This window comes from Pezoporus flaviventris, unplaced genomic scaffold (assembly GCF_033815535.1).
Source record: "Pezoporus flaviventris isolate CSIRO_AGI_PZ_B2104156 unplaced genomic scaffold, CSIRO_AGI_Pfla_v1 ptg000001l, whole genome shotgun sequence".
In the NCBI taxonomy this organism is placed as follows: domain Eukaryota; kingdom Metazoa; phylum Chordata; class Aves; order Psittaciformes; family Psittacidae; genus Pezoporus; species Pezoporus flaviventris.
In genome coordinates, this window is record NW_026892549.1 from 41,035,747 (window position 1) to 41,107,835 (window position 72,089).

Below are 72,089 nucleotides of genomic sequence, written 5' to 3' on the forward strand. Positions count from 1 at the left end.
TAAGAAACAGCAAACCACACAACTGTGTGGTGACTGGAAAAAAAGCTCAAAGACCTATGGTCAGCAACCTTCTTACACAGCATTCAAGAGAGCGCTGCATAATTTATCGAAGAAAAGAGAGTTAAGGCCTATTAGAATCAGAGCTCTGAAAACTTTGGGTAAACAGAGATGGCACAAAGAAATTTTTATATACTCACACATACGTGAAAGTCATAAATTGTAAACTTAATAGCTTCAGATTCGTTAAATATTCAGCAAAATGATCAAGCGCTCAAAATGTTCCTATCATCCAGTGAAATATACAGCATCTGTTCGGCATTTACAAGGATTATCTATTTTTTTTCAGCAAAAATCATTAGCCCTTTAAAGCAATTCTGCTGAAAGGGAGGACAGAAAGCTGAAATATTAGCCTTTTGCTTGTTTTGAAATCATAACCGTGCTGACTATAAAGCTTGTTGGCATTTTATAGGCAGCTGGAATGACTGCACTATACATTATATCACCTTTAAGAGTATCTTTCTCAACACAGAGTTATGAATAACAGGATGTTTATACTACTTACCTCAAGTGAGACCAAAACATTCCTACCATCACTGTAAACATTTTGAAGAAATAGATCATCACAGAACGCATCTTTGTGTCACAGAGAGTGTCAGAGAAGAGAGCTCGTATAATTGAGCAGTGAAGCACAGCACCTTCCAGTTCAAGCGAGCGGTGGGCAAATGATGCAGAGTTTTTTTCTCTCAGTTTCATCTTCTCAGTTTATTCAGAAAGGCAATTTCTTTTGTTTGCTGCTAAAGCAGAGGGCTCGCTCTCTCTTTGCTTGTCTCCCTTTCCTCCTGATCAGAATCCTACATGTAGGACATGGATGTAATTTCCCATCTTATTTTTAAACATTAACAAATTAGTGGGCTTTTTGAAATCCTTCGGTTTCTAGAATGCATCAAAGACAGTATTTTTGCCTTCTGTAATGGCTTAGAACAAGTGATTCAGCTAAAGGAAATACTATTTATGTACCATGCCAAAACAGGCTTGCAGTGAAAAAAGAGTGGTCACCTCTTAGGCAGTGGGGAAAAAAAACCCAGACATCAGCCATACAGGTACCTATACACCCCTGTCAGACTTGCATTCATTGCATGCAATCAACCTGGGGGCAGACGGTATTAAATAGAGTTGTAAGAGATCATGTTTGTGCTTTGAAATATTAAGCTAGCCATAGGCGAGTTAGGCAGGAACCTGGTTACCAGCCATTCTGTTCTTCTGAAGGTATCTGTGGGACAGTGCACTCACACTCACCTCGGCACTGACAGATCTCCCTAAGCGAGAGAGCACTGTCCTTTAAGCTCATTAAGTGTAAGCCACAGTGGTTACAAATACTGCCTGCTCTCTATTCTACTTTGTTTCTGCTATTGGTATTAAAACCAAACAAGCACAAGTTTCTAGAAGCATGACGCCTTTTCTTAGCTTCAGGCTGCTTTCTTTTATGCTTGTTACAATTTCAAATTGGTCTATGCAACTGATTTAAGTCAGTTTAAAGTCTCTTCACCTATGGATTAAAAATAACAAGCACACTTGAATAATGATTCACAGCACTTTTCTGATTAACCATTAATTCCCAGATTAAATTTTGGGAAAATAAATTATAGTTTGTTTATTAAACAATTTAAGAACCTTCTCTCCCCTCCCTCCTCTTCCCCCAAAATGAATAGGAAAATGCTTGGAACAACATACACCCTAATTATAAAAACATTAATAGAAGAGGGATAGAGACATTGACCAAGGCTTGAAATAATTACACAAATTGAATCAAGTTTGTGTGCCTTGTTATTCTATTGACAGCCGTGTCATTAGATGATAACTAACCCCAACACCTAGGAAGTTAGAAACTCTATTCAAAGATACATTACCCTTTGCAGAATTCCGAAGCCATCAGCATACAACCTGCACTCATTAGTCGTGCAGTCCATCTGTAAGGAAATCTTTTGTAACGCTAAAAAACCCATACTGGAGATTCGGCTTATCCTTCCAGACCTAAATATGTATTTTGTAATGTATCTTGTTCTAGGCAGATGTAAAAATCAGGATTTCACAAGCTTCTTGTATCTATTTTAGCTGGAGATGACAAAGTACACAGCAGGCAGAAATTCCTTCCCTAACTACTAAGTTCTTAAAATGAATGTTTGCTATAGAGTTAATGCAACCAAGGGGGAGGCAATATGCAAAAAGAAGAAATTCCACACTAAATATAGATAAGCACTTTCAGGGGCTCATCACGCAAAGAAAAATATTTTGAAATGGAAGAAAGTGAAGAACAAAGAAGGTCAAGATCTCAAATTCCATGGGGGAAAAAAACGCAAGTAATATTAAAATATAAAATTAAAAGGATGGGACACTTAGTACTGTGTAAAACTTGAAAATCCAAGTTATTTCATGATAGTGTCATCTGGACCTACCCTACACAGAATTATACAAGATGGGGTTAAATAAATCATACCTGTATCATTGTTGATACAATGGTTAAAAATAAACGTGAAAGAAAAGACTGCCATAAGCTTACACTCTGTTCTGCAATGTAAATGAATGCAGTTCAAATTATTTCTCTGCTGAGGGAAGCAACAGGCAGCATATAAACGCAAACAACCTTCATTAGACACATTGTCATGAGTATATTAATCATGTCAAGAAGCATTGCTGAGGTTTTCTTCTGTGCAATTTAACATACCTTACTTTATTAGGATGCACTTAATTTCACTGTTTTCTCCTCATTATCATTTATGATGACCAATTAAAATGTTTGTGTCTGTCTCTAAGCAAATTACTTCTGCAATTCAGGTACCTGAAATCACTGCTCATCCAACACTTGTGTCCCCTTGTTCCATCAGTGTAATATCTTTCTTTGCCCAGCCTCTATTAGCGTTTTAAAGACAAAAAGCTTACTTGGATTGGATATAGGTAGAAAAACAGGTCTTTTTACAGCGCAGACATTTAAAAGTGGGTTTCCCTCTCCTCTCCCCCCAGGATGCACTGTTATACAGCCTTCATGGTCTTTTCCTTGGGGGAACAAGCATTAACTCATGTAGGCAGAAAAAGAACACAGTGAAGCCATGGATGCCTTGGGCATTATTCTCATTCTGGGCTTAAAGATGTGTGCAGCTCAACTTTGATTTCCTTTGGTCAACACATACAATAAATGCAAGTGCACAGCAACTTCACCCTTTTTGTTTCTCCAAAGCCTCCAGATCAGGGCTCTGTCAAGAGCTTTTTCAAATGATGATACAACAGAAATGTGCTTCTCCGTATCTTTCCAACATCTGTAAACAAACCCAAAGCATTTTCAGTGTTCTCAAAAATCAAGCGCGAGGGCATTTTTTCTTCTCAACCTCTCACAATACAACAGTGAGCAGTTCCTCTGCCAATACCTGTTATTTCCTGGCTTCATGTATATTAAGGTAAGATGAAGATATCTGGAAGTTAGCTGAAAATTCAGAAGGGGCTGGAGCTCACTGCAGAGAAATGGAATCTGGCTTATTTTCTAAAGAAAAGTATGTGTTCAAGTTTACGTAACATTACTTTGATGTTATAGTAACGACTTCCAGGAAAACACTGATAATTGCAAGGATGAAGAAACACCTGAAGACAGTGCTGCCTTTTAGAACAATTACGATTTCATTAAAATAGGAACATAACTTAAAGATAGATTTTATTCTCTTTGATGGTTTACTCATGCAAACTGCACATAAAAGAAAACAGTACAGTTTGTGAAACGTGTCAAATGTAAAGACCCAAAATGCTAAGTACAGAAGTAGTGTGACATACGTCTCGAAACGGAATCCATGGTAGTACGACTAATAACTTTTGTCTATTTGCTGAACACAGATTTTAATGGTTCTTTTTCCAGCCCCACTGTTAAAGTCATTAACTGTTTACATGTCTCCTATACACGTATGTAGACTTATTTTACAAGCGCGACAGTTTTGTTATAAAAAAACCTCCACTTATATAAATATGATTTAAAAGCCTTTGTGTTTAGGAGAGCAAATTATAATATAATCAACGAGGCCTTATCTAGTCCACCAAAACTACAATGAAAAGTGACTGTATAGCTTTCTTGCAGAATTCACATTTTGTGCCTTTGTAACTAATTTCCTTCTCACAAGAGGTCCACTGTACTTCACCATCCTGGAAACACTCAGTAACTGTTACAGCTTTTTATCTTGCAATTGGGAAAGTAAGACTTTTAAACACATGAGGTTATCAACTCAACTTTCTTAGTTTTAAAATACAAAATATTTAGAATCCCTATTATTTTCATGCTTAAAGCCCTGCAATGATACATATATGACTTAGATACTTCTTTGTCCAGTTTTCATTATAGCATGGTTGTATATATATTGCAGAAATTATGATTTTCCTGTGGATCAATTACATTTTTAGATTTCAAACTGAATCAAATAGAAACTTGATGGCACTGACACTTAAAAACACATAGTATAGTGTGGAGAAGGAAGAGCAAATGAATTACATAACCCATTATAAATGCATTAAATCTTTGTTATATACATAATGGAATCCTGCTTTACTGCCAGTTGCTACTATGCATCTGTTTTTGCTATTATACAAAGTTTTCCGACCTGAAAGCACACATCTACTTTTTTTAAACAACTTAATCTATTGTAAAATATTGTACTGTATTTTGAACATGATTACAGAATCAAAATAGATAATGGCACATTTAAAAAACTCAGTATCCTACAGATGATTGGATAATGAGAAAAAGTGTACCTACAATCATCTCATCAGAAACAAACTACATCATGGAATGTTAGTTATCCAAGTTCGCACAGTAAATAACATTTTAAAACTGCAATCACCTATCAGCCAGCATCACATTGAAGGCATCTTTAAACATTCAAGCAAAAGACTGCTGGCATTAACTACTGAACCATTCTCACGCACACACCACACACACCACATTATAATTACATTGTTTCCAAGATACGGTAGATACTGATTTTTTTTTGTTGTTTTTCAGGTTTTTTTTTCCACAAGAAAGGTATCAAAATTTTTGCTACTAAAAGATGACAGTGCTTACACAAGAATTAAGTACAAGTTAGCTTGCAAATACAAGACAATGACAAAAAAAAGTCTTGAGTTGTCTGAAGAAGTATTTTAGGCTTTTCTGGCATCCAAAACCATGAGTAAACTCCTTAATCTGCGACTCAAAAATCCACAAAATATCAACCTACTCTGGAATACCAAGTATTCCACATTAGATAACCCTGTATTTTACAATATGCTTACTGGTTTCAGCCTAGCAACAAAGGGTAATTATAGATATCTATTCTGACTGGAGAAATAAAGCTCTCCTCCCCCCAGAATGAAAGTGTTGGAGGGGAAAAAAAACCAAAACCAAACACCTGACATCAATAATGAAAAAAAAAGATCAAATTTATTTAGTAATGATCCTCACCTAGGATAGGTATGTGCATAAGAGTACTGTATCTCATATACTGTACTGGCCCTATGAAACAAATTAAAACCCTCAACGGTTAAAAAGCCAACCAAAAAGCTATACATAAAACAGCCCAAACGGTTTTCCCCCAATGTTCTTCCTCTCAATGTGCAAAACAACAAAAAGGCAAAAAGACTAAAAGCAAATTTACTGTTACTGTCTTTCTCTTGCCTAGTGCTTTATGACCTTGCTAACGTTACAAAGTCAATAGGGACTATGCAGAACTTTGGTATAAAAATGTCACATAATATTACTATCACAGTCATGGGGATGACCTTTAGTAAATTCACCCCAATGTTTGTTGAAATAATATCAAATTAAAAATGAAATAAACCACATTGTACTGTACACACACTTTACACATTAAGCACAAAAAATAACTAGTAAAACTAATACAAAAAAAAAAAATAGTCTTTTGCAAAGAGACCAGAACTGGTGTTCTGTCTCATCTTCACCTGCCAATTGTTAAAGCCAAATTTAAGTTGGAGTTTTAAAAATGAATAATTTTAAGCTACAATTTCTCCTAGATGGAGACTGGTCTTTTGTTGATTTCCCTTTAAAGTCACAAATGTGTATCTAAAACTGATGCAATGCAAGTTTTTAATCAACTTCCTGAAGGCTGCGACTGGGAGGGAGGTGCCATGACGATCTGGGAAAGCACCGGCTCCGTGCTCTGGTCCGCCATCTGGGTGAGAACGGAGGTGGCCACTGCTTCTGCCTTGGAAGTTGAGCTTACACCATTGGAAGTGCTGACTGAACTGTGCTGAATAGCTTCCGTGTGGGGACTGCTTGGCACTGATATGTCTTCCGAACTGTCGTCTTTATCTGCAGCTGAAGAAGAAAAATTAACTGATTTTTTCCCCTGGAATGCAGCCCACCATATCCCACATAACAGCAATCACCCCCCTAAATAATTCAAATTCACAGTGTAACAGCACAAATTGCAAAACAATCTTATTTTCATTTTTAGAAGAAAATACTACTTTGTAAGCAAAAAAATATGGACTGCGGTATGGAATATTCAAGAAAGAGCATTTTCACATCTTCAAAGTCAGGGTTAAAATAGCCTGATTTCTTGCCTAGTGAATCAGCTGGTGGGTGCCATATTTAATTCTAATGATGACTGCTCATGTCAATAAAAACAAGTTATAGATTAAAAATGCTACCAGATTTCTTGGTTCTATATGAACTGGCACTCAATTTTTAATACACGCAAGCGCCAATTCAGTTAACCCTATTCAACAGGCTTTCATCTTTGCTACACCTCTATCAAAACCTACAAGATCTCATGCAAAAAAACCAAGTAAGAAGGAACACATGCAAACTTCGTTAACAACAGAAAATCTAGCGCCATTTCCTGAAAAATACTGCATTACTGACACTAGCATATTGTTTCCCCCAGTCAGAATGAAATGGCAGTAAGTAGGACAACATGTATTGAATACAGTCTCCCCACTATAACACCTGCTCCTCCTCTTCAGAGCTGTTGTTATTCTCCTATGAATCTCATTCTTCTTATTATCCTACTTTTGCTGATCCCCAATTTCCTTGTTGGCCAAATCCTTAGACTCAAGAACAAGGGTTAGTTTTAAATGCCACAAGCCTGAGATAGAGAGGAAGTGAAATAGATCATTAACTTTCAGCTATTGAAGAAAGGTCTTCCATTGTTCTGCATCCCTTAATATACACGTTAACTCAAAAGACATGTCTGTAATAATATCACAATGGAAAGGAACATGGGAAAGATTTCTCCTATACATGGTACTTCCACATGCACAGCCCCCTCCCCACCCCCTAATGTTTAAAGATGCATTCAGAACCAATAGCATCCTTCTTTGGGAAATAAAAAAGTTTAAATACTCATTTTTTCTGATTTCTCTGTCCTAATGATACCCTCTTTTGAAGCAGGCACCATACTTTTTCAATAAGGAAAATATCCCAAGAACAATTTTTGACAAAGAAAGGGGTATCTGCACTGTTGTGCTTTTTTCACTTGACCTGAGACAAAAACATGACTGTGAAATCCAAAAGATCTTAAAAGATATGTAAAAGTGCCAAAAATACCCTGAAAAGCAATAGACTATTTGTGCCTACTGAAGTGCACAATACATGAAACCCCATTAGATTGTGGACTTAGCTGTTAAAACACAATCTGCATAGTATGAGCTAGCACTTTCTCAGCAGTGCACAATATTCAGCACTGCAGGAGCCCTGTAAGCTGGTGCCTTCAATTTCTTCCACAGACAGACTGTTAAACCACTCAATAAATTTTTGAAGCAATTCAACTTAGATTAGTTGATGAACATAATGTTTATTTAAAAATACTTTCTATGAACACCATTTTCATGAACATATTAACTGAAATCATTTCCCCCCCCTCATAAATTGTACTGTGGTAAGTCACTTAGCCTACATGCTTTCCTAACAATATTCACACAGAGATAATAGGACAAAATCCTTTCAGAGGGATGGCATTACAACTATCATTCATGTTGAACTTTTATTTTCAAGAAACTAGATGAGCTATGCTTCCAATCTCCTTGCTTACTACCATTTTTTTTCTAAAATGTAGGCTTTTTCAGTTTTTTAGTTCTTACTAATTTGGCATTCTTTAGTAAATTAGAAACATTACAGTTCTTTTCTGAGGACAGAAAATAAGCATTAATAAGCAGGCCAATTGTCAAATCTTCAATGAAGAAATCCTTAGCATGCAATTAGTTTGCCGCTCCAAGACTTAGGTTTAAATATTTTGCATGCCAATTCAGGAGCACACATCCTCTAACATCAAAATGCAAGAAATCTACAGTTTTTGTTGCTTTGAAAACCTTGCATGCATAATGTTATCCCCTAGTAGCTTCCGTATGAAATTATGTTGTTCTGTCAGATGGGAGCCATAATGGCCTCATCCCTGCAGCAATCATTGTTAATATAAATCCCAAACATATTTCTATACTGTTCCAATTTACTCCAAGATGCTATTTTCCGTCTTGTCAAAATGACTGGAGATCAAAGGACCAAGATTTATAAGCTCAAAACTGACAAAATCAGTATTCTAAATATATATGGCAATAGAGAATTGCTAAATCTCACGAATCTTTTAAATTAAAAAATATTGCCCATTCTGATGAAATTGCTTACAATGACTACAAGTAAAGATGGTGGCCATTAACTTTTATCGCAAGCACCTGAGGATCCGTTTGCATGCAATACAAAATGTTCCTTTATTCTCCCGAATTACTGACACTGGCAAATTAAAATGAAGTGGCTACATATGGCAGAAACAATCTTCACATTTACAAATATCTTGAAATATCACTAAATCATAAAAACGAAAGCTGTGGGTTATATATTATGAATGTTGCCTAATGCATTCCCAGCTCAGTTATTTGTAACAAATTTGTGTACAATGGACAAAATTGGCCATTTATTCTACAGCACCAGCAGCTGGTTCTGCCACTGTGTATCATATCCAAAAAGGAAGTTGCAAGTCAGGGAAGCATAATTAACCTTTAAAATGCTGGAAGGATGAAAAAAAAAGAAAAAAAAAATCAAATGAGCAACTTTAAGTAAAAATTTACATTAAAAACAAACCATGCTGCTTAAACTCCTGTTATTCCCTTCAGCGTTAGAACTGCTTTTTACAATACCCTGTTTACAGAAAAGTAGTCACCTAATGTGGAAATCAAAACAAGCTAGAAGACATTGTACAGTAGGAGCCCTGAACCTGCATCTTATTATTTTAACGGCTTGTCTGATCCTGGATGTAACGGTAAATGAGGACAGCTGTTACATTACCTCTACCAAAATCTCATTACAATGAAGAAAAAAAAACCCACAAGGACCTTTCACTGTACTAAGCTAAGATAAAGTATAAAAAAAATGGTTTATCATGTGCTTTTAATACTTAAATTGCATTTTCCAAAGCAGGTGTAGTAACCAATAGTCCTTAAATGCTAATTATCACATGCCTTTATTAAACCAACATAAAACCACAACATTTCAACTGAAAGGACTTAAAATATATTTCTAAATATCACATACACATTTTTGTCTTCCAATAGCCTTTGAGATTTTTTAAAAAATATCTTTAACATTATATTAGAACTGCACTTCTCAATTTTAATGTTCATTCAGTTCACTTTGGCAGTATTTCATTGATGCAGCCTAAGGCTATAGGTAATGGAACATTACTCACTATGATAGCCAGATTTCTTCTGCATGGCGGTTACAGGGCAATCTTTATGAGCCAGAAGAAGCTGTTTCAGCTGTGCCACTTCATTTCTCAGCAGGGTGACTTCATTCTAAAGGAGAAGAAAGTTACGCACTTTACCAGGCTCAAACGACACACATTTTGAAGGTAAGTATTAAGTTTTATAGGATTTTCAGTTGTTCATTTAGGGGTAGATAAAACACAGGAAGTTTCCATTTGGCATATATTGCAAAAAGTATACATTTCTTTTATCTCAGAATATGTAAACATAGCTGAAACCTGGCAAACTTTATTTTATGATTTTCTTAAACTAGGAAATGCTTTTTCTGGAAAATACAACATATGTTTTTCAGTTTGCAGATGCAGAGTCTACACATAGTCTCATTCACATGATCCAGCTCCTGTAAGATTCTTCTGCAAAGTTTTGTGATGAATCCTCATCAGAGTAAACCTATATTTAACTACCCACATTTTAACAGATGCCACAGCCAACATTAAAAAAGGTAAAAAATAAATAATCAGCCAACGCAGAATGATTTTGGCGATTATATTTGTACTTGGTCTTTGAAAATGTCATGTACTGGAAAGTAATTTAGTAAAAGTTCGTTGATTTCCAGATCAGTTTTTGCTTTGGCACCCATACATAAACATGTTGTATGAAGGAATCCCTTGATAATACTGACAAAATCCTGAAATGTCAGTTTATGTCACTAAAGCAGAATGTAATCTCGGAGACAGCACCTGCAGAAGCTAGTGACTGGGTTTATTTCCAGGCTGTGCCTTTCCACTACTGGGCGACCTTCAGCAAGGTCATTTTACTTCTTTGCGCTGCTATTTCCTCATTTGTAAAATGGAAGACAGTGATACTCACCTCTCCCATAAAGCAGTTTGATATCTATAGATGAGAAGTGCTATATAACTACATCATATGTGACAACCCAAATTAAGAAGGGAATGGCATTTTGACAGACCCGTTTTCACTTTAAATAGTAGAAAAATTGTTTACGTATCCACAGAATCAAGTTATCTGTAATGCTCTGTGATCCCCTTCTCTTGTCACAATATTTGCTTTTCATGGGTTATTTTATTTTAAATATAAAGCCTTTCCACTAATACTTGAAGTTACTTAAACTATAAGAACCTTTGCACGTTAGCATAAAATACCACACACGACATAATTGTTTGGTAAATGCATATTTTTATGCATTTGGGAGCAAGTTAAAGAAAAAACGAACAAGGGAAAATAGGATTGCAACTAGAAGTATCTGGAAAAAATATACCACAGGAAATTACATGTATTTACTTGCTAGCTAGAAGTAAGGCAACGGATTCCAAAGCAAGGAAAACAATTCTTAAGAACAGAACTGAGTAGGTTTAATTACACTAAGTAACACATTTTATAAATATCTGTAAGTAAAATAATAGATCTTTTAAAAGAAAAGGCTCCTCTTTGTGTCCTCTTTTCCAATTTAGAAAACAAATTATTTCAAGTCTTTGTACTTGCAAAATCCTCTTAAGCTATTAAGGACTACTTTTCTATTCATTTTATTGTGTCAATGTCTTTTATCAAATTTATAACAAAAGCAAGAGTTGAAATAAAGCCAAAAATCTGACTTGATGGCCATTTCTAATGAAAGAAAAATGCAGCTGCAAACAAAAAAAATCTGCAGTTAAAAAAACCCAACCAAAACACCCACATATTCTCTACTGGCTGGCATTACACGTCCTGAAATGTTGGGATTTTAAGGAAGCACACTACTTCTGCCTCTAGCTCTCGGGTTCCTCTTAGTTCATCACGTTATTACTGAGGATTCACAAATCTCGATGCCAAGCAGGCAGCTGCTCAGAACTGATGTAGCTGGGGAAAAAACAAAAAAGTGCTGATGTGGTTTTGAGACACTTTTTGATAATCTACAGAAGCAGCAATGTCCAAGAATATGAAACTTGTGTCTGTTACTTCCTTAGTTTAAAGGAACATTAGCAAAATAAGTGATTAAATTGGGGGAAAGCTTTTCAGGAATTTTCTACTTTAATCTTCCACATTTTAAGGAAGAATTTTATATACAAGTGGCACATATAAATATGAAATTGCTGTTCATCAGTGTAACAAAACTAATGTTTATGAACATTTTTTGAAATACAGTTTATAGATTAATGTAAATGGTATTATAAATCGTAAGAATTTTGCTACCAGAAATAGAAAAAGCAAATATATTATCTTACATTAAAGCAGATTTAAAGAAAAATGGAACAGCATTCCTATACTAAAAAAAAAGTTGGTGTTTTATCATTGAATACACAGCTAGCACTGTTATTAACATGAACACTGTATGCCAACAGCGTTACATGCAATGCACAAATCATCCCTGAAAGCAGAACAGAGTATATCTGCTAGACACACAGTACTTGGAGTGTCACAGAAAGGCTGTCATTTACATATTACATATTAAGTGGTAAGAACCACTTCTAACTGGTAATAAAATGGGGTTGCTAGAACCAACTCCCATACACACTGTAATTTCATATCATGTATATGACAACGGCGAGTCTTTCCATCTCATTTAAAACATGTTAGCATGTAGTGGTCATTTAACATGTTGAAAACAGGCTAATATGAAACACATGGAATAAACATTTCAACAGTTCACATCAAGGAAGATTATTTCAAGTTTTCACACTGGAAAAGTCCTTGTCATTAATGCGACAGATTATCAAGTCAAGTGTGTGCATCAACATTTCCTTAAATAAACATGAAATATACCTCTCATGCTGTCTAGAAGAATTTTTATGTTCCCAGATTTCAAAAACTGCTAAGATTAGAAAGCAGGTTTCTGTCAGAAAGCATATCTGCTTTTACCTGCACTCCTTTTTTCAAAAGATACTTTCCCTTCTGTGCTCTTACAAAGGCATACCAGGCAGCATACAATATGTTCTTCTGTATCTGCCTATTTCTCCCTGGATCCAAAATGCGTATGTAATAGTGGGACCAGAGTAACCCTTACTTAGCAAGGTGTGGGACAATATTTGTGAATAAAATATATTTACCAAAACTATCATCAAACACAGGCAGATGCGACTTACAGGGACAGGGGATTAACATGGCTCAAACACTGCTCTTCCTGTTTCTTTCTGTGCAACTTCAACAAGACACCTCTATATGGGAAAGGGCCTTTTATTCAAGGCCAGGCTGAAGGGGACTTGAGCAACCTTGTCTAGTGGAAGGTGTCCCTGCCTGTGGCAGGGGGCGTGAATCTAGATGATCTTTAAGGTCCTTTTCAACCCAAACCACTCTATGATTCTATGACCTTTACTTATAGGCATTTCTTTCGAAATTTAGCCTTCTGAAACCAGCTTCTGCAGCATTAGTACAAACCACCACTTAACTGCTCATTCTATAAAACTTACAATGACCTCATGAGGCAGATAGCCCATTCTTCTACTAATACTTTGCCCTTTAAGATTATTAAACCAACAAAGACCAAATAGAGACCACATAATGCACTTTGGCATCTGATCCTGCAATATGATTGAGTGGCCATTGGGGACACACTGCCCATACTTCCTTAACGTTATATAGCATACCATATCTGCAGTGATGTGTAAGGCACAGAGGCAACCCAATGTGGTATATAAAATTTAAGATCAATGAACAAGTTAAAACATTAGTAGAAAACACAGTCCATAAAAAGCAAATACTAAATAAACTTTAAAACGTTGCATGCATGAAAAAGAACTTACAGGGCAAGACTGTAATAAAGACAGCCAACCTAACCTACATATATTACTGGTGTGATGCAATAGATGGAAATTTTCCCTTAAGCAAAAATTTGGAAAATAATGCTTAAAAAGGAAGTTACATTTAAACACTTAAAAGAAGAAAGTAGGCAGAAAATCTACACAAAGCTGAAAACTATGAAGAAAATATATACCTCAACCAAGTAAACCTCTTCAAAATCTGTGTGTACTGTTAGAGAGCTTCCAGTCTTAAAAATCTCGACATCGACATTAGAAGGTCTGGCACAGACATTACAAGAAAGCTACTAAACCGTGTTGAAAGAAGTCAGAATTGTTATGTGAGGCAATGCAATGTGGTTACTTTGGTATTCGCCTGTTCTTGGACATGTGACATCTCAGTAAATTCAGCTGAGCAGGTCATTTACATATTAAACAAAATATGAACTACTAAACCCTAACACTGTCTATAAAATTCTACTAAGCCAAAACTCCAAACTTATTAAATTTACTATTAAGCATAAAATAAGTAATCATGGGTCATTACTGCCCACTATGCTGATCAGCTGTGTTAGCCTGTCAAGTGAAAAATTATTATGGAAATACAGGACTGATTAATGTTTTCACATGAAGCACAGTTTAATTATTTCTCTGACATTCAATTTAATTTTCAAGTCATCCTGCTCTTCACAGTTACACGGTTTTGCTTTTGGCAGACCGTAAGAAAATTTTTGTTGAATTCACTATTACTGAGTTAGCTCTTGGAAATCGGGAAATATTTTGGCTACAGTAGTTACATAATTTTTGGTTATAAAAATTGGTATGCCGAAGTTCTAGGCAGTTCACATAATACCAATAATTACTTCCGCTTAGAAACACTGAAATATACCTTATCTTTTTTGTTTGTTTTTCTCCCTGTGGATCTACCTTCACCTGTTTCTTAGGTTCTTGAAGCTATAGTGCTACATACCCTTTTGTAATTAATGGATTTACAGCGAGGATTGTGCGGAACTTAGAGGAACACGTTTAAAGACTGTGAACAGGTATGAGAAGACTATGTATTTGCAAGAAGGTTACCTAATGCTGGTGCACAGTGTCATGATTTTTGGAATGCAGGAAACAATTTCACATTGTGTGCTTTAGGTAGGAATTTCTTACATTTTACAGTCTGGAATGCTGAGTATTTTTACTTTTGAAGACATGAACATGAGACAACTGATACATTGTGATCTTGATTACATGATAAGAAGTAATCTGAACATGCCCTACCTTCCTTCTGGTCAAACCAGAACATTATCAAACAGCGAGAAAAAAGAAATTTTAATAGGGAGGAAAAGATCAGTGATTTTGACTCACTGAACAGCTCCGATGAAAGGACAAGCGAAACTTTAACATACCAAAATAATTTCCATCACATTTTCTAAATGAATGCTTCAGTTAGGAAATGACACTACTTTTTCTTTTCATAATTTTCAAAACAAAGCTTTTTGACAATACTTTGTGCCAATTCTCACTTGCTGCTGGAAAACATTAAGAAAGCATGCTTCAACATTTAACAGCAGTTTAAGCAAAAGGGTCAGAGATTGTTCCACAGGGGAAGAAGTGTGCCTACTTGACAACTTTCCAAGATCGCTAACCTCAAGATGAGGTGGAAAAATTTCTTGTAATATACGCTAGACTACCCTCTTACAGCTGCTCACTATAGGGTTTACGCACACTGGGAGGGCAGTGTGGGGAAATTTGCACTGCCACTGCCTGAGCTGTACCTGTTCTGTGGACAAAAGAAGCCTTCAGTTTCCAGTGATGTCAATCTGGCACCTTTCACGAGCACTACATTCACTTTAAAGGAAAAAAAGTGAAGTTAAAAAGAACCAAAGGAAATCAAACCAAATCTTATTTAAATAACCCAGGCTGTGATACAAAATATTAAGAGCAAAACGTTTCTAAGGTAAGGCTATTACTTTGATAATACGCCTTTACTGCAACAAATCTTGTCATCCTTGTTTGGCATCACAGTCTGAAAGTTATTTAAAATGGAGCAAAGGACAAAAAGGCATGATCCTGATGCTTACACATATTGAAATCTTAGTATTCTTATTTTACTGCTATATGCAATTAGTGCTGAATTATCAATTCTGACCTAAGCCACCAGTTGCAAAACCATTTAATTTCAGATTTCATGCAAAGTTTAAGTTCCATTGATCCACGATCAGTAAGAAAGGAAAAACTTATTCATTTTTACTTGAAATAAAAAAGTGTACCTGTAACTGGCCATTTAGTGAGCTCAGGTCCTCTGCTTTTTTCTCCAAAGACTGCACCCAGACTTTCCGTTTCTGTCGGCATCGGGAAGCAGCAGCCCGGTTTCGCTCCAGAAACTTTCTTCTTTTCTCATCAGGGTCTTCATTGGCGGCTCTTCTTCGCCGACCACCTGTATTTGGTGTTTGTGGAGTAGGCTGAGCTGGTGATGCCTGAAAACAGTAAAAAGTATTAAAGTGTATACATTTCCTTAGTAAAAAGCTATGTCCTTTAACTCTACATCTACGTTTTAAAACTTTTACTGTATTTATACCCTCCTTACCATTAACGTAGTATTTTAATCATGGCTCTAGATTTGGTTTAAAATTGCTCTAAAAGAAGCCAATCACTTCACAGAGTTAAATTTATATGACATTTACATTTGGCAACTGTAAAAAGCCTGGAAGCAATGCTTCTTTAGGTCAACCCTCAGAACATTCTTTTACCAATTCTGATGACAGAAGTATTTACAAAAGATAAAATTTAAAAAGCTCTTCCACCCAAAATAACTTTTAAGTTACATTTAGCAGGAAGTAGATTTTCTACTTTTGACCCTTCTCAAACACTCCTCCCACAAACCTAGTCATAACTGAAATACTACACAAATTTTATGCCCAATATATAGAAGCTGCTTGACAAATGCTATCAGTGCTGAGACTGATCCCTGGATCTCCAGATAGCAATTTCCTACTTGTTGATGTGTTCCTCATGGATGCATACCAATTTCCCTTATATCCACCCATATATTATGAACAGATCAAAATATTGCAATATTTTAAATTGTACATTATGCTCCTTTCATAGCTGTGTAGAGACCCTAGGCAAAGCCTTAATGAATTATGATAAAAACACAGTGGATCTTAAAATCCTTTAAAGTTATAAGATAGACAGAATATAACTGTCTACATGACATATTCACAGGTGCACCCGCACATTCAGTCTAGCACACTAAGAAAGCTTTATTTTTAAATTAAAAACCCTAAACACGTCTCAGTTGCCATATTGATTTGGCATAAATTCTGAATAGCTAATAATTAAAAACACACCTGGGAACTCAAATCAGCCTTTTAGGAATGAAACACTTGCAATCTTTTTTTCATTTTAACACTGATTTTTTAAATACCGATTTTAAAGTAACCACAAAATTACTAAACAGCAAGCTTCTCATCTTGAAAATTCTGCCATGTGAGATTATGAAAATATTCTTTTAAAAACTGTAAGGTAGTATGGGAGTTCTCATCTATCATTCCAAAGGGACAGCACATCATTCATAGACTCAGAGCCTCCCTTTCAGTATCCAGGATGGCAGAGTACACTTAATCACACAGCAGAAACTTTGTGTGGCAGCCCAGATGATCAAATTAACATAAGCATGATACCTGATGCAGTTAAAAAAAAATTCTGAAGAGTATTTATAACATGAGATATTCAAGAGATGCAATATAAATACACAATGAAAGCACTTAGCTTTTTCAAATAGATATTAACCAGCTGTACAATTTTTAGGTATCACAGTATTTTCTCTTAGTGATCAGAAATCAGGTGGACTTGGTTCTAAATTTGATCAGATATATAATACTTATTTTGAAATTGGCATCTTGGATAACACCTTTTAGAAGCATTTAAAGAACATATAAGAACTATAAATATTTTACTGCCACATAATTATGAACTCCTAGGGGAGTCTGCAGAACATGTTAACCCCCATTTTACAAATCAAAAGTAAAGAAAAAAAGACTTTTTTTTTTCTGCATAACAAAGAAGTGGGTAGGAGTAGCTCTCTACTTTGTTGTCATACCGGTGTTTCAGTTGTTGAAGTTGCAGGCTGCTGTAGTGATTGTGGTCGTGGCTCCTCTGACTGAGTCCTAACCAGTCCACTCGGATGTCCCTTGGCAGTATCTCCATTTGTTACCTGAGGGTGCTGCTGGGTCAAGGCTGCTTTCAATCTCTGGAGCAGAAAAAAAAAGGAGGGAAAAGAAAAGGAAATATTCTATCATGCTAACTTGAGGAGATATTCATATTTATACTAGTAATTACTTCCAACTCGGAAACAGAAGCTCAACTCTAAAATAGCTGTTTCTTTTTTCAGGCTTTCAACAGCGATCTAGGCGCAAGTCTACTGATGGGGGACAATTTCTTGCAAGCGTGACAATAGCAATGAGGCTTTACATAGGATCTCAGCAAGAGAACGATGGTAAGCTGTATGGAGAAGTAAACAAAAAGCCTCCTTTGTGATGAATCATGCCCACAGAGAGATGACTGTAAGGTCGTGAACAGACAGTTGCTGAAGCTGGTATTATACAAGGTACAGATCAGTAAGATAACCAGCACACAAGGGAAAATAGGCAATAAAAAATAACACAAACTTCTTCAGTTTTACAAATCTTAGTGTTCTCTATCCATTTTTAAGTAGCTTGTAATGACTCCCCTTTGTCATGCTCTTTACAAAAACTCACCTTTACAATCCTTCCTATAAGTAATTATCAGATAAAAGCCAAGGTCTTTGCTGAAACATCTCAATAATGTACAAAATAATAACAAGATTCAGATTATACATAAAGACTATATATAGAGAAATATACAACCTGTTACAGCATGCTATTTTACATCAAAATTTTTTAAAAGGTTTGAAGTTCTTCCTTAGTTACCCACAGCCACTATGAAGAACAGCAGCTTCAAAGTTCAGCTGTAAATAATACATTCAAGACCTAGTGAAAGCTTTATAGATTATTTTAAACAATTTTATTGACTACCTCTTGAAAATTATTTCACTCCCCTTTTGGTGAAATCTATTAAAACTATAAAAAATAATATAGTCTGTTTACAAATTCTTAAGTGATAAAGGGTCACACTAAATTTCAGTATATAAGACTGCTCACAATTCCCAATTCTTCCTTAAAATTTCATTAGTATTGTATAATTCATCATGAATTTTCAGTTTTAATGAAGAATTTTCCTTACTAGACAAATGGTATTAAATAATGGTTTTCTATTGAGCACTGGACTTAAAGAATCCACTACAAGTTTAAGAACAGATTAATGACTTAATACCTGACATTTTGTTAATACTCTGGTAACTTGTAACATCGTATTTTAGAATATGAACAAATTATTACCAAAGTACTAGTATTAATATGATGTCTTAAAAATGCTGGAGCTAGGCTGCAGTCGGCCAGCTCAAAATAAGTAGAAGACTTTGTACCTATTTATGTAGATATTCTCTATAAGCTCTAGTATACGTCTCCCAACAATTAAGCCACTAGAATACAGCAACAGCACTCTCCTCTCTTGCATGATGACAGACTTTCCTGGACACTATTCTACAATCAGAACAAAAGATTGCAGACTACCTCTGTCAGAACTGCAAAAAAATCTTCAGGTCTGCAATATGGCAGTTACCTCAGCTATCAAATCTCTAGAGTTGACTGTAGTATTTACTGGCAGATGTCCCATTTAAAGACTACAAAGAGAACCAAGAAACTTCAATGCTCCTCTGCAGGGCTGCTATGAAGTAATCTTTCACCAGTGACTTCTGTAGCAAGTCTTTTCTGTGGTGACTGCTCTAGATTGAACTAACAGTACAAATTATCTGCAACACACCAGGTACAATGCGTCTGGGTCAATCCACCACACCATTCAACCAAGACACAGTAACTTGATCTCTTCTGCTGCTACGCGAAATAAAAATGATGAGGTTTCATCCAACTTAAGGGTCTGAATGTGTAAGCTCAGTGATAACAAGCTAACTTCTAATTTTCACAGCAACAGAGCACAAGCATTTATATGGTTAGTATGTGTATGGCCAGAATATCTGATCTATTCTGTACGTGACTGCATGTAAGTATCCTCCACAAAAAAACCTCAAAACAACAGAATCGATGAACTTCTAAAAATGCTTTGCAGTGCTTGCTTAAAGTTGGTTACAAAGAAAAAGTTTCCCTAGCCTATCCCTTTCTTTAATGAAAGAGAGCCCAAGTTCAGAAGATTTAGGAGATGAAACATAACTAATTAGGGTTTGTTTAGGGTCTTGGTTTCTTGTTTCTTTCTTTTTGGTTTTGTTTTGTGGGTTTGTTTGGTTTTTTAATGTGCATATAAGGTAAGTAACTGTTATTACTGTCTAGCTCCATTCTTTCTACCTCTGCATTTCTTAAAGAAATATATACAAAGTTAAGCTAAAAAGAAAGTTCATGCTATTAAATATGTATATTTTGCATTTAATTTCAAAGTGGCAGTAGAAAGTGAAAGAAATCACCCAATACTGCTTACATTATAAAAGATCTATCATCAGGCACAATGGATGTTCAGTCAAAGGAGGGCTTTCCCTATTGTAATGCTAACATTTAAACATTATAATTTTGTAAATTTCAAAGTCAATAAACTCCTTTTGGAAATTACACTGTTAAATGTAAAGGACTATGGAAACAGAAATAGAAAATAATTGGTTTTACTTTTCTATTACAAAGTTTAAAATCTGAAATTGAAATTGTTATGATTAACATTATACATAATGCAGAAATATTGTGAAAATCTGAGGAGTATCTACAGATTTTCACAAACAGATATTCAACTCATGTATTTAAAAGGTTTCATATTATAGAAGGTAATCCTGGAGTAAAATACTATATGGATATTGGGCTTCCTGTGAGCAGGGAGATAGTTACCTCAAATACAATGAGAATCTTAGTTTTAAAAATCAAGTACATATGCAAACAAATATTAGAATAAGTGTATAGAGGTGTTATTATGTGGAGAAACCTGACGACAACCAAGGTTTGTTTGATATTATTTGGTTATTAGAGGCAAAATAAAATAGGTGTTTTCAAATAGCTTAACAGCTTTTAAAGTCTTCATTAGCAAGGTTTTATGTTCACGTATATCCTTGAAAACAAATCCTCACCACATCTGTCAAAATTTGGTAGGACTAGATCATTCTATCAAGAGCTCACAGAAACAAGATAATATTCTCCAGAAACAATTTGTGAAAAACTCAGATCCATATTTCATATCTGCCACAAAAGCTCATCAGAGTAATAACCCTCCTTCTCCTGGGTGTTATCCTACCATCTGCTGCTCTATTACTTATCTTTATTTTGCAACTAATTAACAGCATAATCTTCTAAATTCAGCAAGTTAATTATCATTATTGTGGTCTTTGCAGCATCATCAGTCCTTATGAAGTCTTGTCTTTCCACCCCCAGAGAACATACGAAAATGAAGTAGGTTGTGAGAGGGCCTGTTTCTTTAGAGTAGGCTCATTAGGTGTTTGCTGATTAGCTCGGCATGTAGAGAGACAGGTCAGAAGAATTCTGCTGAACACAAGGTCCCATGCCGGGCTCCAGCAAGTTAATGTCGGTTTCTGAACATTTGCCAAGCTGCCCTCTGTCACTTCTCAGTGGTAACCTCCTGCAGAAAGCCTACTGGTTGCCCACTGTGTGCAAGGTATTTCTCAGATTGTGACAAAAGGTTTTATATGGGTATAAATTTATATGGGTATTTATATGGGTAGGAGGAGACAGAGGGAAATACCTAGTGATAGAGCAATTTTTAAGTTCTTTAGAAGCTTCTGCAATCTATGCAGAAGGGTCTGAACATTAAGTCTGCATCTACAAGCTATACACTCAAAAAAAGGCGGTTTTACAAGTAACTCATGTCTCATGTTTCATATACAGAAAGCATACAGTTACAGATCTTCTCACAAAAGGATCAGAAGCAACTCTGTAATGTTTAGAAACATACATCCTTGCCTTAATGAGGAACTTTTTTTGTTCTGGCTCTTTTTAAACAGATATTGCATCTGCTTCTAAGCCTCTCTAAAATAACCACAAAACCGAGTTCTGCATTTGATTTCTTTAGCATAGCAATACATACGGAGTCACATAAAAAAAAATACAATTTATATTATTCAGTGTGCCACAGAAATCTGGAATTCATTTTTGCCCCTACTGAATGTTATTCTCAGTACAAGATACAAGGACATTTTCAAAACAGTAGCAGTAAACGGTATGCAGCAGAAATCTTATACGGAATGGCTGAAGGAACTGGAGTTGTTTAGTCTGGAGAAAAGAAGGCTCAGGGGGAGACCTGATTTATCACTCCCTACAGCTACTGAAAGGAGGTTGTAGTGAGGTGGGGGTCAGTCTCTTCCCCCAGGAAACAAGCAGTAGGACAAGAGGTAACAGCCTCAAGCTGCAGCAGGGGGAGTTTAGGCTGGCTATTAGGAGAAATTTCTTCGTCAAAAGGGTGATCAGACACTGGAACAGGCTTCCCAGGAAAGTGATGGAATCACCATCCCTGGAAGTGTTCAAAAACCATGTAGATGAGGCCCTCAGTGTTACGGTTTAGTGGTGGTCTTGGCAGTGCTGGGGTAGTGGTTGGACTTGATGATCTTAAAGGTCTTTTCCAACCTAGTTGACTCTATGATTCTAAAAGACAGCTTGTGTCCGAATAAAATCCCTAGTCATATTTCACTTTAGTTCTATCAGCAATAGGATAAAAAGGATCCAAGAACCTTCAAAAATAGTGCCTTTCACAGGTGTGAACGGACCAGCTATGTTCACTACAATAACTTCAGTACTAGACAATAAAATTAAGTGTTAGCTCCCTTATCTTTAACAGGTTTGAAGACTTCTAGGATAGCTGAATTAAAAATTTGTGTTACAAGATGGCATCCTATGCACATGACCAAAAAGATCTTCTGCCAGTTATTTTAAGCATTAGCTTTTAGAAATCAAAATGTCAATTTTTATAAAATCATGAATGAACTTTAGTAAAAGAAAGATATGATGCTTTATGTACAGTTTGGCATATGCAAGTCGTAGGAAAGAACAGGTATTCATCAAAATAGAAGTGCGTTATTTTTCCATTAATAAAAAAGATAGAAAAGTTCCTCAAACCCATATTTAAATAATTAAACTCCATAGCACTAGGAAATAATGGCACTACAATCTCTAATCTGATTTGTATCAACTTAAGTTCTCACCTTCACTTAATAAATAATGGAAGTCTGTACAACAATACCCTTTTGTAAAAAGGTAAGAGAGGACAGAATGACTGAGAACTGAAATCAGAGCACAAAGTGCTTTCCTTATTATAAAATTCTAAAATACATTAGTTCCTTGAAATGCCATGCAAGAAATGAACTGCTGAAATAGCAGATGTAGTGAAAGGCACAAACCACAAATGAAGGGAAGCGCCTGGCTCTTGCCTTGGTTTGTGCCAGTCATCTGAAACATAAGGAGTTGTTTTGCATAGGACAGATCTATATCTGACAACAATTCAGCAATCTGGGGATATTGTATAAGTGATTATAAGTGATAAAGTTTTTGCAAACAGTTCTTCAAGTATTTCACTCAAACTCTGAAGTAGGTAGACCTGTGTTAATTAATAATACCTTGAAACAGTACAGTCATACTGCAGAATGCCTTATTAGGAAAGTATGACCTTTGAATAAAAGAAACACTCAAACAATGATAGTCAAAAGCATGTATGACAAAACCCTTCGGAGATACAAAAACACACATTAACTTTACAAATTTTGCATCCCATACACTATCAAATTTCCTTCAATAGCTGAGGAACAGTCGCAATGTTAGGAAACTGTCCGAGCATGTTTTTTGTATTTGCTACATATTCTATTTCCATATTTTATAATATGAAAAAAATCCATGAGATTGCAAGGTCTGTCTATAAAGAACAATAAAAACTGTCTCCAAATAATGAGTAACAAGTAAAACAAAGCAACAACTAAGAAAATTCCAAAGATCTATTACAAACCTCCTTTCAGCTAGTTGAAGAGAACGTAAGCTCTCCCTGAGCCTCCTTTTCTCCAGACTAAACTACCCCAGTTCCCTCAGCTGCTCCTCAGAAGACTTGTGCACCGAGGTCAGGCTGGCAGGCCTGTAGTTCCCTGGATCCCCCTTTCAGCCCTTCTTGTAGATGGAAGTCACATTTGCTAACTTCCAGTCAACTGGAACCTCCTCAGTTGGCCAGGACTGCTGCTACATGGCTGAAAGTGGCTCAGTGAGCACTTCTGCCAGTTGGCTCAATACCCTGGGTGGATCCCACCCAGCACCATAGACTTGTGTGTGTCTAAGTGGTGTAGCAGGTTGATAATCATTTCCCCTTGGATTATGGGGACTTCATCCTGCACCCTGTCACTGTCCTTCAGTTCAGGGTGCTGGGTACCCATAGTATAACTGCTCTTAGTATTAAAGACTGAGAGAAACAAGGCATTGAGTAACTCAGCCTTTTCCTCATCCTTTGTTCCTATGTTTTACCCCACATCCAATAGAGGATAGAGATTTTTCTTCACCCTCTTTTTGTTGCTAATGTATTTACAGAAACATTTATAATCGTCTTTTATAGAAGTACCCAGATTAAGTTCTAGCTGTGCTTTGACCCTTCTAATTTTTTCTTTGCATAACCTCACAACATACTTGTAGTCTTTCCTTCTTCCAAAGGCTATAAACTCTCTTTTATCAACATTCAGCCAAAGCTCTCCGTTTAGCCAAGCCAGTCTTCTTCCCCAATGGCTTGTCTTTCAGGACATGGAGATAGCCTGCTTCCACATCTTTAAAATTCCCTTCCTGAAGCACGTCCAGCCTTCCTGGACTACTTTGCCCTTCAGGGCTAACTCCCAACATGAGCGAGAAATGTGGCTATGGTAGGCCAAAGGACACAGGAGGTGTGTTCCTAGTGTTCTGCTAACATAGCAGTAAATCCACAAATTACAGTATGCTATTAATAGATGAAATATATACTGTGATGAAACATACAGTGTTCACTTACTAAAGTTTAGTGTGATAGCTTGTATTTCGACTTTAAACGTAAACTATTACTGAAATAAAAAGCAAGCAAGTAAAACTAAATATTAAGTCTTCTGTTGGCTTAATATGAAGACAAGTGACAAATAAACCTGATTACCATGACTTTCCAGAACTTAGTATGTAGGAAGCAAAATTATTTCCAAAAGATCCACGAAAAAGAAAGGATTTAGCATTGCAGACTTAAATTTAAAAATTTAAATGGACCTTTACAGTTAATAAACCATCACGTATCTGCCAACAATACATTACATGGCAATGTGAGTTAGTCTTCCTGTTAGAAGCTTTCCTACATAAAGTCTCTCATTAAACTGCCTTTCCTTTAGAAACGATAAGAAATTACGGTTTTTATTTTTGTGAATAGGCACTATATAAAAGTAAATGAGCATAAGTAGTATACAGAATTCTGATATTCTTGAATTCTGCTCATGCTTTATATTAAGCAACAAGAAAGGAAAGAAGAAATACAGCAAATAACCTTTTTTTACAGTCTCAAAAAAAAAAAATAAGCAATCACTGAAGTGCATGTATTTGCTAAATTCTAACGAGAAGACTAATGAGACTGTTAAATTTTAAGCCTAATGATCTTTGCTTTTCTTTGCATCTGAGTGATTGCTCCTTCCAATGTGAGATCAAACTCTTCCTCAGATACATATATTTCCTTTTCTCCTTTAAAACTCTGTAAAAACAAATCACTCAGTAATATGCTTAAAAACCTAATTTCTTGTCCATATAAAAAATTTATTTGGAATCAGTTTCTCCCAGATTTCAAAGCAGAATTCAGTGCATGAACCTCCTATGAAATGCACGATTTCTGAGAAAAGAGTTCTTGTTTTCACTTTCTGACACTCTTCTCCCGTAGATTTAATAAATTCATTTCATCAGAGATGGTTACATTTAAATACTCAATTATTAAAGGATTCCTTTTCCCATCCCCAGGGGTACAAGGATATACAGAAACAGACCTTCTTCCTTTCTGTCCCTCGCTACACTATTTTAAAAGTCATCGTGTTCAACAATGGAGGAAAATGATGGAAGACCTTACAGCATTAGGAAAAGTCAGTGTACTAGTGACCAGCTCTCCACCTTAATTTCACTATTTGGTGAATGTGGTCCAGTGTATATACTGGAATCCCATTACTCCAGACAGCAGAGTAATTAGTATTCAAAGACTCACTGGTTTTTATATTATGATTTGAAGAGAGAAAATGGGTAAGCAAAGAAAACCTACAGGTTTAGGTCGAGAGAAATGAAATAAGAAAGGATTTTAAGGGCATCCTTTCACTTCACAACACTTAAGTACAACAATACCTTTTATCTAGCAGGTGTTCCTGATTCTTTTTCAGCACAAAGTAAAGAGTCAGAAGAGGAACACTACTTCACAAGATACATACTATTTACAGAGGCATCTTATAAATACATAAATGGGTTAATTATTGTTTAATAATAATTTTTTATTGCTTTAGAACAGTTGGAAGAAACAGGAGAGCAAAACCAAATAAGCAACTGCCTAATGCTGCAGATGATTTTTCAAGAAATTGATCAAACTATCACCATAACTGGATCACTATTACTGGGGAAAAAAAACAAACAAAACATCTACTCATGATTTTCCCAAATAAACCCCAAAACTGCCCCAAAACAACAGAAACAACCGCCACACAAAACAATTTCTTAACTATGTCAGTACTACAAATCTAATTAAAAAACTCTTGCCAAATGAACTATATTCAGCTGAGATTCTGAAAACATTGTTAAGAAAAAACCTTTTCCTAGTTTTTTAAAGAAATATATCTTAGGGAGGAAAACATATTCTGCTTCTCAGATGGTGATGTTCACTGTTAACATGCTACTAGTCTTGTCTTTCTTCCAACTAACACTTCTCATCCTCCAATACAGGAGCAAGGAGTTTATTTTAAATTAACTAGATTTTTAACTAATGATTGAAAATAAGATCAAAACGACCATTAATATCAGAACTAACATAGGCTGGAATTTGAAATATCTGTAAAGTAAATGCAGCTGTTATTTTTTTATTAAATTGTTTTTATTAAATTTGTACTTGCAGAATTTAGACTAACAAAAGAAAACTAGAGCTGTTTTAAAAAGCAATAGAATTTAATTAATTGCTCAAGTTACTCTTCTTGAGGAATAATGGAGTTTTTCACTTACCAATTTAGCCTCAGACTGCACTGGCTGTGGGGAGGAGGGCCCTGGGATTCCTGGGATACTAGGCACCATGGTGACAGGTCTAACAAGCTGACCAGATAAAGTATAAAAATGAAGAAAACCTGAGTATGTTATCATAACAGAGAGCATATGACAGCACTACCCTCTGAAGCCAAAACAGCTATCAAACTGCTTAAAACTAAGTTCTATGCTGCACTTATGCAAATCTGCTCCACTTTCAAATTAATATAGCATCATGCTTACTTACTGGAACTGCAGCAGGGACATGCACATTAGAATTTGTGATAGATGCAGGAATAGCAACAGGCATGGTTTGTCCATTAGGAAGATGTAACAGCAGAGGAAAAGGACCTGGAACTGGACTGAAAAAGGAATGAACTATATAAAAGAAAACTTACTCAGAGAAGAGAACAAGTTTACACATTATTTTAAATTGGTTGGTTTGTTTACAGCTATAATGTAATACTTATTTGGAGATCAAAACCATGGATTTAGTGATGTGGAGAACATGGAATTATATTTCACATGTACTGAAAGTTTTATGTGTCATATGTAGTAAAGCACCACATTACACCAAAGCATCTGAAATTTGTACATAAACTACAGAAACAGTAACTGAAAGTAAACAAGACAAAATATTTTCCAATTCCATAAGAAAACATTTTACTAAGACTTATGTAACTTACACTACTGGTCTGTTAGAGGATGGAGCCTGGGTAATAACAGTACTAGACGTTGGTGATGGTATTGCCTGCTGAATAATAACACTTGAGTCAGAACTTGTAAGTAGTACATTAGGAACCTGCAGCGACGCTGGACGAACTATTGTTGATGTAGGCTGTGCAGTCTGCTGCAGTGACACTTCCTGTGGGAATGAAAAAAAAAGTCATCAGTTTGTAAAATACAATTATAGACCATTAATTCTGACTGTTAAATGAACACAGTTTGACAGAAAAGATCAGGATTTCTATCCCATTATACAAGTAGAATCTGTTATACAATTAAAGACATTCAAAAACACCCCCCTTTGGATGAATAATTTACACCATCAAAGCGAAACTGTTCCAACAGCAGTGATTTTAGTTTACGACAAACCTTGTCTCAACTTATGCTAAGGCTACTATTATTTATAATTCAGTTTTGATCAGGTATTAAGTGGTTTTGTGCCAAGAAACCCACAGCACTATCAGCACCACCATGTTTACCCACACTCTGAATAAAAAAAAAAAACCAATATTTTATGGTGTCTTTATGTACATTTCAGGTTCAGTCCATTGTTCTGGATTTAAACAAGAGAAACAGAAGTTTTATGGTTCAATAAAAAGGAAAAAAAATTAAACCAAAACAAAATTTGTCTTTTTTAATAAACCTTTATCATTTTCCATGTACTTCTATTAACTAGAGTGCTACTAAGCTAGAAATACTTGAAGGGTTACATTCATAGCTTTGCAAAATATATGCATATCCTGATGCAGAAGAAATTATTTGAGTACCGAAATTAAAATTCGTCAGTTGCATGTAAGTAGTGGACAGAACTGACTATAGTTCGTAGCTTAGCAATCAAGTAAAGTACCTTATCAATTAGAATGCATAACCTGCATTTGCTGTTTCTGAAAACCTAGATGTATCTTATTGTAACCAATGCCTTCCTCCTCAGGAAACCCTTGATACTGTCAGACTTCAGATTTACCTTCAGACAGGATTTTTCCTAGTTATTTCTTCTTTTGACACTAGCTACTGCAATCAATGGCACATAAAACTAAACTCGTAAGACCAGCAGCATTTAGTTGCTCCACTGTTAAACCATAATTCAAACAAACGTATCAGACCTGTGTCCTATAGGCTACACTGATTACCATTTACTGTGAATTAAGCTTAAGTTTTTAAAATACATCCACAAAGCTTTAAGTAGTAAGGTCTTAGCTGTCTTACAGATTGTTTTTATTTAAACATCCATTGCAAAATACGTGTGCTCCTCTGAGCACTTTATAGAACTGTAAGTGGTCTGGCAAACTGGGCTTTAAGAAAGGACGGACGTTAGGTGATTAAGTTTTCTCCCTTCAGAAGCTCAGAGGCTAGATTTGCCATCAGGGTTCATTAGTTTGTTCAGGCTTTTCCCCAAGGGACCTAGAAGATAGTTACAGCAAACAAGACGTTTTGGAGTGTAAAAATGAGCTGTATTGAGGAAAGCAAGAATTTTTTTCTTTAGTACAATCTGGTGTATTTATAAATGTTATATATGAACACAATAGCTAGAATTATAGATGAGCATTCAGTCACAAGAAGATAACATTCAGCATAGAATTATGGAAACAAAAAAAAATTAAGAGTTGATTAATGCATACTCTTAAGACAGGATTAAACACTGCTTTGCAAATAAGGAATTTGATATAACAGCTATACAGATTTTATTCAGTGAGAAGAGCCATAGAAAAACATAAAGGAGACTGAACTGCTTGACTGTGGGAAATTAGAGGAAGGTATAAGGGGGGAATACTTGCCCTGATAATCTTTTGGCAATGGTCAATTCAGAAATTATTATTGTGTCATTCTTCACTGGTTTCAGCTTCACCCTTTCATGCTTGTTTTTTGCCACTATTACCTGTCTTATTACTGTGAGCAAGGAGCAACAAAGTCCATTCCCACTGCAGGGATCTAACACAGGAACATCATGGCTGCTGCCAACAGAGGTCTAAGAGCTTTTTTTTTTTTCCCTGTTATTCCTTTCACCTGTAACAGTCTTACACATGGCAACCACATGTCTATAAAAGTATATGTATAAATGTAAATTTAGATATATTAACATCACAGAATAAATAGCTATGGCAAAGTAATTCTTATTTCCATGAAAAAGGGATGAAGACTGTCAGCTTAGAGCAGCCATGAAGCCATGCATATATAGCTTTAACAAAAAATGTAAACTAAACAGATATTCACACATTCTCAGCAACAGGAATCCCATACCAGCCTCTTCTGTATGGGTTTGTGCCAGTGTCTTCTGTAAATACCTGTCTGTGTGGATGGGGAAACAGCTACCAAAATACAGAAGGCCAAGAAGTGCTGAGAGGCAGTGTGTGCAAGTCTCCCAAAAAAGGATAAATTCCAGAGAAAACCATCCCTGTTGATTTGCAATGAATCATGAACTTAGAACATCAGCTGAATCTGTATGCTAGCATAAACAGGCTATACAATTCATACAACATCCAAAGCAACAGTGCGAATCATACCACAAGTATTTCATATCAAAGAGTAAATACCATGCAGTAACTTCCTAATGCTACCAATGAATACAGAGAATTCTTTACACAGTAATGTAGATGACCAGAACTAATAGCATAACTGATTACTACTGTAAGAAAACAATTGGATTTAAAAAATTAAGTTAGGCAATTAGCTATCTGACAAGGACTAAGCAACTTGGGAAACTGCTGAGGGTCACCCTTTGAAGTATTGTTACTCAGAAACTATAATGAGCATGAAAGCTCTCAAAGAATTACTTAGGTTTCATTTGCTTATTATTTTAAGGCTAAAAGGCTTAAAATATTTCTAATAATATCTTGGTCTATTCAAAGCAGAATATCAACTCTTACTGAAGCCTAATAGAACTCCCAGAACTCTCAGAAAACTAGGAAAGTAATTAAGTATGATTTTTTACAAGTCTCTAAGAAATTCCTTGGACAGCTACAAGGAAACTTACGACTGCCTTGCACATACAGTAACGAATTGTAATCATTTAAGGCTACTAAAATATATTCAGGCAACAAAGTGGTTACAGTGCATAGGTATACATACTAAAACCAGCTATGCCCTGAAAAAAACAAATTCCCTCCTTCAATACGTCTACAGAAGAATATAAAAATCTAACTGAGAAAACAGCAGCACTCCACTCATGTTTCTCAACTTCTGCAGGCCACATTCAGCAGCAGCATACTCCCAAGCAGCACCCTCATCCATGCTCAGCCTGCCTCTACAATCAGACATCAGAACAGCATTGAGCAGCAGCAGCTTTTCACTTCAGCACTGTTACAACACTGAAATTACATCACAAATGAAAGAAGTTTATAAGTACTGCCAAGCATTGAGATATAATTTTCACTTGTAATGCTGCTAATGAGATACTGAACCATTACTGTATACAGATATTATCTCCTGCTGAAATTAGAGTACTTAGAATAAGTATTTGCAGCAAAAAAAAACAAACTAACCTCTGAAATAAAGATGAAATAAAAACAGCTTAAGACTTGGACTATGATTTGCTTAATCTAAGCAGCTCTTCACATGTATTCCTTTAAACTACTTTTATTATTTTTGAGACTGTATGATTGCCTTGATTACCTATGATTACCCATCCTTGCTAACTAATAAAACTCAACAGAGCTTTGTAAAGCCAAATCTGAACTGACACTCTCTTAAATTTCTGTCACACACTTAAGGCTCTTCTCACACTCGTGGCTCTTGGCAGGATAAGAGAAGGGGTGCAAGCTGAAACCAGAGATGTTCAGACTGGAACCATAGAAAAACACTTTCACAAGGTCAGCCTGGCACTGGAAGCACTGAGAGGTTGTGCCACTTCTGTTCTCAGAAGTTTCAAGACCAGACTGTATAAATCCAAGAGTAACTCGGTCTTATGTCAGAGCTAGCCCCTGCTTTGAGGAAGAAGTTGGACCAGGAAATCCTGCAGTTCCTTCCAGTGTGAATCACCTCTGTATCCTGCTGTTTTTCAGGAATAAGGTAGCCAAGTCCCTCAAACACAGGCTGCCCACTGAAGATGCACATAGCGAAAAGACTGACTAGAACAACCATATTGCTTTATTATGTTTTGCTTCTCATATTTTTATCTATTGAAGTAGGAAGAGAAATAATGAATTCCACTGACTTCGCTTCATTTTGTGTTCTTCAAGAGAACCTGATATGATGAAAACTCTGCAAGTCACATATCAAAGTTACCATTACTATTTGACCACTTATTTCTTAGAGCAATAGTTCTAAAACTGATTTGACTGCAATATCCTGTAGTGAGGGATAATACCTCAGTCTTCTATAAGTATTCAAGTAAACACTAAACAAGCAGATGCCCAGGATTACCACTTTTAAACAACACTGCTATAGCTGAGTGTAACATTTGAAACAAAATGATCTGGTCCTTAGCTTTGAAAGGCATTCATCCTTGCACATTTCTGCAGAACATCCCCTACTGTTCTACAAACCTATTTATGGTAAAACATAGGGTAAACATAAAATTGTACACATGAAGAGTCACAAACTGTTGACATTATTAAAAACAAAGCAAAGAAACTGAGCTTTCTTTTCTTGTTATGATGCATAAAACAGTTTAAAGAGCCCCTTCAGCTTTTTCTAACATAGAATCATAGAATAGTTACAGTTGGAAAGGACCTTAAGATCATCTAGTTCCTATCCCCCTGCCATGGCAGGAACACCTCACACTAAACCATGCCACCTAAAGCTCTGTCCAACCTGGCCTTAAACACCGCCAGGGATGGAGCATTCACAACTTCCCTGGGCAACCCATTCCAGTGCCTCACCACCCTCACAGGAAAGAATTTCTTCCTTATATCCAATCTAAACTTCCCCTGTTGGAAGTTTTAACCCACCACCCCTTGTCCTATCACCACAGTCCCTAATGAATAGTCCATCCCCAGCATCCCTATAGCCCCCCTTCAGATACTGGAAGGCTGCTATGAGGTCTCCACACAGCCTTCTCTTCTCCAGGCTGAACAGCCCCAACTTCCTCAGCCTGTCTTCATACAGGAGGTGCTCCAGTCCCCTGATCATCCTCGTGGCCCTCCTCTGGACTTGTTCCAACAGTTCCATGTCCTTTTCATGTTGAGGACACCAGAACTGCACACAATACTGAATATTAAATTTTATTTCCTTTCTAGCTTCGCTGGATGGCCAGTGTGAGGCAAAGAAACAACTGCAGCAAGCAGAGCTAACTAAAAAATTAAACAAATGAAGCATATATCCACAGGAACACAGCACATGAAAATTCTTCTCATTTCAACCAGCTAAGTTGTGTGGCTATCATCATGTAAAATAAACTTACAGATTATGAGAAAATTTGAAAAATAAATTCCAAAAGGAAGAAAAAAAAGGCCTGACCTTTTCATCATTGGTAGTAGACTCTGGATGAGGTAAAGGACTATCTTGATGAGTTGTCTCTACAACGGAAGGTTCTTCAATTTTATTTCTTATAATTGGCGTGGCAAGAGGTGACAGATCTAGAGGCATCTAAGAGTAACAGTCCAAAACAAAATTACTCAATCTCTAAAAAATTAAAATGTGGAAGAAGCTGTAAACAACTAAAGAGAAATATCAGCCTTATAAAAACAGAGAGGTGCCAGTGTTTGGAAGATCTTAATGCAGACACATTATCAGTCGAGGCTATTTTTCCAGCATCTGCATGAACACTAATCATCAGTAAACCTTTGTCTTTCAACAGAAATGTCAGAATAAGTATTTTCTTCTTGATAATTAAAACCACTTCTGAAGTTTTCCTTTTCCAAGAGTCTCAGGAAAAATACAGTTGAAGAAGGACTATGCTACACACAAAAAATACAGTTATAAGAAGGTATTGTCCTTCTACAAATTATTATATATCACAAAGGATAAAATCCTAACTATATTTCCAAATTAAGAAAGCTACTCTGAACAATTATTTCAGACTTATTGCAGCAAATGGTTATTGGAAATGCAAGTTTATATTACTACTTAGATAAAATCCACCAGGATATCTGAAATGCACAAAAAAATTAAGTTACAAAAATTCTTAAAGCAATACTATAGATTTGGAAGCCTGTATTCCTGTCTAGTCTGCTATACAGATACTTAAGGACAAAACTTCCCCAAAAGCTCATCTTCTACTTATGTTCTTCCAGATGTTTTTTTTTTATTCAATTCCTAGTTTTCCTACAGAATATATTACTAATGGGCAATGTTACAAATATTACAAGTGGGATCTCTTTTCATATCACAGCTGAATATGATATGCTACAGGAAAAAACTAAATGATCAACCCCTAGAAAGTATGCTATTATGGTAAATTGTTCCACCCTTTGGCATGATTCCTTTGGTATAATAAACAACCGGAGATATGGTAGGAGTTTATTACTCCTCATAATAAACAGGAAATTTTGGAAAATAAGTATCAATTAAAGAAATTGTTAAAATATTGAAAATATTTTGCAATTCCTATAACCTCCTCCAAGGCAATGGTGAATTACACAGAAAACACAGTATTAGTAAATCCAGAATTAGTATTACCATATGCAGTGTTTTAAGAACAGTTAGCATACACCAGCTTTAAAAAAAAAAAAAAAATCATTATTTGGTATAGTTGCAGTAACAAAACAAGGGTGAGGCTTTGTGAGGAATGGATAATAATCCATCCTATTCACACGTACCTATTAACATCTTTATTAAAACAAAGAAAATGCAGATACTGATTCTGCAAAATTAGTATATATGAATATAAAAATACAGTTTTTATCACTGCCTATGGAAGTCAGCCAGGTAATCAACCACAGGCAAAAGTATTCAAAGGGGACACCGATTTTCCATTTACAGAAGTGTTTAAATGTTTGGGCCCCACTATCAGTTACGAATGGGAAGTACTAAAATAAACAGAAGAAACCACATTTAAATGTATGGGAAGTTCCTCATAAAAACATGAAGTTGCTGAACAAATACAGTCCAAATCTTTCTTATATTTCAATCTGTACATTAAAAAAAAAGGTAGATGTTTAGGTTGTGATCAATAATTTCTAGGTAAAAGTTACTTCAACACAAAGTGAATATAATTATATAATTACTGATGCTTCCTTAAATTTAGTCAGTATTTAACTCTCATTATGACTACTGATTCTTAGAAAAACATGGGTACTTTAAAACTAATCAAAATGATTAGTGTTCACATATTATCCTTTTGATGTTGGTTTCTTGCAAATGTTTTTCTTTCTACAAAAACTCTTTACTTTTCAGACTTAGTTTTTGCTTACTCAGAGCCTAACAAAATTTAAATCAAAGCTAATGATTAAAGAATTAAGACAAAGTCAATGTGCCCCACTGTCCCTGCTAACTATGCAAGATTAATCAGGTAAACTAACCAGAAGAGTAATCTTACATTTGTATTCTCTCCATACAACATATATAAGCAGCTGGCAAATGATTAGAATAGAATCATAGAATAGTTAGGGTTTGAAAGAACCTTAACATCATTTAGTTCCAACCCCCAAACTGAACACTGGGTGTTACTGGTATAGTTTAGAAGGCAATATATAAATCCAAAGTTCGGAGTTTTTTTAATGGAAATTCTGATACGAAAAAAAGTAGAAGCTCTGAGAAGAAAAAGGTTTTGAACATACTTTCTTAATGTCATCTTCAGAAGCCTTTTTAAACTCATTTTCAAATGGACTTGCTAGTTCATTGAATAAGCCCACTTCTTCACAGTTCTTCAAGAATCGAGTTGGTGTTGGTGTCTGATCTGAAATGAAGTGTATAAACAATACACAGTTTTATTTTGAAAATACTATTTATAAACATACTTATCGTAAATATTTGTCAGAATAAAAGCAAACATAAAGAGATGACATGGTTAAGAACTCTCCCATGCCTCACAAGCAGGCCCCTTTCAGCCTTGCAGGAAGTCCAACCAGAAGACAGACTCCACCTGCTGGAGACAAACAACTGAAGTTTGCAAAGCAGTAATCCCCTTGCAGTTTTGGAAGGGTATCAAAGCATGTCTTGTGGCTGTGTCCAGAAACCAGAGGGAGCTATTCTCAAGTGCTAGTCTAACATAGCAGATCACCTCAGTGAGCAAACAGGCTCTGTTTTTAAATAAAAGTAAAGCATACATCCAGGCCTTAATTCTAAAAATAAAAGTGCCCAGCTCACAGACAGTTTGCTTCTTTCGTCTCGTGAAGAAAGCAGTGATTACTTTCAAGCATGTGGAACTTCTGAAAGGAAGTGTGATATTATACACAATTTTGTATTGACTCATATGATGCCTGTGTAGTCAAGCTGGAATCGTAAGACTTCTGCAAGACTACTGCATGAAGTAGTTTAAAATAAGTCTTTATAAGGAATTTTTTAGTACTATATAAATTCCACTTATTTCACTATTATTACCATGTCAAAATTAACCACATTTGCCACAAAATTACCTGCATTTAAAATACTGTAAAGCAGTATTATGTGTATCTTACTAATGTAAGCTGGCATTTACAACTAACAACTGGCTGCAGAGACAGGCGCTGCCATGGTTTCATTCTCAAACACCTGATTCTTAGGTCCTCTTTCTTTTGGTATCATTGCCAGGGATCACATAGATCAACTTAGCTTTTAACATGTGTAACTGCTGGTTTAAGAGTAACAAGAGAGTTTTTTCTGCTTGGCCTTACAAATTAGCCTCTTACAAGGGAAAAAAAAATAAAAATAATCAAAGTGTCTGAAAACCTTTGTTCCACCAATGAAAAAAAACCACAGTCTGTCTATAACATCAGAATAATTAGCATATGCTGTCTTCATTCAGGAACTTTAAAATTTATAATACAGTCATCCATTGGTGATTACTCCTGATCCTGGACAAAGAGAAATAGTTACAACTGACTAAGGGTATACCGTGAATCAGAGGGAGAAATACAGTAAAAGTATTCTAATTTTACGCTAAAATTAAAACAAAAATGATTTTCTTTCTTCTACTATGCCATTTAAAGAATAATAATTATCAATTCATTCTTCTAAGTCACCACAGTATGTAAAAAACAGTATGTATTTTATAATTTAAGAGCCAAGTAATACCAATGAATATTTAAAACTTAAATACAATTTAGTCACAGATCCTGTTAGGCATAGCCATTATTAGTGTAGTCTTACTGAATGCTTCTTACATAAGTTAATCAATTATTCAAGTATTGATAATTGAAAAATATCTAGCTCATACAACAGATCTAACCAAAAGTTATTTTTGGAAAATAGTACAGGCTTCAGATTCTGACAAAAGCTAATTATGTCAGAAAACATTGCCTAAGCACACACTGCAGACAACTATAGTGAAGAAAATGTTTCATAATCTCTTAACAGAAATCTATGCATTATGTAAAGAAAATACATAAAACATATGCCCATTCCAACAGAAAAGTGAATAAACTAGTTATAAAAGTATATACTAACCAGCCACAATGACACTATCATTACGAGCCGGACCAAATTTCAGTGTCATCTCATGTTTATGTTTATGGACAGCCAAATGATCCTCATTGGTAAAACGCTGCAGCAGAAAGTTTTAAGAAATAGTTGTAATTGTGTGAACAAAGTCAATACAATTCTAAAGAAAGTAAATTTTCAACATGTTAACAGACAACCCTCTTAGGCAGATACACGTTGTACCTTGGTCAATAGTACCAAGCAGAAATATTACAAAACTCTAATGATGCTCAAAGTAACTAAATAGTAATGGTATATGGGCAAGGGTAATGCAAGTACCTGCATTCATCAAAAGCCCAAGATAAATTTCAAAGTGCTGCAGACTTCATCAACTGTTCGCAAACAGATATTTGTTATACTAATGGATCATGATAACGTTCGGCAATTGATTACCACTATTTGATTTCTGTAATGTGCATATTGTCACAATAGTGAGAACTGATCTGTAATCACAGACTTCACTGCATTTAACAGCATAAAGTTTAGCTCCTGCCCCTGACCATTTACTATATAAAAAAAGAGGCAAACCGAATGGGAAACACTGTAACAATGTCAGTCAACTGAAAAGCTGTTCATGAAATAAACTTATCAGAAATTTTAAAATCCCTTAGGTTTTCGGCAGTATGTAGTTTTCTGCAGATGTGCGCTAGAATTTGGAGTACACTCTATTAAAAAAAATAATAAAGGGAGCAAGCAAACAAACTAGGTACTGTAAAATAGATATTCTCGCTTTTACCAACTTGCAATTTGCTATGCCTCTGTAATTGTGAGTAAAGACAGTGTTTCACCTGAGATAATCCAAGAAAACATTTCCCAAGATGCAAGCTTCCTAAAGAGAATGCATTTTATAGAATACTTAAGCTCTTACTTTTCTTTGTGGACAGTTGATTCTGAGACTGTTTTTGATTATTTCTCAGTAATTTAAGTCACTCCACACACATCTTGTAACAGATACACACCAACGGTCATCTCTCAGAAAACAACACAAAAAGCTTAGGTGACCTCCGAGTGCACTCACCCAGAATATTTCTGTGAGAAAGGACATGTGTATGTGGAGCTCAGAAGAAAATTCAAAATGCAGGATCACTGAAAGACAGGGTGATACAGGCCAGGTACTTTTTTTGTTAAAACTCTTTTGTCAAGGGCTCCAAATGCCCAGCTCTCCATAGCCCTTGTGCCTTATCTTTACAGAGAGCATAAACCAGAAACTTTGGTGTTCTACCACACTAAAAGATTCAAGTACATCTTTCTGTCCCACTATGTGATTGACAGATTCCCTCAGAGGGAATGGGACCTCCAGATCCTGACTCCCTCTCTCTGTGCTGTAGTATGAGGTTGCATCTGGAGAAACCTTGCCCGTTTTTCACAGATACTATTTTTTTTTCTTCTTCACTGGAATGAAGGATTGCTGTAGCCCCATGATGGATCTTCTATGATATTTAGTTGCCAAAACACTCCTGACAAAGCTTACATGGAAACTAGATTCAAATAGGATGAGGACAAACATGTTGATTAGGAGAAGGCAGTTCTCTTCTGTTACTTTTGATGTCTTTGAACATATTAGACATAAACAGCCTGCTCAAGAAATCAATTCTATATAATGGCGGGTAGACATAATATAATGAAGAAAATCAGCTTAAGAAATTAATTCTATATAAAGGATGCAGGGATGTCCATTTCATGCAGCAGATAATGCAAATTTATCTATTTTCAGGTTACTAAATCTAAGTGTTAAGGCAGTTTAAACCACGACAGATCCCTATCAATGTTTCATTATTTCACCTTTATTTTATCAATGTTAATAACTTCAAGTCAGACCATTACCTGGCCACATCCAGGGGCAGTGCATAAAAAGGGTTTGTCATCACTCATATTCCACAGGTCGTTGTGCTACCTTTATTGAAATAAGAATACATTTTACAAATATTGCAACGAATTATCAATGCATCAACATCTAGAGGAAACTTTAATATTCCATGGGTAAGAATCTCTGCCTTCCGGCTAAGCTAAGAATCAAATACTGACGATTTAAGCATAGTCTGGATTCCAGACTCTGTCAGGAAAGTACACAAAATCCAATAGACACGTGGCAGGTTTTGAACAAACACCTCAAAAGGAAAGGCAAGCATCTGTACATAACATGACTGAAAACAGCGTAAGCTAATTTGTTACTGAAATTAAAATACATTATGATAATGATCCAATTACCACAATTAAAAAAAAGAACAAAGAAGTAGACAATACCAAGTGGTCGATTCCTTAGTCTTTTCATGATCTTTAAAGCTCACATTTAAAGGTAGGTCAGCAGATAGCCCTTTATGTAAACTGTTACAAATTTAACTAAACCCCTCATGTATCCTGGTAATGTTGCATTTATACAACTGGATTACCAACAGGCTAGAAACTATTTAAGAAAGAAGAAACATGAATAACATTTTGTACTGTTTTGCATACTCACCCCAAATATTAATACACATACCTGCCAGATTTCACACAGAAAACTGTTTCATACGACAAACTATCATATCCTCCTTTTCATGGCAATGAACTGTAATTAAAAGAAGATACTTATTACTGTCCAAGTAAAACACATAATAAAACACAATTTTGTAAAGATAAATGATATAGTGCCCACTATTCACCTATGAAACACAACAGTTTTTCAAAGAAATGGTTTACTCCAATACATCCTCTAATTAGTTACGGCATCTGTGGTTTCACCCTGGAGGAAATACATTCATCTTTAAATATAAATATTTGTACGGAGGTCTAACAATGTTAGTTCTAAACACTGCTTAGCTTGATGAAGCAAATAAAGATGAATAAAGATGTCTTTATGATTAAAGATCATAAGCAGGATAAATCTATCTCTGCCCCCGCAGGCTGGTCATGAAAAGTTGCAAGACTTCTGGAAACTGCCTAACCACCCTAAGAATATATTCTTCTGGTACACCATTCAGCACTAGACACAAGACAAATCAAGTAAGCATAAGCAAATAACAGATCTGTAGGGAACATGTTACCTGATCCTTCTGCCGGCTCCTGTACAGTAAAAAAACTATTGCATACTTTCTGGATATTACTTCAAGGAGAAGGATAGCCCAGTGTCCTTGGTCATGGGCACTGAATAGCAAAGCAGCAAAACATGGTGTGGAGGAGATTCCTAAGTGTCACTGCTAAAATTATACCTTCAACAGAATGAGGATACTGAACTGAGATCACAAGCCAAGAAGAGATGAATGGCTGCCATAAATTTTAGAGTCTTTGGCACTGACAACTCAGAAAAATTTACATTCCCAAGGAAAGGATGCCAAAGCAAATCCGGAATGGAGACTGTTCTGCTGTTCTTTGCAAAGAGTTCATAACCTGCCTCAAGTTTCTGAAGGGATTAAATATTTCTTGAACTGTTCAAATTATGAACTTGGTACTGTCACCAATACAGTATTAACAAGGTTATGGGCAAGTCTAACTAAGGCTTCAGGCCTTAGTCTGAGAAATAAGGCTCTTATCAATGAAGCTTTAGGATTACATCCTTATGTTATCTGGAAATTCAACAGATACTTAAAAACTATCCCATGAGCTTATTACCCTTGTTCAGCTATGCAACAGTCACTAACAGAGTCAGTGTCCTTTAGAACTCAATTTGCTTTGCTAGGTCTTGATCTTGGGATACCATGTGGTTACATATAGGTACAATATGCACACATGGATACATAATAGGAGCAGAAGAATTACATCTGTATCAGAAATGTCTGAAGGTTTAAGAAACATCTCTCCCTGGGTTTTTTTGTTTCCTTGTTCATTTTTTGTTAGTTTGTTGTGGGTTTTTTCGTTTATTTGGGCTTTTTGTTAATCTGAAGGGGGAAGATTTTGATGTGCATATAGGGCATTTTCCCCCCACTCTATTACCATAGTTTATTGTCATCTTTTAGTGTTTTTCTTCGATCATAAGCTGTAAAGATAATTTTTTCAAGTCTGCTTATGTACTTATTTCAAGTCTGCTTATGTTAAAGGAATATTACCAAAACATTTGCATATGCATATGAAGTTGTTACCCGATTTCACGTTTTGGTTTGCAAAGCCTGTGAATATTCAATGTCTGATACAAACTAAAAATCAATTCTTGTGAAAAAGAAAAACAATGCTGTCCTCCTGGCAAATGTACTGGAAAAAAGTTGGGAGATAAATTCATTTCCTGATCTTTGTAATATTGTTTGACTGCAGGCCACAAGGAATTTTGTGAGGTAATGCCTTGTAAAAGGATTCTAGCTAACATCTGAGGGAAACAAAAAGTACCTTGAAGCACCGAATTTTTTGCATTAAAAGAGAAAGATCACGTGTGCATTCCAGCAAGACCTTGGACATTATAAATGTAACAAGAAAGCAGATCTGACAGCATGGGAAAAAAAGAGCTCACATTCATTAATATAGCCAAATTGGTAAAGATTTTATTTACCTATTACAGAGACAAATGCAAACCCTGCACCTAGAATGAAATAACTCCATGCAACAGTGCAGGCTGAAGGCCAGCTGGCTGTCAAGAAGCTTTGGCGCAGAACCTGCAACTCCTTGTGGACAAACTGAACACAACTTAGCATCATGTCACTTGCAGCACTGAAACCTAACAGCCTACTGGGCTGAATTAGCAAGAGCATAGCAACCAGATGAAGGGAAGTGATTATTCTTCTTTATCTGGCACTCATGAGACTACAGCTGGAGTGCTTGTCCAGATTTGAGCCCCTCAAGACAGATGACAAACTGAAGAGAAACCAGCAGGGACCCCACCAAAATAGGAGGCATGGCTATTATACAGAAGAGGGATACCAGGAAGCAAAGTTTGTTCAGCATGGAGAAGGAAGGCTAAGGAAGTATCTAATTACGGTATTACACTACCTAATGTATTGTTATAGAGACGATAGATTCAGACTCTGGGTAGTGTACAACAAAAGGATCAGATGCAACATTCACAAGCGACACTAAGAAAGTTAACAGCAAGTATAAGGGGAGAGGAAAAAAGAAAAATAAAAATCACTCAGTGAGAGCAGCTGAACACTGGAACAGGTTTCCCAGTGGGGCTGTGGAATCTCCATCCTTGAAGATAACAAAAATTTCAGTGGATGAAATTCTGAGCAATCTAAGTTAACTCTGAAATTGAAGTGTACCATAAAGATGCCATAGCCAGAAACAGAGGTGAACAACCTTTCAACTCGGCAAAATCTGAGTAACGTTCTGACGGTTTTAGAAGACTTAGTGTGGTTAACTTTACAGCCGAACAACTAATACTGTTGGTGCTAGGGAAAAAGACAAACAAACCCTATCCTTTGCCTCCTGTCTTTTGCACTTTTTGTTGCCTGACAGGAATAACAAGACTAACACATGGAAGGCAGATTTTCAGAAAGGAAGTTGATGACTGACACTCTGATTTCAATAGGCTATTGGAGACTGACTGCTCTAGAAGAGAATATCACACTAAAAAAAAGAGAAGAATTTGGAAAATACTCTTCCCCTGAAAACCAAAATAGCAACTTAAATGCCATCTTGACAAAAATGCTGCTCATCCAACCAAATGAGAAATAAAGTACGTAAACTGCTAACCTAATTGCTAGAGATGAATTATAGCCACCTTGGACTGTTACCCAGGCAACAGCAAACACCTTGTCCCATAGAAAAAAAGATGGTTCCTGAAGCAATCCAATCTGAATGTGAAACTCCAGCCTTAATTTATCTCTTCAGATAAACTAAACAACTCAGTGCAATGATTCTTACTACAGTCCACTGAACTGCAATTTTCTTCTGTAAGCCTTCCAACCTTAAATTCCTTTCAGTAGCATAAAGACACCCTTGAGTCACATTGAGAAACCAAATCAGTGCTGAACATGGGAAAACCATGAAGTAATCTCGGCAATATAATCAACTTTGGTACTTAAATCAGAAAGCAGTATCTCTTTTCTGCTGTTTGCTCTATACTTCACACAAAAGTAGAATACTTTCACATTCTGTCTATTTAACATGTTGTAATATTTGCAGCCAATTAACCAACATTTAGGACAGTGTGCTTATTGAAAAATAAAGATGTTTTCTATGAAATGACACACTACTGTTTATATAAATGTACTACAAAAATAGCTTCAACAATTACTTGTATATTTTGATAAGATTTTTAACTGAACATCTTAGGTACACTTTCTGGAAACTATTACTACACACTTTAGGGCTTCCTGTGGACAATTCGTAAAAGAATACACTGACTTTAGCAACGTCTTGTTGACTTACTTTACTGCTAAACATTTTTCTGTTTTCTCTTAATTCCCTACATACCAGAACATGTAAAACAGAATTGACATCTCTTTTTTTTCTATTAAACATTTAAATAGCTGTTTAAAATGTACACATATTGATAAACCTTATAAAACCCCCTCCAAATTTGCTGAAAAAAAGAATCATTCTTCATGCATACCTAGTAAAGATTCACCAGCCTTCTAGCTAAAGCCTCTACACACTTTACCTGTATCAGGCATGCTGCATGCCAAAAGACCTCCATGCACTAACCTGCTCGTGGGCTATGCAGTCTTACCCTGTAATTACTTATTCTAAGCACTGCAGCAACAGCAAGGCTCCCCTCCTGTAACATTAAGGTTGACACAAACAGCACAGAACAGCCTAATCTCAACACAGAAAACACAGACAACTATAAATACAGCAAAAAAACTCAAACCAACAAACAAAATTGACACCAAATCAGCTTTTTAATGTCAGCATTCCTCTACTGGCCATCAAGCAAGGTGAGATGCACATTCTCACAAGTGTGTCACTCCCCTTAAGCTGGACAGTTCATAGAGGAAAATCTGACAGTTTGCCAGCTACTGTAGTATGCTGATTTATCTACTGCTGCTTACATGTGATATAAAGCCCAATTTTTCTGCTAGGCTGACCACCCACATGTGGCTTCAACTCAAGAAACATTTGCGCATTCTGGTTTGAAAAAACTAAAGTTCAACAAAAACTGGTTTAGGCCATTGAGATAAATCAGAATTACAGTAGTCCATCAGCACTGAGACTTCCCCTGGTCCAATCGCTACAAAGTGCTTAAGCTACAGTATCAGTGATGTCTTTTCCTACGGATGTTTGCTTTTCCTCAAGACCAATCATGTCTATTCAACATTTCCTTTTATTATTTACATTTGATCTGGAATTGTGACCCTTTTTACTTCAAGATACAAACCCTTACTGCATATAGAATTATTAACTCTTAGTAAGCTTTTTTGTAGATCCCATCACAGTATGTAGTTGCTATAGGTAGTATAAGATTTTCAAGACTTTACTTTAAAGCTCCATTTTTTTAATTGGGAAACTGAAGCACTAAAGGGCAAGGTACAGCAATATTTCAAAGTCTTTATCAACTTTAAGAGTTCGAGTTGAGGTGCATACTTTTTCAAAGTGAAGTGGACTGAATATATTTGCCACTGTAAAGAAAATGACATTATCTTAATGATTATCTGAAGAACTGAATTTAGTGTTTTGCTTGGCTCCAACAAAAATTTTAATAGATAAGCTTCTTCAGAGAAAAAAAAAAAGTAGCTATTTTTGTTTTCCAGATTTAAGCCCTTAAAGAGACACTTTTCTCATGCAACCAAACAAATCAATGCAAATCAAAACAAACAGGGCACCTTCTATACTTTCAATACACATACAGCATTGCACAGCTTAAATTTTCATCACCTTTCCCATTTAAGCCTATCTTTATCTCCACAGTTTTCTATAGAGGCACACTTGCAAGTTCTGCTTTCAGCAAAAATCAAAACTTGGTATGTAGAATACACCACTTAATAAGAAGCAACATAAATAAAAATGTAATTTGTATTTTAAAGGAAAAAACAATTGCTTCACTTACCTGGAGGGACTGGAACAGCTTTCTTTTTTTTCCGCTTCCTATAAAGCAAAAGAAGAAAGATGAAGCAAAAGTGGTGTAATTAATACTTGAGCATTGCAGTCCACTTTCAAATGTGTTCTGACTGTACTTGTGTAATGCCACAGAATTTAGAATTCCTAAAAATTAAAACTGAATGATGAAGAGAATGGAGGAGAAGAAAACCTGAAAAATAAAAATATTCTTCCACTTAAAGAAAGCAGGATCACCAAAAAGTAGCTCAGCAGATTCTGCAACAAAACTGTAAGATGTAGGCCAGAATATTTAAAGGTTGTAAACCTCAAAAACTGGCAAGCAGTTAAACGGGAGCTCCTTCTTCACACTTCACTGCTTAACAGAATGGTTGTGCTATTTCCTAGAAGACACATGACCTGTTTCAGAGAGTTCTGGGGAAGAATAAGGAAGAATTTAATGACCATAGCATAATGCTCATCTTTTTTTTTTAAAAAAGTCAAATGTTGGGCACTTTTTGCTCTGCTATTATTAACTGCTTGTAACTAATGTCTAAAGTTAATTCCATACTTTTCACGTTTGTCTAAGATTCTATAAAGGGGGGAATATCTGGACAAGATGCACCTGTAAAGATGCAAGAAGCGAGGACGATTGACTTAAGTTCAAATAGGAACAAGAAACTCAGCTGGACAGTCACATGTACAGAAACAAACCAATTAAGTCACTTCAGCTTTGTGGAAGAAGCAGGCTTTTTCCACATAAAGGTACATTTCTGGTAAACAGAAAGCACTAATGGAAAAAAAGTCCTCGGGCTTAACACTTCCTGTTGACTGAAAATGGCAGCTCCTAAACTAACCCCCTGGCTTATGTATTTTTAAAGGTGCCTTGGTCTTTCTTTGACTTACTGGAAACTCATGCTGTGTGAATTATAGCTCTTGTAGATAAGTGAAAGGCCAATGAACTTCAGAAGAAATATACAGGGGTTAACATTCTACTGATATTTTCACAATTTGCTTAGAGATATTAGGACTTGGCTTCCCCAGCTCAATTACCTAGATTTGAATGTCTTAATTTTGCCCATCAATCTAACAAACTTTAGAAATACAATCTCTGTTTCCTACACCACTTTCAACAAATAGTAGAAAAAGCTTAACAAAAAGTTATTTCGTTTTTACATTTTTTTTAGATTGCACCCCTGAAGTATAAAATTGAATACAATAATAAAATGTAATTAAAAAAAATATTTAAATATATCATAAGTATCCCAGGACAGGACTCCCACTGCTCATTAAAACAGAATGATTTTTTTTTTTTCCTGTGAGGAATAATACAAATGACCACTGTCATTTACTTAGAAAGAGAAACATAGCATATTGCTTGGAATAGAAAGGAAGCTCCTGTCTGAACTGGAGCTGACTGAAAAGTTCTCAGGCTGAATTGAAACTGATGAAGAACAGTGCTAGAAACAGTATGGCATAAACTTGGGATTTTTTTTTTGCATAATTATTAAATATTGACTCGTATTTCTATCACTATATCAAGTGCATATTATTGATTTGAAACAAATGCAGTTAAGTTATGCAGGGGGACAACGATAACTTGAAATCTATTTATTATTCAAAAAGATAAGTTAGTAGTACTGAACCATGACTGCTTCTCTGAAAACAATGCACTATTTTTATCCAGAAATCAAAATTATTTTAAGGAACCATAACAAAAAAAAATTTAGAAATAACATATGAATTTTTAAAGATATTAAAACTTCTCAAAGTCAAAAATGTGCCTTCGTAAGTTTAAGCTAATCAATAACAGAAGGCAAAAGAAAAAAAAAAAGAACAGCTGATGACAGAAAAGGAATTACAGGATCAAGATATACCAAAAATTTAATTAAATGAGATTCAAAGGAATACCACATCTCAGGCTGCCCAACACTTTGATCACACAACAGAAGTAGAATGAAAACCAAAAGTATTTATAAAATTATATATGATCAAATGTAAGGCCTGAAACTACATTATGTTAGATGCTGCACAGTCTAGGAGTTTTTGGAAAAACACATACCAAACATGATCATATTTCTAGACTTCAAAGCAGTATAGAAATAACAAATACACTGTGAAGAAGAAAAACTGATTAAGTATTAGCACTGTATTAGCACATATTATCAGTATTAAAACATACACTCATAATGGATATTCAAAAAAAGCTGCTTCACTCCATGTATAGACTAATTCTTTTGTTATTTCAAACTTTTTGATGTGTTATAACAGAAGCAGCCCCTGACAAAGTTACTGTTTTTTAATAAGACAGTTTCCCAGTTTTGATTCTGGAATGCAGAATTATAAACACTAAGAGAATTCAAGTGAACACCTAACAACTATAGTCTGTCTCTCTGAAATTATGTCTGCAACTGGATATCTGCTAATAGATGTTAACTTATGTTGCATTGGAAGGCTGAAGAAATCATGTCCAAAACGCTTGTGGAAGACCAGGGCCACAAGGAAAGGTCCTCCTCATTCTATCAACTGGTGATGAATTCAGAGTCTGACACAGACCTAGCAGTATTGTGACCTTAACTTCAGCAAGATTTGTTTCTAGTAACTCCATCTAGCCTGGGACATGACATTCACTGCCATGAGTAGAATATGGCAAGAAGAAAACAAAATCATTATTTTAAAATGTGGAAAAGAAAACAGAGCTTAGCCATACTTAGGGTCACTATTTCAAAAGCAGCAGATGATTCAGAATTGAGCTTTATTAGAATTTCTGATTCTAGTGCAAGGAGACAGGTGTCAGTGTGAGCATTTAAAGATAAAATATCTCTGGGAGAAAGCAATATAATGAAAAACAAATCAGTGACACAGAGTATGTTGATATGACATTGAAACATACTCATGGATCTCACTCCAAGAGAGTGTGATGCAGAAAGATTGTAGCATGAGTAAGACTGCAGAAACAACATGGCAGCACACATACCCCTTAACCCCAAACATTAAGTTGCGTTACGGCAAAAAACATCTGTGCCTAAAACATCGTGCAGCCATCACTGCTTGAGGGTTTATAATGTGAAAGCTTAGGAGACCTTTTATTAAGACCACTCGAGAAGCATAATGCACAATAACAGGCAAAGTCAATGGGAGAACTGGTCCAAAAGGCCCACGTCGCGGGCAAGCCTCCACATCCCTCTGGTGCAGAAGAGCTGTTCTTACCCTCCCTCCCAACACCCCCCACCCCGTACCCCTCTCAGCACCTTCCGCACAGCACCGGGTACGGCCCAAGATCTCCCTTCAGAGCAGATGGATGCAGGGAGAGGCCTCCTTGGAGCTGAACTGAGCCGGCAAACCCAGGCCTGGCGGCCCCCTTTCTCCCGCACTCCCCCCGCCTTCCATCTCCCGCCGCGGGCCGGGCCCGGGGCAGGTACCGGCGATGCCCCCGCGGGGCAGCCCACTTCCGGATGCGGGGCGCGGGGAGCTGCAGCCCCCTTCACCACTCGCCTCCCCGCTCCGCCCCGCGCCCTCGGGGTGCCCGCCAGGACCCCTACCTCCTGGCGGGTAACGGTCTCCGCGGCGCCGGCCGGGCCACCCCGCCCCGGCTCTAGGGGCGGCGGGAGCCGCAGGCCGCGGTGGGGGAGGAGGCTGCCCTGGAGAAGAGCGGCGGCGCCATGTTACTGCCTCCCGGGTATCCCCCGCCTACTGCCGGGGGAGCGCGGCCGCTCCCTCCCCTCCGCCCTCGGTGCGCTCGCCCGCCCTGGCGCCGCCGCAGCGCGGAGGGAGGAGCTGTCGGGCCGCGCCGGGCCGAGCTCGTGTTTACAAACTCACCCCGGGAACGCGGGCCGAACCGCACATTAAAGGCCGGGTCCCCCACAGGCTTCCGTCACTTCTCGCGAGAGCTCGGCTGACATCTCCGCGGGTAGCGGGGAGGTGCGGATCACGTGGCGAGGGAGGGCGGGGCGGAGGGGAGGGCTGTGCCGCGGCGCCGGTTGGGCGCTGCCGCCGGTGAGGCTGGAAGCGCCCAGTGGCCGGGTGCGGCTGAGGGGGCGTGAGGCGTGTGTCCCGGGTATAGTGCTAACTGCAGGTTCTGCGCCCAGCGTGCAGAGCAGAAATGCACCCCTGAGTCTGCCAGGGAGCCCAGCCGGTGTGGCTGGCTGAAGACCTCGCCGGCCACACTGGTAACGCTGCCGGGGGTAGAGGATATGTGCAGCTATGCCGGGTGGGCAGCGCGGAGGATGAGGCTCCCATGCTCTGCTGCTGGCTCTCCAGGAGTGCTGTTGCTGCGAGGGGAAGGCAGCAGAAAGCGGTTAGAGCCTAAATCGCTGTAAGGCTTTGCTCAGCAACAGCTCTTGGTGCGCTGGAGACGTCTAACTTTAGGAATAATCAGCCCTCCACACCCGTGTACTGGCTCTATTCCTCTGGCTTCCCCGTCTCTGTGCATCACAGCTCCCATGTCAGGAGCTAGGTGTGTGCCTGAAGCCAGGGTTCTCCTAAACGTCCAGCGGATTTAACATTGTACCAAACCCGCTGCAGCACTATACAACGAAGGGAAGTACATAAATTTTACAAACGAGGAACTGGAAGCATTTTGCATTAATTAAAAACCCATCATTATATATGATATGTGCTGAAACAGTTCAGCCACTATGTACCTTGAATCACAGATGAAGTTTTAATTCTCTGCCTATGTATCACCTGGAATTGTCTTACTCCAAGACCGATCTGAGAGTGTGAAAATATGAGTAACAACAACAAAAATACAAAATTTTAAAATAGTAGCATTAGTTCCAGGAAATTACGTTTTGTCTAGGTTTCCCTGAACTTACAAAAGACAATATGGTATGTTTCATTTCTTGCAAATTATTTTTGTGCAACAATTTTGCAAAGTTAAGATAAGGTGGGATAAAAACCAGTGCGTAAAAGTACATGTTTCCTTAAAGGTGGAATTACTCTTTACTGTGAGCATGTTGCAAAGGGTTTAAATATGAGTGCAGAAAAACAGGAATAAAGATCATATTTCTTCACAAAGCAACTTAAAGCTGTATGTAAACAAGTATTTTGCAGTGGTTTAGCTCTACCATCACATGGCAACATAGGCCCTGAACAAAAACCTGAACCACAGGTTGCCTTTCTTCCTTCTAAAATTGGTGCAAAAAAAAAACCACCCATAAATGGAGTGAAAGCGGGGGGGGGGGGGGGGGGGGGGGGAAGCAAGCAAAAAGAAAAAAAAAAGCAGCAGGATGAATCACTTTTTTACCTGCAGCAATAACTTAAGAGTGTAATTTGTAACACAAACATTTCCTTCATTATACGTTAGGATAATGCTATTGTGCTCATCGCTTTCAGAGGTGGCATGCTGTCTGATCTATTGGGACAGCAGCCAGCAGACACAATGCAAATCTTTGCTTCAGCTTCAACAATGAAACATGAAGAGTCTTTGGATCTGGAGAACCTACAGTGCAGATTTCCATGAACTGACAGTCTTTAAGGTCAGTACAGTCCATGGCAAAAGAAACTGAAAAAGGTTTCAGGGAAGTGAAACCTATAGCCTCACCTCATGGAACTTTCAATCTGTTTTCTCTAACCTATGAAAAAAGACTTCTTGATATAAACTTTTAAGGAGAAGTTAAGTTTGGGTTCAGACTTAAACAGGGAAGATTTAGGTTGGATATAAGAAAATATTTTATTGTGAGAGTGGTGAGCCACTGGCACAGGTTACCCAGAGAAGCTGTGGCTGCCCCATCCCTGCCAGTGTGCAAGGTCATGTTGGACAGGACTTTAACCAACCTGGTCTAGTGGAAAGTGCCCCTGCCCATATCAGGGGTATTGGAACTAGATAACCTTAATGTCCTTTCCAACCCAAACCATTCTATGATTCTGTAAGAGTCCTGCTGCTGCCTCATCACTCAATGCAAAGAGGTTGGGAGAATTTTGGTTTGGGGTGAGGGTTTATCGTGGCTTTTGTTTTTTATTTTGGTAAAAAAACATTTGATCTTTTACACATTTGTCTCTTTTATGAACATTTTATGAAAACTGAAGAGTATCTTCTGTCTTTGTAAGACCACTCAAACTGACCAAATGCTTAAGTAACCACTGAAACTACACTGTTTTACAAGAACAAGATAAATACAGAAATGGAAAAAGGCAGCAATGTGCCCTGTGATCATTCAGATGTGAAAATCCACCCATTGCTTGTCTCTAAGCCCCTTATTGTCTATAACGAAGATAATCCTCTGTGTGAAGGTTTGTTGCCATGTTTTGAAGAGTCCTTGATTCGTCTCTATCTGTAACACTGAGATCTGATTCTTTTGAGATTGACATAACCAAACAGCAAGTTTGCTTGGGTTTTGCCCATGCTCACCAGTCTAAGAGTGAGTTAGAACATAACAAGCTTGGGGAGACGCTACTACTAAGACAGGCTTCACATCCGTATACAGGATCACCTGAGATGTCCGCTGCCTTTCACACGGCTGATCATAGAGAAAGGGGTACATGCTGACAGGGTGAACTGCATGGGAAAAGATGGGATGTAAATCCAGAAGTTATTCAAAACTTGGTGACTCCTGTGGCTTTCTTATTGAGGTTACAGAGCAATAGCTTAGCCAGATCTTCCTACACCAAACACAATCACAACTCAGCAGAACCATTTTATATGGTTCAAATAATTTGGTAAGTACAATTAACAGACTTGGAGCTAGACTTGACCAAGACAAGTCTGAAGATACTTGTTTGATCAAAGCTGGAATTAAGCTACCTCATTAGACTACCTCCACAATATTAGCAAATATGGATTGCCACCTCAAATGCCTGCAGAGATCCCTACAGTACTGAAAGGACAGAGCAAAGTTTACCTACCAGAAGCACAGAAGTACACAGATGAGCTTTAGTCTAGAATTCTAATGATCATTATCTACCTTTCATCCAAGGCAAATGCACTGTATGTCAGCTCTGTAACAAAACAACTTATGAGAATGAACAGTAGGCTGGTAAACACTGTGAGCATAAACCACATGGAAGATAACTGCAGTATGATTTACCTCCTAACCCTCCCTCAACCCTGCAGAAAAACCCACTTCCAGACCTAGTCATATAAGGCACTACTGTGCTATAGCTGAATATTTAAAGATGCTGCACATTCTACACTCCTAAACCTCACATATATAAATGGATGCTCTGTCTACACAGCAACTTTTAATCCTTTTGAGATGACTATGTTCTCCTAAGAACGTATGGGGAGATGAACTTCTCATGCTAGGTTCAAGTTAGGCTACATGAATCATAGACTCATTCAGGACCACCAAGTCTCCCACTAAACTATGTCTATGAACACGTGGTATTTGAATTTGGATGAAAATAAAAATCTTACCTGCACCTTGCAATGGTCTGAGAGCCACTAGTCATTTCTCCATTTCCTCAGGGATAGGCAGCTTACATTAAAAACTTTCCTAGATCTAATTCAGTAATCACTCATTTAACAGCAAGTTGACAAAGCTTATAATAAGCTTACCCATGTTGTTCCAAAGTACAGCTTACACTTGTTGAATGATCAGATCTATTACTTAATATTCTGAATAAAGCTTGAGATGCTATCACCTCCCCTACCAGATTAGCATATAGTAGCACACAGCATGTTGCTGTAAGCATAGACAACACCGTAAATGCATTTAGATTGTTAAGACAGATACAGTGAGAAGCAAAGCTAGATAACTGCAGGTATTTTCTTAATAGAAATGCTTTGATCCTACTGCTACTAAAAGAACTTGAGAATGCAAGGCTGACTTAACAAAATTAGGAAGCTGGAAGTTCTCCCTTTTAATTACCTGATGCCAAGAATGCAGAAACTAAGTAAGAGTGTAGTATCAATGTGCCACAATTCCAGACCACCTAAAAATGTGGATCACCTGAAGAAGCTGTTAGTTTAGTTCAACTGGAACACTGGTCAGACCCAAGTGGAAATATTTTACCATGGTGATCAAAATTTATCATGTAACTGAAAACTTACGCAGTGAACTCTCCCATCACTGTGGATTTGTGTTTAGCTCCTTCTAGCAAAAGGCGCCAGAACACGTTACATGCCAACCAGCCTGAGAGAAAAACTGTGCAGAAACGGATCTGGGTAAGTTTGAAATGCAAGTGAAGGAACAAGGCCAGCAGTACAGCCTTTCAAATGTAATCTGTGTAACCTTTGATTTTCAAGGATATGCCACATTAACTTTAACAGACAAGTAACATGCCCATATACATTAATAAATGTTTGACTTGAAGTCATTATTTGAAGGGTTCTATGTGATATGTCATTATAAGGAGAAATCCGTGGTGACTGAATGACAAGATGCTGTCTTCCAGATACCCTAGCGAGAAAGATAATAAATGCAGGCAACAGGTTGACAGTTAAAGTTGTTATCTTTAATGAAATGACTTCGGAAATAGCATCAATTTCCATGATACCAACATTTTGGGAGTCCCATAAAATGCAGTTACATTCCAATGCCAGTATTACAGGCAGATCTCCTTTCACATGGCAAATAAGATCAAGAAAGCAACCATCAGACAGAAGAGACCCATAGCTTCAGACAGGGCGAATCCCAGGATAGCATATGAGAACAGCTGCTGCTTCAGAGAAGGATTTCTAAAAGAAAGCGAAGGTGTAAGTCCTTTTTATCTTTACAATTAAGATGTTTTTCACACAGTTTAATGCATCTGAGATTCAGAACCTCATACTTCCTTGCCACATATTCCGTAACAGGAAAATCCCATAAATCTAAGCAGAAGTAATTTTTAGCAAGGATCTTACTGAAGACAAATGAGTTGGCAACTAAGACTAGATTCAGGTTATGCAGACTTTTTATGGCTGTTCCAAATAAGCACAGTTTTTGTTGACTACATTCCTATATGCTTTTGAATTTGACTTCTCCACATCCTCCCACGCAGGAACTGTCAGCATTATGTTTTGTAAATTTCACATCTGTGACACAAAAACTATATTCCAAGGAAGTTTGTGTGTAGCATTTTAAGTAAGTCTAACACAAATACAGGAACTGAAACCACCTAGACCAAAAAAAAAAAAAAAACAAACTACACAGCAGTTTGTTTCAAAAATGCAATGAATCATCTCTCCAAGTGTGTGGAAGAGTAGAAAAAACCTTCAATATGAAGTAATATTCTACAACCTCTTATTGACATGTTCATGCCAAATTAAGGAGACATTAGTTTTGTACTGAAAATACTTGTATTTCTTCAAGTGGAAGGTGAACTTCCTCGTCTTCAGTAGAGCTTAAAAATCTTTATTAAGAAATAAGACATTGTCTTACCTGGCTGAAAGAGCAAAGAACATGAAACAGTCTGTTAAAAGCTTTTTTTATGTCAGTATCAAGTCAGCTCTTCCATGATACCACGTGAACTATTTCTACTACACAAACACTGTAAACTTATCTGGAAGAAGCTCATCCCTACTATAAAATTCCCACCCCCTTCAGATTTCATTCTATAAAATAGTTACACAGCCTGAGATACAAAGCTGATTGTGTCAGAAAAATGAATTAAGCACCAATTTCTAAGCAACAATCCTGACTACAAAGTCTAAAGCATACAAACTCACATTGCTTATTACCAGTTTTCATGCAGTCTCTCTTTAGGACCGCTCCCCTCACATGGGGAAAAAAAAAATCTCCAAGCTAGATTTTTAGTTCAGTTTTGGAACTGAATGCTGAAACACGACTTTGGTGATCAGAACATCAACAAAGTCTAATAATCTCACTTTTTTCATGTCTCTTCTCTAGGTAGGAGTTTACAAAATTCTGAATTTAACAATGGAGGCATCCCAATGAATGCAGTTTCATATTATTCTATTTAGCCATGTTTATCACTAACAGTAATTATTAACAGAACTTATTTTAGTGCCATCATCCTTATTACCACTTGGCTTATCTGGGGAGTGCTGTCTCAACATATACCTGCATGCAATTAGAGAGCTTTGTAAGACAGAGATTGATTACCTGGCATAACCAATGATTAGACTACCGAAGACTGTTCCAATACCAGCACCAGAACCAGCCACACCTACTGTGGCAGCACCAGCACCAATAAATTTGGCAGCAGTGTCAATGTCCCTGCTGATAGCACTAGTCTGGAATTCTCTAAGTGCTAGTCGGGAGACAGTATTTTGGGCCCCATTAAGTGTTGAGTTGCCCTAAGAAAACAAAACATGAAAAAGATTATATTCAGACAGAGATCATCACCTATGACCACTTGAATAGTGTTATTTTGCAGTTTCAAAAGTTGTATTAGATCCAATGTCTAGCTGCTCTTCCAAGTGATGAGACTATACTAAGAGTTAAAAAAACTTCAGTGTTACCTGTTCCACACGAAAGCAATCAAATTTAAATATAAAAGACTTTTCAGGGGAAACAGCAGGACAGCAACAGGTATTATGAGGTGTTTGACTTAAAGCAAGTTTCATACTATAGGTATTTGAGTTAGTACAAGTGAACTCTAGGTTGAGGACATTTAGGCTCACCAGGTAATTTAGGAAGATACAGAATTTTGTTTATAAGGTACCTCTCCATTCTTGACCTCTGGCCTAGACAACACAGATGCCGAAATTGGTCTGTACAAGATTCTTGATCCAGCACGGATCTGCAAGAGGAGGAAAAAAGCTATTAAAACCCCCACATTTGATCACAGCTGTTCCAATACAATAGCCTGTAAGATTCTAAGGCTATTAGCTACTAAGCCATTTGTCTTACTCGAAAAACAGCAATCTTTGCATATCTGGATATACAATAAAAGCCACAGAAGCGAACACAACCATGAAACCTGATAGTACTGTTCTCAGGAGACATTATTGTGAATAGTTATGTCATTCAATGAACCTGTACATGATTTATACTGAGAGAAAATACAGCACAACAGCAACAAAAAAGTAGGCAAACCAGCAGGCAGCAATACACATTTTGAAATAAAAACCCAAAAGCCATCAAAATTAATTCTAAAATTATTAAATGCACAGACATAACATAGGCTTTTAAATCGTCAGGCATAAATGAATGAACCGTCTTTTCACAAGCGGCTTGCATATGTCCTTGGGCTTCCAGCAGACTAAGGTCATATCGGCTCGTGCAGAGAGCTCTTCCTACAGGGTAAACCCGCGCCTGCACCCTGCAAAACGAGACGTTCTGCAGGCTAGCGAGGGCGTTTTCAAGCAGGACAGCCCCTTGTCTTTGCAAGGGCAAAAAAATCCCGGCCTTGCATAGGACAAGCAACAGGCTAGAGTTTGACCTACAGCAAGGTGCAGAGCGCACCAGGCCCAAGAGCTTTTCGATGAGCTGCCCTCCCCCTTCATCGCCCGTGCGGGAAGGCCCCTCACCTTGGCAAAGGACTCTGCCCCACACGAAGGAAGCGGGAAGGAGAACCCGGGCCCACAGCAGCCCCCTTCACCCTTTCGCACTCGGCCGGGCAGCCCCACGTACTAACTCGTCTCAGGGGCCTACCGAGGGCCTCACGGACCCGATCGACTACCGGGCGCCCTGCGATCATCGCCGCCGCCCGGGACACGGCATTCGAAGCGGCCCCGGCGCCCCCCGTGGGCCTGGGCGCCCCCACTCACCAGGGAGGGCGAGGCGGCGAGCTTGGCGCAAGCGAACATCTTAGGGGGCGGCGTCCCGGGGCCCACAGTCCGGTGTCTCTGCAGAGAAAGGGGAGAGGGTGAGGAAGCCGCGGCGACAGAGAGAGGAGGCGATGATCGCGGATAGCGCAGCGGTACTTCTCACCCGCTCCGGCTGCCGCACCTCAGACCCGACAGACTGGGACTTCTACGCGCAGGCGCGGGGGACCGGCGGGAAGCGCCCGGATGCAGCGCAGCGGAAGGAGGCGGACCGCCCCGCCAAGGTCACTTTGTATCCGCTCCATTGGCGGCCGGGGGCGCATAGCCCTCGCTCTGGCGCAGCCGCAGTCGCGCTGTGCCCGCCTCGCCTCGCCGCGGCGGGGCGGTGACGTGTCTGGTGCGGCTTTCAATGGCAGGCGGGGACGTTAGGCCGGGCCCAGCGCCCGCGCTTGGGGTGGCGCGGGCTGGAGGCCTGGGGCCGCGGCAGGGCAGCAGCACGGCCAGGGAGCTTCTCCTCCCTGGTGCGGAGGAAGCGCGTTAACGGGGAGAGATTTAAAGCGCTGCGGTGTGCTCCACTGAGGGGAAGGAGGTGCCAGGGCACTGCGGAGCCAGGCAGAGCAACCCCGCCCCGGCGTGGCAGCGCCTGTCGGGGTGCGGGACGGGACGCTCACGGGCTGCAGAAGCGAATCCGTAACGCCTCAGGTCCCAGCGTGGCAATGGTCACAGGCAGAAAAATAGTCCGAGTCTGGGAACACCTGGAGTGTTCAAAACATCCCCGCTATTAAGTCGGTTTTGTACGATGAGCAGGTTCACATGCAAGTAATGAAGAAATCCTTTTTAGTCAAGCTTAATCACAGGGTTATCATTGCTGAGCTGAGATTAGCACTCTAATCACTCACATGTTCTTTAGTATTTTTCACTTGACATTGGGGATCATTGTTTAATGGTCATTTACCACTGTTAGTAGTATTAGTGCCAACTAGGAAAAAAATGTATAAAAATCCATGTTTTGGGTAAAATACTGGGAAACATATATTTAAGTTGTTACAAACCTTGTATTTGATACAAGCTGTGCCATAAAAATAAGCTCTGAAATAGTCTGTGTGCTACATACTGTTTCCAAAGGGACAAGTAAAAGGATATGTGCATTATATTTAGGGATAGGAATGTAGCACGGTCTCTTAGGAATCTGCTCCTGGCCTCTTCCAAACTTATGTGGAGTACTGATGTTGCTGTTGCTGATTGAACCACAGGTGCCACACAGCTGAGACATACTCCATAACAGCAACTTGAACACCCACCAACAAACACGATCTATCAGCACTTCCAGCAGCTGCATACTAATGTTAACGATAATGTTGCTTTTAAAACCCACAGAGCTGTGCCTTCTGATACTTTGGTACAGCAGAGCTGTGCTCAGTTGAAGGTCCAAAGGTCAGAGACAACAGTACAGTTTGAATTTCCCAACTTTCTGCTCCCTGCCTCAAGCCCAACAGCAAGCTTGGTTTGGTTACAGTGTGCATCCAGAGTCTTAGTAATAGGGCAACATAAAGGAAGTCTATAAAGGTCACCAAGTTGCCTGCTTTTTTGTTTTCTTTTTTTCTTTTCATGTCTTCCGCTGTCCTCTGGGAACTGAGGTAAATGGGCAGATCTGCAGTACCTGCTGAGTGGTTCTTCCATAGACAAACACTAAGTGAGAAATAAGTATCAATGTCAAAACCCTTTAATGGTTGGGCAGAACTTTTCACTTAAAAAATATAATTTAAATTTATCTGCTATTGTGGTAACAAATACTTTCAGCACCATGAAAAAAAACAAAACAAGCCAAACCAAAACATAAAGCAGGTGTGGGTGCTGTGCTGGTGGAATGGCTTAAATGTTGCTGTGCACTAACATACAAAGTACATCGTTTACCCCTAGGAAGTGTAGCAGTGAGAAGGCTCTTTGCAACAAAGAAACTCACTTGTTCATGGCAGGAAGCATAGCTTTTGGAGATGGCTTGCGAAGGTAGCGCTCTGTACCACCAGGCATCAGGCAGATCTTCCCAAAGCTCTCACGAATGGAGAAGAAAGAGGACATTACGCTCCTGTATACCCACAGTACCAAATCACATGTATTCAAACAAGTGTTAAATGGAAACCTTCTTCTCCCTTCTGTCACGATTCCCACCCAGGAATGTTTTGCAAAAAAATGCATTCACAGGCTGGTGTGAACAATGTCAAAACCACCATTAAACACTTGTTTATAGTTGCTTTTAAGGCATAACAGTTGATATTATATTTTAAGTGCAACTCATCTGCTTCTTTCAGGAGTTAAAAGAGCAGTTACTGATTTCTGGGGACCATGTTCAGTTTAATTCAAGCACATCTCATAAAGAAAAAAGATTTGTGCTAATCTCACACTGTTTTCTACCTGGTTGACCTGCTGCTAGGTCCCCAAGGAAGGGCATCAGTGCACTGAAGAACAGTGTGATTTCCAATCGCTCACTACATTACTGCAAGTTTGTTCTACTTGGAATTTTATCTTAAACTCCACAGATCACTTGGAATAGATTCCCTGTTTCCCAACTGTCTCTCCCAGACAGAACCAGTTATGCACGTGGGCAGTGGCCAAGGCTGCCAGAGGAGGTTTCCTCTCCATTTTGCCTCTGGCAAAGAAGATAAGAGTGCAGCTGTTTGAGCAGTACACTTCTCTCCCACAGTTCTCTGCTGTTAAGCCAGGTTTATGTCAGGGCAGAAAGAGCAGCAAGTGACCACAAGCTGTAGTTCACTAGCATGGCCTCCTTTCCCATAAAGGAAAAAAGTTCATCCCAGGTTTCCTGAGCTTGTGGAAGATTTTCCCTTAAAGCATAAAGATTCCCACAGTCATTTTGTCCTAATTTTTAGAAAAGCAACAGTCTGTGCCAATGCTCATGGCTGAGCAGCTCATTTCCTAGATACACCATGTAATGAATCAGTCCTACAGTGACATGTAGTTTCACTTTGTAACCCCCAAATTAACTGGTATCTACACGTATTGGACTCTGTTACAACACATGAGTATCAAAACAGATGTTGCATAAAAATGGTATTTTTGCCTTGACTTCTTAAAGAGATCTGTGAAGTCTTATATCTGTTCAGTTTGTCATTCAGAAAGCAGGTAATAAGGAAACTGGGCAGAGTACCTGTAAACTGGTATGTCTGCCCAGTAGATAATAGATGCGGGCTGGTTTTCCTCCAGGTACAGATGAATTTCGGCAATTGCAGTTTGGTTCAACTGAACAAGTAAAATCCTGTGCAATGCTGAATAACTGAGTACATCCAGAGTGCTTTGCACCAAAGGGTCCATCAGATTTCAACATTTATTCTTAAAAACTCATGAAAGATGAATGTCTGTTCTGTATTAGCTGAAGGAGAAATCTTGGTTAGCTGGGAGACATGCAATTGCCCAAAGCCTAAATAAAAAGTTCTTCTGGATCAAACCCTATTTCTCCAGGTTAAATTTTATCTCCCAGCAGAGAATTATTAACTCAAAACATGCCACATACTCACACTAATCTTTTTTTAAAAATCTGTTTTGAAGAGGAGATGTGTTTGGAAAACCTGCATATTCCGATAACTTTCAACTGTTGGAACACCTTTAAAGGATTAAATTGACTCAAAGGCCTCCTGAGATTGTCCTAATGTTTGTGAAATGTTCTGAAATGTAAAATGGTGTTACTACTTCAGAGTTAGCTGTCTAGAACTTCAGGTTTATGATGTATTTTGCAGCGCATTGGTTGATACTGATTTACAAAGTCAGGGTTTTTCAGCATTTTCCATGATGGACAGTATCTTGCAATCCTACTTTTTCCATTCACCACTGTGTGGTTGAATCTTCCATTCAGGACTGCATAGGTCTTCTCAGATAACTGGAGGCACAGCTTGTGGAAAGAAAGGAGCAGTACTAATACACTGGCATATTTAAACCAATTTAGCTCTGAGAAGAAGGAATGAAGCCACTATTAGAGGGCTCTGCTTTAAGTAGAAATGATCTTGGTAACACTCTCTAAATACCTCTTTACCTTATTGATTATTAGTAGTTGGCAAATGTTGACAGAAGTAATGTTGGGAGTTTTAATTGCTGAGTTGGCTGAATTGGAAGTGATGCTTTATCAGAAAGCAGATAATAAAGTTTTCTCTCATCATTGTAAACTTTTCCTTTACAGGGGAAATGGAGACTCTGTTTCTTAAGTGATCATTGTCTCTCAGAGTACTTACCCAAGCTATTTTCTTTTTTTTTTTGCTAAAATTAGTTGTCTTTTAGTCTCAACCGCTCCTTTTAGTAGAGAACTGAAATCAATTATCAAAGTAGGGCTAATTTAGGCTGTAGAGCATTCTGCTCAACAGTTCATTGGTCATTTTAACACCTGAGTCCTAGAAACGGATGGCTTTAACCACAAACATCGTATCATGTTCATACTTAGCAATATTCTGAAAGTATGCTAATCTTGTTGAGACCACTGATTCAGTTTGAACTGAAAATCATTATAATCCTTGTCTTGTCATTTCTGGGTCTCTGAGATCTGCTTTAAATGGCACAATGATTGTATATGTAGGCTCTACTACTACCATGTCCATAACACATAACAAAATGGGATGTTGTCAAGGGGAAAGCCATTCTACTACAGCAGAAATTCAGCATGGAAAAGAGGTGTTTTCATCTTCATCCTGCTACTGCATTCTTGTGGAAAGTGAGATAAAGGCTCCATGAAGCCTTGCCAGAAAAGACTGGTAGATTTGCTCTTCCTCTGGATAACAAGCCTTGTTGAACAGCATTCAGGGTCTACTGGTTAGCTTCAGGATGCTGTGCAGCACTGTAAACATGTACAACCATACCCGCCCTTTGTAAAACTCAGCATGCCACAAGGTGGAAGATGATCCTTCTTTTTTTTTTTTAAATTAATTTTACATCTCAGCAAAAACGGCAAATTGTCTAAAAAATACAGATGTCATATTTTAATATAATATTTATTCGTATTTGCAATATAATTGGAAGTGAAATAAAAGGTTTGGGGATAGATCCACTTTATGCTGCACATCTGTTTCATTGTGTGTGTCAGGATTGCCACATTTGGGGTGAGTTTTCATGTATTTAAGAATCATTATTGTGTATTACCTCTTATTTTTTGCAAAATTGTTTTTTCAGGAAAAGCAGTAATAAAACAATCCACTGATGGTTAATCAAGCTAATTGTTATAAATACACATAAAATTTAGAACCATTGAAATGAAAGTTCCTCTTCATGTATTATGTTAAAACACAAACTCTCTTAACTAAGGTGTCTTATTCAGATGACTCACATTATTTCCCAAACCTGTGTTGAAAAAAAAACAGCTAATACCTGAAATAGTCCGTCAATTGACTGGGTAACACACATGTAGATTTCTAGTTTATGGGATATAACTGGATTAAATGAAAATAAATTCAGCAATGGCTTTTATTCCTACTAATAGTACTAAACACCTTTTTAATAGAAAATGAAGTTCAGCTGTAAGTTGACGCTGTTAGCTGCGCTGGTTAGAACACAATGTCAGCAACCCAATTATAACACATTTCTTATAACACATGCTTTCTGATAAAACACAGATCCAGAGAAAGCACAGGCAGCCAAAGTTTTGGCCATATTAGAGCCAGTGTTTCCAAAAGTATATATAAATTTTGGTTGCTGAAGTTGAAGAAACCCCAAATGGAGGGATGTTTTGTTAGCAGGCTCTTTCTGAAAGTACAAGCTTTTTGTGCAGGAGGGATTGCAAATCCAGATTCTTAGTTTTAAAAAACAGTACCTAAGCTCTTTTTGTTAGATTTTTGTTCTTCCCATTTGTCAGAATCATGTAAAGGATTCTAGGCAAGTCTTTCTGGGCAATATATTTTGGATGTTCACAATCTGGAAGGAGAAATAGGCAAGGTAGCTGTTCAGTGCTCAAAACCCATAGGAATTGTAATTCCTGTTTGGAGATTAGTGTTTTGGATAACTGATGCACTATGGCTATATGTGCCATGTAAAGAGCAAAAGCAGGGTACACATATATCTGTCAGGATTGTGGCAAAAGGATTTTGTTTTCTTCCACCCTCTCCTCAGAGAGTGTAGTTCCAGTTTATAATCCTCGGTGGGAGGAGAGATGAGACTATAGACCATTAATACATACAAGATTCATTTGCTTAATTGTAAATGATATACCTTACAACTATGATTTTAAATTCTCATACACTTGCAAATTGCTTTGGGATCACTGCCTGAAGGCACTGTACAAATGAGGAATATTCATTAGCATCTGAAAACTCTTCAGTCTGAACCACTTAGCAGAACACCTGTGGAATCATTTTGACTCCAGTGCAGTTTCTGCCCTCTAGGACCCGGTGCCAGCCTGAATACAGACTACTGAGTACTATCATGCTCTGTGTGGCTCAGATGAGATGTCTTTAAATTAGTATAATTAGTTTTGTTTATAGTTATAAAATAAGATCATATAAGAGCATATATTATTTTATTCTGAACCTAAAGTATAGAAACTCTGGACAGCCTGCTGTCTCTAAATTCTTGGGAAGGACTGTGTCCCTAATATTTAGATGAACATACTGGTTCTCTGGCATGCCTGCATTCACTTCCATCTGTCATGCTGGCATTGTTCCCGCTTGGAATTATCTATGCCAATTTCAACAGGGCATAGGTGCTAACCAAACATGGTTTTAGAGGGACAGCTTTCATAACACAGCAAGTGCCATCTCTTTTGCCAGGAGATCCTGCTGTTTGCAAATAATTCCAGCTTAAGGCCACATGCTTCATTACATGGGATCACATCTGTAGATGCTTGTGGGCATTATAAAAAAAACAACAAATGTCTACTGTATTTCTCTTTCAGTTTGGCTCAGCATTTGGAATTTTGCATGTGGAGAATGAATGTTCTGCATCTTGTTAACAGAAGAGAGCCATAGGCTGTTACATGCTCTAAGCAGTCTTAAGAGGTTTCTGCATCAAAGCTGGGGCAACAAACTGTAGAGGTTTACAGGAGTTGTGCTGCTTTTTCAGGTGGTCCTTGATTGCTTTGTGTCTATGGTATATTCTGAGGATGGAATGATAGAGGATTGTCTTTTCGCACCACAGCTGTTGCCTTTCCAGATTCCAAACAGATTTGTGTGTAAGGCATATTCTGGCCCCTCTCAATTGTAAAGTGGCATATACTTACAGCAAAATTAATATTGCTTGTTAAACTTTATATTTTATATAATGCCCTATATATATGTAAATATTACAAGAATATATTATACGTATCATATCAATATATTATAGCTGCATTTGACTCCTGTTTTGCCTCACTGAACATATTACTTGCGCTAGCAGAACTACTCAGTACTGTATAAGGCTAGAAATGCCTTAGGAAAGAGAAAAACCTATTCATGAGCCTCAGCTGGACAGCACACTGTGCTCAGATTTTAAATATAATTTTGTAGTTAAGCAAAAGAATATTTTGCACATAATATTTCTTCAAAGAGAATATTTGGAGTAAGATTCAGGGGAGGTAATTTCCAGCTATACATTTCCAGTCACAACTGCTGATTTTAACATATTTTGCCATCCAGCCAGGATGCATAGAAAAGAAAACAAAAAACACAGCCCTCTCAACACCCATAGTGTTTTTACAATAGCATGCTTGCAGTATGGCACTAGGAAAGACCATGTTCACATGTCCTGCATAGAAGTGTATTTTTTGCAAATCATGGGAGGCATTTTCAATTGTTTTCTTTACTAGCAAAACTCTTAGGGCTGTTTTAAACATATTTCACACCTCCTGAAATAATACTGATTTTAAGAATGTGAAGGAAAGTAAAATTTTTAAGGTCCTAGCATTTTCAAAGATACAGAGTGATATGTAGGCACATGAATATACTGGTAAATTCTATTAAATTCTCTTGAGAATTAAGGTATAAAATTATCAAACATTTGCAATGACTGAACATTTCAGAGTAGTCCTGTATATTTCTGATTGGTTTTGTTGTTTAACGTAAGTATATGACATCAGGTACAGTTGACAAGATTTCATAGGCTTTGAAGCTTATTTAATGTGCTTCTCCTATGCTGTTGAAAAGTCAAACTTCAAAATACTGTGTTGAGCTCAAGAAACACGTATAACCACTCTCATTTCACAGTGCATTACTGTACCTATTTTTCCTATTCTTTGCCTCCTGGCACCTGTCCCTAGTCTTTTCAGCAGCTAACCTGACCTTCTGGGCTGTTAGCACTGATTTGTTTCTCAGACCACTTGGGCTCAGAGATACTTGTCCTCCATCTCCTTCTTTTCCTTCCATTAGCTCCTAAAAGTACTCCCCTGTAACAATCGTATTCCTTGGAAATCACCTGTCCCTCAAGGAAGGGGAGCTGAGTGGCAGAAGGAGCTGTATGTCAGTGCCATGGAGTAAAAATCCTTGGGGCAGATGCTTGAGGGACCAGGGGTTTTCAAACCCAATAGATCTTAAGGAATGAAAAGAAGGTAGTACTCAAGCACAGTCAGATGAGAAGCTGCTTCATCTAGGCTATGTTGTAGTTTTGCAAGAGCTATATTTTGATTGTTCCTTACAGTCACACAACAGCAGAGTCATAAGGCAATAATCTGTCTGCCTGGTAAGACCCTCAGCTGTGTGATGTTGCAGTGAGCAGCCAGTCCATTATGCCTGAATCCAAACCTCAAATCTTTCCATAAAATATGAAATCAGCCATGGTATTCTTGTTAGGGAGAACCTAACGGCAGCATAACCAGGGCAGGCTGTAGAGTAGTTGTAAAAAGTGACCTATTTGGTTAGGTATCTTGGAAGATTTGGCTCATTGAAACTCCTATCTCCTATCTCAAGAACACCAGTAATTAAAGATAGCTGGATTGTTCTGATTTGTGGCTGGATTGTGTTTTTTAATGCCTCAAAAAATGACTAATAGTGCGTATAAATAGTGACATCCAGTGTTCAGTTAGATCAACCACAGGTTCATGTTCCATAAGGTCATTCAATTAAAAGATTTATTACAGAGCCTCTTTAAAATGCCTGTGTAAAGATAGTAGGCTAATTTGAATATTAACTACCTGCCAACTTCAATACACCTCCACAATAAAAATTTCCTTCCTGACTTGTTGGGGAACAAGAATGGTGTGGCTCTTGTATAATGCTTTAACTTTCCTTTTTATGACAGCAAGCGTCTGATTATTCCCAGGTGTTCTTGATTTCTTCTTTTTCTGCTCCTGTTGCTGTGAATGTGGCCATTAGGGGAGCAGTCATAAAGGATGTGTTCATCACTTCCTTCTGCGTCTGTCTCTTTAACATAGCCACAAGTCCACCGTCTTCTATCCACATTAATTCCCTGAGGTATCCACACAGTATTTGTGTTGACTGCCTTAATTTTGATCTTCTCTAATCATTCCCTGCCAGATGGCAGTTAAAGTTTAATGGTCCCTGTAAAAATAGTTCCCTTTCTTCTCTTAATCAGTCACGTGTGTTTGCTTAGCTAACTGTTAGATGTTCAGAAAGCATGAAGAGACCACCAACACAATTACTTCAAAATACACATCCATGTTGTGATTTTGATGTTATGTAAAAGCGTAAAGGGTTGTAGGGTAAGCAAGATTCCTGGAAATTAGCATGGGCTACACGATCTTAAATTTTCTATGTTTCTTTAGATATATTAGAAAGATGAAAGTAATTATTTATGATGCTTCATATAATCAAACAGAGATTAACATCTTCTGAGCTCAAATGTTTTTGTATGTTATGCTAGAAAGCATGAGTATTTTGCTATTGGGGATGAATTAAGCAATGCATTTAAGCAGATGCTTAACTTCAGGCACGTGTGTACGGCTAATGACAGATAATACAACACTGAGCAAGGTACTTTGGCATATGCTTAATGTTAGGCCCCTAAGTAGTTCCACTTAAGTAAAGAAGGTAAATAACCTTCTTGCATGTTTAAGACTTCATATTGACACCTAATGACACAGAACCTGAAATTCTCCAGTATGTGTTTACTTGATTGAGGCGTATTAGAGGTTTGAGGGTTTTGCTGAATCAAGAACTTAATTCAATTGCATTTTCATGCTATGCCTAAGTAGCATATCACTTTAGAGGCAAATGGCTGTATCAGATACCTGTGGAATGAGCAGGTATTATTGTACCATTGAGGAATATGAAGAGCCTGGAAAAGTGATAGGCTAGGAGCCTAATCCAGCTCACAGTGCTGCCAGAGAAAAGATTCCTGTGGAATTAAATGGAGGCTGGATCAGGCCCTGAATGCCTTGCCTAGAGCAATACAGGAAATATATAGAAGAGTCACTAACAGAACCCAGATCTCCTGATTCAAATTAGACGACTTTTGAATCTAACATCTGTGTGCACTGCAACTGGATGTGTCACTGCAGTCTGCACAGGCTAGATTCTACATTAAAGCATGCGTGAGAATGCCTACATGAACTGCAGGGATCACATCCACCTACACATCCCAGTAAGATGAGACTAGGGGAAGTGCTGACCACCCTATATTATTCTTCCTGGTGAAAGACTGTGAGAATAGGAATCCTCATACCTTGCTCCAAAGCATGTTTTAACAGCCATCTCCAAAATGCGTCAATAGATACGACAAAATATGCACTGAAACAGTACTCCCTGCCCCATATTTTTTGTTTTAAATCACAGTGATGGAACTCGGTTATGCAGAACTTCTGATCACCTTAGTGTTTTTTAATTTTGCCATAAGTGCCTGGAAGGTGGGCAAAGGGAGCTGCTTCAGCTCCAATTTTTACAGTTACACCTTAATAAATTATTAACTGTTTGGTTCTAACATAAGAGAAATAGCTGTGATATTTTGCTTAAGATTGTGACTTAAAGGAAAAATTTCTGTGCTTCATCTAGGTATCTTTCCTCACTTCCTATTTACATGCAGTTTTTTTGGATAAGATCTAGGCCAGCGAGCAGAGACATAGATGGGACTGTTTGTATTATGATAATAGTTGGGTGACCTCACAGAGATCAGGGCCTCAGGGTACTGGATGCTGGGAAAAATGTAATAAAAGCCAATCCTTGGCCAAAAGAACATACACAAGCTATTTTATAAATCTGGGCCACAGAGAAGTTGATTTGCCCCATGTCAGACTATAGCAGTTGCTAGTGACTCACTCTTGATCTCCTGTGCCTTAGCCAATAGCCTTGACCCCAGCAGCGTCCTTCTTCTCTATTTATATATAATTAAAATGTCAGCAGAGCCCAGCTTTGCTAAAGTTTTGTATATCTGAGCTGTAAAATCTGTCAGCTATGGTAAAGTAGACATAGCTTTATTTTTCTCTCCTGTAGTTTCCTCTCCTGTTTCTGTATCAGAGAAACATGCACTGGTTCCATCCCTGCTTGGATTTTAATGATTGCAAACATGTGAATGATCAAAATAGAGTTTGCTGGGCTGAAGATGGCTAATAGCAGGTGTTGAAGTGAAGGCATTCCACTACAGACACAGCCCATCACAGTTGGGCTGATGCCTAGTTCATAGGGGGGAACATGAATCTTTCAAATGGAAAGGGAGATATATTGCATCTAAACACTCTAATGATGATAATGTAGAGAGACAGATGTAGTAACCAAGAATTAGAATCCCTCTATACACTCTTTACTTTTATACCAACACATTATATACTATTGACTAACACAAGCCAGATGCAATACCAGGATGATGTTTGGTTTTATCCTCTGGACTTCTCTAGATTTGTACACCTCATAGGTAGAAACATTTTTCACTAGCAAATTGACACAAATGTTATTTTTATAAGCTTATATGAAGAGCGCATTAGAAAGCATTTGTTTCAGATGCATAAATTTTGCTAAAACATTTGCACCGTAAAAATTGAGGTACCTGCAGCTCAGAAATCCTGATTCTGGGCAAGGAATTTTGTTTCCCTGCCCCAGGTGTGGCCTCTCACACCTCTGCAAAGAGGGCGCTATGGAGAGATTTGTAATTCCGAAGTGGTTTGGATCTGCCTTACGCAACTGTAAGTGACATAATGATTTCACAAGGTGAAAGGCAGCAGAGGAGGAGGTGCGGAGGGCTGCCAAGTGAGCCTAAGCATGGAGAATATGCAAGACCCATGCAGAACATTTATACACCTGATGCAGTATATGCCAGTTGTTAAGGCAGAAAGCCAAAGGTAATGAGCACTGTGAGAATTATGAGAGCTCCTTTTTGGCCCAGGTCCTTGCCTGTAATTGAAGTGCTATCCTCTACTGATCCTTCAGGTGCTATCAGAATGATTTTATCCAGGCTTCAAGGGAGAGCCGATCCCTAAAGAGTAGGGTAAACTTCCTTTACGCTATAGCTCTGTGCTAGAAGCAAGCTATGGATGTGACTCATGAGTATTCTTAATAGCTTTCAAAGAAAGTGAAATTCCTAAGTGAGGTTTTGATTTTAATTTAGAAAGTTATTTTTATGTGTGATGCAAGATGAATAGAAAACCATATGTATGTTTAGATATGTTATTAGAACCTATGTATATTACAATGTTTTTATTGCATTTATATTAAAAATATATTTTTATACAGTATTACAAAAAAGTAACACATGTAATAGCCATCCAAGAATATTCTCCACCAGTCTATTGCCTCCATCAATTTTAACAATAGGATATTTCTTTTTCTTTAACCAGCTTCTAATGTATTCCTAGACAAGAACTGACTGTAAGACATTCAAACCTGATTGTTGAATAAGAGTTTAGCTTTTTTTATTCTAGTGAGCTCCTCACTTATGGTATTGAATTTCAAGGATTTTTTGGCTGGTCTGGGATGCTGAAAATTTCTCTCTATCTCTCTGTCAGTTTCTAGCCTGGAAATCTTTTTTTTTGGAAGGATATTCTATACTTCAGAAAATAGTCAGACTGAGAAATCAAAGACTAACTTGGCAATCTCATTAAAGTTCATGTAGAAGTCACTTAGCTTTTCTCACCTTCCACTTTCTGTCTTCCTTCATATGTTTGTGTTTCACTTATGAACTCTTTAGGACTAATGCTTGCTTTTACTTTTGGCAGGGGACCTGAGTCAATTATGCTGCCTAAATAATCAAATCTATTTTTTAATCTGTTCATTTTATGGTATAGGTATAGGTATGGTATGCCTATGGTATACCATACCTATGGATGCCCTATGGTATAAGGCATCTGAGTTTTCCACTTTGGAAAAATATTCCAAAACTTTTAAAGAATAAAGTAGTAATCTTATGAAGCACTGAATGTATAACTGGCATATCTGAAAGATAAGCAAAATAATTCTTGAAGCTACAGATACCATGCAGGTTTCCAGATAACCACAATGCAAAAATTGTTTGCTGATAGCTATTTTATTTTATTTTATTTTATTTTATTTTATTTCATTTTATTTTATTTTCCTGGGAGTTCAGTGCTGTACTATAATGAAAAGGAGGAGCTGTTAAATTAATTTGAAACTGGAAATGCAAACCAATGGAAAACCCCTGTGCTTCAATCATTGAAAATCAGACTGGGTAAAGCACTACACTCGATTGCACACCTGCAAACTGCTGTCTCTATATGTCACTGCTGACATATTTAGTAAGTACCATTAAATGCACTACGTCTGTTACACAGCAGTGCATATAGTTGCTAGCCAAATTATGAGAAGGGCCTCCTCTGGCTCTTCCATGCTACCCAGTATCTTTTTACCTTGTGAGAAATAGTTTTATCAGAAGGACATTTTTATCCGGTTTTTACACAGAAGGCTTTTCTGAGAAACAGAAACTCAAGTTGTAGCATTAGCTGAGAGAAATATAGCAAAGCAAATCCATCTTTCTCAGAAGAAGCAACGTTAAAGAAAAATGCATAGCTGTATAATGTATCACTGCTTTGTCAGAGTTCGTAAGTGGAAGTTACACTGGTGTATTAAATTGGCAGGTTATCACCTTTGATCATGCTGTATCCACCTAGCTCATGAGGAAAGTGTAAGAACATTAAAGAACTGCTTTTGCACCCATTATCCTTATATTACGTTTTGCATTTTTAATGCTTAACAGAAGCTGGTGTTTAAAATGTATCCATGCAGCATGGAAAAAGCTGGAGTCATTAAACTGCATGTCATACAAAGAATCATCAACAGAATCATCTTGCATTTACTTACCAGATTTCTAAAGCAATTACTAAATTTGGCCCAGGTGCTTGCCTAGAGGGAAACAAAGTTTTCCTTCTGTTTTGAGAAATTATCCTCCATGATTTTCTCCTTGGAGAAGGAGTGTGTAGTAAGAGTGCTGCTTGGCACAGGTGGCCACCAACACATAGGATGCTGTGCAGGATGCCTGTATGCAGACAGGCACAGTGCATGTAGGAAGACCTGTCACAACAGAGCAGGTACAGGTGGTGACTTCACCTGCCCAGCAGGCTGTGGAAAGGACTAACCAGACAACCTAGGCTTTCAGCAGCAGTTAGAAAAGAGCCTGCCTTCCCTTTTCGATTGCGTGGAACTATTTGTTTCTTACAGAGATGTCTACATCCTTGTGTTTGTCTCTTATTTTTCCTATATGTCCCAATGATAACTTGACAGAGAGTAAATATCAGATTTGCTTTTAACTACAAACAAGCATTTAGTAATTGCCAAAAATATTGGAACGCTGAAAGTATGGAAACAAGTAAACAGCAGTCATAGCAAAAGTGTGTTAAAGAAGTTGGCTCATCTAATGTAAAACAGTAAAATGACCAAGTTCCAGGGCTGAATTAGTCCTAGAAGTAATACCATTACTTCACTCAGGAAGCATTACTCATTGGGATTATAGCTGGAATATTTTCAACATTAAGGATTCATCTTCAGAAACATCATTCTTGGAGTGCAAAATATCCTGTACCTCCCAGTCCTAGAACAGGGTTCTGTTAGTAACTCTGCATATCATAAACTTCAATTTGCTCGTGAGTCATTTTGCTGTTCAAGAACTGTGTAAATTGTTAATTTTACATCAGTAAGGGTTTAGAGTCCAAGGAATTCAGCTTTCATTGAGGGGTGCGATTTCCCTAAGCTTGAAAATCCTGCCTCCAATATTAAAATATTTCACTTTTCTTGTCCGTAAGAGAAAATTCCATGCAGTTACTTATGGCTCCCCTTGTAAGATGTGGTCAGGTATCTCGAGAGACAAGGTAATCTCCTACCATAAAGGGGACTATTTAGTGTGGTAAGGAAAAGAAGTTGATTTTATTTATGCATTTACAAAAAATACCCAGAAGATTGACACTAATTCAGGTGTGCAAAGCTGCATGACATGAAGAGCTTTTGGGAGCTTTTCCCTCTGGTGTCTTAGTCACACTGTGAAAATTTCTTGCCTAGTGAGATAAACTAATGGATTGACAAAAATACAAACTCTACCTACCAAGGAGCTGAGTAAAGCAGTGTCTGGGTCCATGATGCAACACAGAAAACACCATGTTCATAGTATCCTGTCTTTCTTTCTATTACACAAGAAATCAGATTGAGCAAGACTGTGCTAAATTCTACTTATAAATACTGTGTAGAAAACTGACAGCCTTCAAGCTTTGATTGTTCTACTTTAAAACTGATGCAGGGGTGGTGGTTTGGAATTGCTGATAAATATTTTCTCTGGGAAAAACGTGTGAAG

General features: G+C 37.6%; 2 protein-coding genes across 6 annotated transcripts; both read right to left on the reverse strand.

Annotated features, from left to right (window-relative positions):
* Window positions 1–3,683: 3,683 nt before the first annotated feature.
* On the reverse strand, window positions 3,684–48,796 carry ATF2 (activating transcription factor 2). Of its 5 annotated transcripts, none has more exons than XM_061453973.1 (14): window positions 48,680–48,796; window positions 44,874–44,911; window positions 39,462–39,530; window positions 38,807–38,876; window positions 36,950–37,046; window positions 35,143–35,261; window positions 32,882–33,010; window positions 27,448–27,626; window positions 27,009–27,123; window positions 26,744–26,830; window positions 17,548–17,697; window positions 15,716–15,922; window positions 9,708–9,813; window positions 3,684–6,343 (listed from the first exon to the last, which is right to left on the reverse strand). In XM_061453973.1, exons 4-14 carry the CDS (start codon window positions 38,852–38,854, stop codon window positions 6,117–6,119), a joined length of 1,464 nt encoding a protein of 487 aa, XP_061309957.1. In that variant the 5' UTR covers window positions 38,855–38,876; window positions 39,462–39,530; window positions 44,874–44,911; window positions 48,680–48,796; the 3' UTR covers window positions 3,684–6,116. The 5 variants fall into 5 exon arrangements, with proteins under 5 accessions (XP_061309957.1, XP_061309967.1, XP_061309978.1 ...); XM_061453983.1 differs by lacking the exon at window positions 48,680–48,796 and adding an exon at window positions 48,403–48,669; XM_061453994.1 differs by lacking the exon at window positions 48,680–48,796 and adding an exon at window positions 48,112–48,303.
* A 4,439-nt stretch (window positions 48,797–53,235) lies between these two features.
* ATP5MC3 (ATP synthase membrane subunit c locus 3) lies at window positions 53,236–56,747 on the reverse strand. Its single transcript, XM_061454024.1, has 5 exons — window positions 56,620–56,747; window positions 56,457–56,534; window positions 55,409–55,486; window positions 54,847–55,040; window positions 53,236–53,480 (listed from the first exon to the last, which is right to left on the reverse strand). The coding sequence occupies exons 2-5, from the start codon at window positions 56,493–56,495 to the stop codon at window positions 53,366–53,368; spliced, it is 426 nt and encodes a 141-aa protein (XP_061310008.1). The 5' UTR covers window positions 56,496–56,534; window positions 56,620–56,747; the 3' UTR covers window positions 53,236–53,365.
* Window positions 56,748–72,089: the final 15,342 nt, after the last annotated feature.

Coding starts and splice junctions, on each gene's coding strand:
- ATF2 (XM_061453973.1), bottom strand. CDS start 38,854: ATGAGTGATGACAAACCCTTTTTATGCACTGCCCCTGGATGTGGCCAG. Junction 33,011..35,142: donor CTGAAGATGACATTAAGAAA/GTATGTTCAAAA, acceptor TGTTACTCTTAG/ATGCCTCTAGATCTGTCACC. Junction 27,124..27,447: donor TCCTCTAACAGACCAGTAGT/GTAAGTTACATA, acceptor TTCCTTTTTCAG/TCCAGTTCCAGGTCCTTTTC.
- ATP5MC3 (XM_061454024.1), bottom strand. CDS start 56,495: ATGTTCGCTTGCGCCAAGCTCGCCGCCTCGCCCTCCCTG. Junction 55,487..56,456: donor TCGCCGCCTCGCCCTCCCTG/GTGAGTGGGGGC, acceptor CTCCTCTTGCAG/ATCCGTGCTGGATCAAGAAT. Junction 53,481..54,846: donor CTAATCATTGGTTATGCCAG/GTAATCAATCTC, acceptor GCTTTCTTTTAG/AAATCCTTCTCTGAAGCAGC.